The sequence below is a fragment of the Mus musculus genome, chromosome 9 (assembly GCF_000001635.26).
Source record: "Mus musculus strain C57BL/6J chromosome 9, GRCm38.p6 C57BL/6J".
Classification (NCBI taxonomy): Eukaryota; Metazoa; Chordata; class Mammalia; order Rodentia; family Muridae; genus Mus; species Mus musculus.
In genome coordinates, this window is record NC_000075.6 from 87686661 (window position 1) to 87758749 (window position 72089).

The window sequence follows — 72089 nt, forward strand, 5'->3', positions numbered from 1 at the left end:
GAAGAATAATCCCACTTGAGACTAAATCACAGACCCTTAATTCCCCATAGACCTAGTCTTTGATTCCTCCTTCATCAAAACTGACCTTGGGAAGCCTATAATGGCAACCTCTGGGATGAGATTGCTCTCTGAAAGACTGATTGCTCACTGTTGGGACAAGACGTGCTCCCCACCTCTTACCAAAGGGCTTGAAATGGTGTCATAAACACATAGCTAGCAGAAATAGTATTAAAATTCCTCCCCTCTGGTATTTGTGAGGGCCTTAATGAGATAGAAGGACTATAGGAAAAGTTTGTGTCAAAATGATTCTTTAAAGTGAAGACGCAGATCAAAGTTCACCATTGCCAAATATACAACTTGAGGATGAACTCAAGTGCTGCTATTAATCATGGTTTCTGGGGATCTGATGACACAGATTAAATGGCTGTAAAGAACACTGCTGTGCATCATGTTCTTGCAACTGTCATCAACGCTTCTGCCAAGTGTCCGCAGATCGGGCGGAAGAAAAGCTGTTCAGTATTTATTGAGGTGTCTCTAGCTGAGCCTAGCCAAGAATCTGGACACCAGGTTTAAGTTCATGACAACGCCTCAGAGGTGCCTTCCAGACCTCTGCTCCCTCAGGAAAGAAAAGCCTGCGAAACTGAGGGGAGTATGGAGGTGGACCAGCGTGGGATCGGACAGCACATTAATATCATTGACACTTAGCTTTCAATCATGATACGACTTTCCACAAGTATTCCATAAAACATTTTAAGTAACTTATAATGTGCCAAAGTTCAAAGGTCTGCATCTTTGTGGAGTTTTTTTTTTCTTTCATTTTTTCACAATCAAAAAGGAAAAAAAAAATCTCCCAAACAGAGACGCGTCTTAAAGACAGCAGCTCACAAATACTGTAGGACCGGGCAGCAGGCTGCTCAAATTTTTATTGCCTTCTTTGCACAATTATCACAAAACCTGAATTTAACTAACAAATAAAAAAGTTTACATGAGGGCATAGCATTGAAACAATGGCATGTGCATATGAAGACAACTCAGAAGTGAAGAGGAGGGCATGATGTTGACAGAAGTGAAGCAAATAGTGATCGTTGGAGGAGTGGCAGGCATTGCACAGTTTCAGTGTCAGACAGGACCAAACAGAAAAAGAAGGAAACTCCAATTTTATTTGAAACAGGCTTCTTATGTTAACATAAAAAATATTTCTCACCCTCTCTTTTTAGTTAATGCTTGCATTCTTCTGGAGATGAGGTGTGGCTACATATGCCAGTTTGATTGTGAGCGCCTGAGCCTCAGCCTGTGAGTGCTGGGAATATAGGAATGCATCACCATGCCTGACAGGTAGAACAGTATCCCCAATGTTCTTTGCTTCCAGAAAGAGGACGTGGGCGGCCACTGTGTCCCTAGCTATGGTAGGAGCACTCCATTGTGTTCAATACTCCAATGTATACTTGGGAGATTCTGCATAACATCAAACACTGAAACCCTCCATTCAATGCTACCCTTTCAGAGTGCACAGTCACAACTCACCAACGCCTTGCTACAGACAGCACTCTGCAGTAAGCTCATATTTATTTGAGTTGATGTATGATTATTCTGTTTCTCTAATATATTTCACATGCTGTGTGTAGAGGGAAATCCTGTGTCTCCTTTGCCACAACTTCCTCAACATTTAGAATTATACCTGACTTAGAGCTCAACACATATATTAAAGAAATGAATGGGTAAAATAATGGCTTGATTTAGTTACTGAAAGCCATGAGGATTAGGTTTTCTTCCTTTGATTGTTATAGCACTGTGAGTATGCTAGCACAATTTTTTTTCTTCATTTTTATTGTGAAATATGTGTGTGTGTATATATATCATAAAATTCAACTTGTAGATGATTTATTAAGATTTATTCTATCATTTATTTTGTGTATTCCTGTGTGTGTGTGTGTGTGTGTGTGTGTGTGTGTGTGTGTGTGTTTAGAGTCATGAAGATATCTAGAGATCTCTCAGAGCTGGAATTAGGAGGTTGTTATGAGCCCACCATGGAGTCTGAGAACCAGATTCTGGTCCTCTATAAAAGTAGCAAGCACTCTAATTGCTGAAGCATGTCTCAAGCCCCTGAAGTGATTTTTAAGTGTTATAGTTCCGTGGATTTACCTGATGTGCAATCACCACCCTCCCACCCCACCCCCATCTCTAGAAACTTTCACCTTCTGTCTTAGTCAAGGTTTGGACAACATGACCAAAAGTAACTTGGGAAGAAAAGAGTTTTTTGAACCTGACAGTTCTACATCGTAGTTCATCATTGAAGAAAGTGAGGGAAGGAACTGAAGACAGGAACCTGGAGGCAGAACTGATACAGAAGCCATGGAGGAGTGCTACCAACTGACTTGCTCCCCATGGCTTCCTCATCCTGCTTTCTTATAGCATGGAGGAACAGGAGCCCAAGAATGGTACCATCTACATCTATCACCAACCAAAAATATAGACCATAGGCTAGCTGTCAGGACAATCTAGTGGGGATATCTTCTCAATTGAGGTTTCCTCTTCCCGAATGACTCTCCCTTGTGTCAAGTTGACATGAAACTACCCATCACACCTTCTCAAACTGAAACTTAGAATGCTCCATCCCCTTCTTGCAGCTCTAACCGTAACTACTCTGCTTTTTATTTCTATGCATTTGATTTTTCTAGGTACATTATATAAATGGGATCACAAATATTTGTCATTTGTATTTCACCTGAACATATTTTCAGGGTTCACCTATGTTGTAGTAACACATATCAGAACTTTATTCCTTTATGAGGCTAAAGAGAAGGCTCACTAAGTAACAGCACATTTGCAACCCGAGGTACTCAGCCTCATACAAAAGAAGCTTCCCTTTTAATAGTCAAATGGTTAAAGTCGAGTCCTTGATTTTTGTGATCTTTAGTTTCCTTTCTCCTTTCCAAATTCTTTTAATAATAAGCTCTTAATGTCATGCAGACTTCCTAATGGCCCCGTCCCAATTTCTAATTCCTCAGCTGTCCACTCAAAGGAAGGTATTCACTGGAGATGGGTGACAAGCAGAAAAAGTTGCGTTGAAGGATATATGCTGAAGATTGGCCACCAATGGTTGTCCTCAACATGAACTTCACCCCTAAGAGCTAAGAGGACACCAGCTGCTAAATCATCAGCTATCCACTGGCCTTTCTCTAACAGAGAGGAAAAGATACCAGCAAAGAGCATCTTTTTTGGTCTTTTCTATTCTGTTTGTTCTCTGTCAGGATTATTTCCTGAACCATTATCACTACTACAATCTACTTTTCTTGCAATAACACATTGTTTAGGCATCAGACAACTGGAGGTTTATCCCAACTTGCCATTAATAGTCAAATGGTTAAAGTCGAGTCTAGCTCCTATGATCTTTAGCTTTTCTATTAGTAAAGCACGGGCAAAAAACGCCTCCCACAGTTGTTAAAAATGTTAAATAAAACAATGTTCTATGCACGACCACTCTGCAAATCAGATGCTATTATATCTAGTATGGGAAGATTCAACACTGGTTCCCCCACACACACATGCCTTTAATAGAGTAAAGCAAGAGGAACAACTACATCCATTAGTAAAGACTGATCTGGTTTGACACAGGAAGAAGATTTTAAAATAATATAGACAAGTGTTTGTCTAGTGCTCTTTAAGGTGAATGAGCATGGGCTGGGGAGAAAGGAATTCAATGGGGACGTGTTCTTAGCAGAGGAGGCAGGCCCTGACATCAGGAATGTAATCCAGAGATGTAGAACCACAGAAGATTCTTTGACACACTATATCATTTGAGCATAAACTCTGAGAATCTACTTCTTCCATCTAAGACCTATCTCCAACTTCCACTATCATCCAAAGTCACATTGTTATGACTCTACCAGTAGATTAACCTGTCACAACCTAAGCACCTCTCAGTGTTTGGTATCACAAGCTGGGACCAGGTCTCCGAAACATGAGTTGTTTGAGAGGATACTTCACGTTCTAACTATAATAGGAATTCTAATACTTAACTCTGCAGATATACATTTTTTATCTCTGCTTGCCTACTACTTAGTACTAGGTGCTGAGGCAAAAATACATGTCAATTCGTTGTGGATTCCAATTATAGGTGGACCGGTTGGCTTACAAGGAAAGCACACATTAAAATATGTATACACTTTAAGAGCTGTATGCAGGGCAAGCAAATCGGCTCAAGCACATAAGGGTGCTTGACCCTCAGCCTTGCAACTTGAGTTCAGTCCTTGAAGCCTACCTGTGGAAGGAGAAAGGCAGCACCCACTCCCCACGTCATCTTCTACCCTTCCTAAAAGAACACAGAGTGAGTAAATAAATACAAAGGGACAAGTAGGCAGAATGCTGTTGCAACGCTTCACAGGAAAAGTTGGTGGTGTCTGTTTGAAAGAATGGAAATTGGGAAGACTTTCCTGAAGAAAGAAGTCCCTGAGGAAGTGCTCTAAACTGAGAAGGCAGATGTAGAAGGACATTCAGAACAAAGAGAATGGCGTGGAAAGACAAGGAAGATCCAACCTTCTCTGCAGACACCAAACCCTGACACTGTTGCTGTTGCCAAAAAGTGCTGGGAAGTTCTGCCAGTGCCTGATCAATGCAGATGTGGTTGGATGCTCACAACGAACCATCAGACTGAGCTCAGGGACAGTGGTGGGGGAGCCGGCAGAAGGACTGGAGGAGCAGAGCGTGATTGCAGCCCCATAGGAAGAAAAATGTTGGCTGGCCAGACCACCCAGTGTTCCCAGGGACTAGACTACCAAGCAACGAGTGTAGAAGGAGGGATCCATGGCTCCAGATACATATGTAACAGAGGATGGCCTTGTCAGACATCAATGGGAGGGGAGGCCCTTGGTCCTGTGGAGGTTTGATGCCCCAGTGTAGGAGGATGCTGGAGTGGTAGCGCAGGGGTGGGGGGGGGGGGTAGCACCCTCACAGAGGCAAAGGGGGGAGAGGAGAAGGGAGATGGGATGAAGAATTGTGGCAGGGTAACTGGGAAAGGGGATATCATTTGAGATGTAAATGAATGGAATGATTAAATAAATAAATAAATAAATAAATAAATAAATAGCAGGGCGTGGTGGCACACACCTTTAATCCCAGCACTTGGGAGGCAGAGGCAGGCGAATTTCTGAGTTCAAGGCCAGCCTGGTCTACAAAGTGAGTTCCAGGACAGCCAGGGCTATACATAGAAACTCTGTCTCGAAAAGCCAAAATAAATAAATACATAAATAAAAAGATAGATAGATAAAAAAGCTAAAACCAAGTGATAATCTTAAAAAAAAAGAAAGAAAAGAGAAGAAAAAGAAGTAGAACTCTCAACTCCTCCTCCAGCACCATGCCTGCCTGCACACTGCCATGCTTCCTGCTATGATGATAATGGACTGAGCTTCTGAAACTGTAAGCCAACCCCAATTAAATTATTTCCTTATAACTGTTGCCATGGTCATGGTGTCCCTTCACAGCTATAGGAACCCTAACTAAGACAAAAGCTATCAAGGAGGGTTGTTCAGTAGCTTTCTAGTATATGTAGCAGTGATCCACAATGCATCTCTCCCTTAAGGGTCTTCCAAACAAGAACGGTTGAGCCTTTCTTGCCCTCGCAGTGACTTCATGGTAAATCTAAATGGGCAGCAACCATTCAGACATAAACTACATCATAGTTCCACATGCCAAGGTTATCAAACTTAGGAAAACAGATGAGCAAAAGCTTAAGAGGGTTCCAAAATACGTTCACTCATTGCAAGGCCTCCTGGCACTTTGCATTTCTCTATACCAGCCTCTTTAAAGAATTCCTTTCCTGTTGCACAGTGAGAGCTTCTATTATGTATGAAGACATGTGGCTCAACTAATTTTGCCTTGAAACCAATTAGTCAAATTAAGAAAAAGGAATCTGTAAGTCCCTGCAATCCATTTCACCAAACACCTTTAAGAAAAATGTGCAGTTTTCCAAAACAAACCCTAAGTAAGCACGTTTTTTTTTCTTTTCCTTCTAATAATGGAGAAATATTTTCTTACTGTTCTGCAAATAAAGTCAATTGGGAAAATGAATTCTAAATGATGCTAGGATTTCCAAAGAAAACCACAAAACAAACTCGGAGTCAAGGCGATAATGCATCCCGTTTGCACCTTGGCACATGAGCAAGCAGTTTGCAGTGGCCATCTGGGATATGTGATGTCATAATAAAAGCGAGAGCATCAACCCATAGAAAAGTCAAGGGGCAATGCATTTTTCCTGCCAGCTGTGGTAGAGTGCTTTCTGAAGGGTTTTTGTGCTCTTCAGAAACCATTTTTACAAGGCACTGACAGCACCAATGGTGTGTCATTCACTGCTGCCTGTGTCTAAAATAATGCTGGGCAAATAGTTAAGGCTTAATAAACAGTCACTGACTGAATACATATTAAAAATGCTGACCACTTTCTTTGGTAATAAAAAGTTCATGATGCTTTAGGATCCTTTTATGAAGATTCTGAAGGGATGATTTATTTCCTTAAGAAAACTTCAGACCTGTTGGAAGAAGAGGCAATTTATCAATTACAATTAAATTTACATACTCTAAAAGCACTTTTAAAATGCATATCAGTTACCACTGCTGCTACTATTAAGGACGATGATATCACTAATAATAATAATATAAAACATCAGATTAAAAGAGTTTATCAAAATATCTTGGTTTTTCACATCAAAAGCACTATCGAAAGAAGAAAAGTAAACAAGACCTCCCCAAAATTAAGGTTTTTGTGCTGCAAAGGACACCATTAAGGAAGCTGAAAGATGGCACACAGGATGAGAGAAAATATTTGCAAATCATATATCTTAGAAGGGGCATGGACTTAGTTTATACATTAAAAAGTGTACAATAATAATAATAATAATTATTATTATTATTATTATTATTATTATTATAAGTCAACCCGGTTAAAAAGTGAACAAGTAATATGTATGGATACTCCTCAAAAGAAGATACACAAATGGTCAATAAAGCAAAGAAAAAGATGTTCAGTATCACTTTTGTCTTGAAAGAAATGCAAATCCAACCATACTATGATGACATTGCAGAAAGATTGATAACAAAGTCAGAGAGGATATAGGAAGGTCATGGCTTTTCCTTGCTGACAAACATGAGAAATGGGCTTTTGAAGACAGTAAAAGTGTATTTCAGCAACACATAGCTCCACCCCCAGGTATATACCCGAGAGAAACCAAGGTGTGTTTCTCTTGTCTTCACAATAATATCTGCAGTGTTTACAACAGAATTATTCATGATAGTTAAAAGTAAAAACGGGATGATCATGTTAGTTCACTTCTGCAATTTTAGACCTTGGGAGACAGAGGTAGACAGGTGATTATCCCAAGTTTGTTCTAGAACTAATGATGGTGATAGTTTGACATGTCTATGGATACGGAAGCCCTTGAATTGTTCACTGCAGAAAGGTAACTTGTATGATGTGTGAATAATTGTCAATAATGCAAATATAAATATTATTGGATACTTTTAAATGTGGTGGCCATATTCCTGGCTAATTTATTACCTTTTAAATTCTTATGTGTTTATCTATTTATCATTCAGTGTAGATGGGTGCTGCCTTCATGTATGTCTGTCTGTGCACCATTTGTGTGTCTCGCATCCATGGAGGCCAGAAGAGAACATAGCATCCCCTAGGACTGGAGTTACAGAGGGTTGTGGACCATCATTTCGTTACTAGGACTCAAACCTGGGTTCTCTGAAAGAGGTGCCCTTGACCACTGAGCCATCTCTCCAGCTCTTATGTCAGGTTATTTATGCTCATGTTGCCCTTTTGGTATACATCATACTCTTTATTGTAATACATGCACATACCTCAAAATTTACTATCACATATATTATAAAATATGAAAATCAGTTGTGTCAAAAGAAGCATGTTGTGCAACTGTGACAGTCTATCTCTGCAGGTTTTTTATCTAATAAAGTTGAAACCTCACACTGACTAAACAATATTGTACAAAATGAACAAAATGCCCTCAACTTTCAGACACCTTAAAATATTTGCAAGAATTTCCTTCCTTTGAAGGCTGAATAATATTCCACTCTGTGTGTATGTGTGTATGTGTGCAGGTACACACATACACACAAAGAAAAACATCTTGATATTAATAGTAAGTAATTCTAGTGACCACAATAAAAGGATTCAAACATGGACATGGGATGTCTATGTGGATTTATCTAATCTTATACAAACTCAGTCAACAGCAAAGTTAATTAATTGCTTCCTATTATCGCATCTGAATCTCAGCATGAATGGAATTTCAGGAAGACAAGTTTGTCTTCTCAAGGATCTGAATGGACTTTGAAAGAGGTCTAGATACTTAACAAGATTTCTATGTTTGTCCCTTGTGATGAATATGGCATGCGATTAAGAGCAATATGAAAGGGAAATTTTATTATCATATTTTATGTACACTATGCAGTATCAAATAATCAAATATAGTTCCATTCAAATATGAAAGTGCTAAAATTTATCATATATATATATAGTAACTAAGTAAAGCTCCATTCTATTTAAAAAGTTATCTTTAATTAAACCAGTACATTGAAAAGAATTCTGGAGGTCCATTCAGGAGTGCAAAGGCTTCAGGAGCTGCAGAGCAGCGGGGACAGGGTCCTACAGGCCTACATCTGCACCATAGCCCTCGAAGACCAGTGTCTTGCCAGGAAAGAGATGGCCTCGCTAACACAGGCTTACAGACTCACAGGAGGAACAAGTTCCAGCCAGAGACAGCAAGAACATTTAACACCAGAGATTACCAGGTGGTGAAAGGCAAATGCAAGAATCTTACCAACAGAATCCAAGAATATTTGGCATCATCAGAACTCAGTACTCACACCACAGCAAGTACTGGATACCACAACACATTGGAAAAGCAAGATTCATATTTAAAATCACATCTCATGATTCTGGTAGAGGATTTTAAGAAGGACATAAATAGTTTCCTTAAAGAAATATAGAACACAGCTAAATAGGTAAAAGTCCTTAAAGAGGAAACACAAAATACCCTTAAAGAATTACAGGAAAAAACAACCAAACAGGTGAAGGGATTGATCAAAACCATCCAGGATCTAAAAATTGAAGAAGAAACAATAAAGAAATCACAAAGAGAGACAACTTATGTAGATAGAAAACCTAGGAAAGAAATCAGGAACCATAGATGCAAGCATCACCAACAGAATACAAAGGATAGAAGAGAGAATCTCAGGTGCAGAAGATTCCATAGAAAACTTTGACACAACAATCAAAGAATGAAAAATACAGAAAAATCTTAGCACAAAACATCCAGGAAATCCAGAACACAATGAGAAGACAAAAAGGAAGGATAATGGGTATAGATGAGAAGGACGATTTCCAACTTAAAGGGCCAGTAAATGTCTTCAGCAAAATTATAGACTAAAACTTCCCTAACCTAAAGAAAGAGATGCCCATGAACATACAAGAAGCCTACAGATCTCCAAAAAAAAAAAAAAAAACTGCACAAGAAAAGAAATTCCTCCTGTCACATAATAATCAAAACACTAACTGCACTAAACAAGGAAAGAATATTAAAAGCAGTAGGGGAAAAAGGTCAAGTAACATATAAAGGCAGGCCTATTAGAATTAGAACACACTTCTCAGCAGAGACTATGAAAGCCAGAAGATCCTAGACAGATGTCATACAGACCCTAAGAGAACACAAATGCCAGCCCAGACTACTATACCCAGCAAAACTCTCAATTACCATAAATGGAGAAACTGAAGTATTCCATGATAAAACCAAATTTACACAATATCTTTCAACGAATCCAGCCCTCCAAAGGATAATAAAGGGAAAACTCCAACAGAAGGAGGGAAACAACATCTTAGAAAAAGCAAGAAAGTAAACTTTCAACAAACCTAAAAGAAGAAAGTCACATGAACAGAGTCCCAACTGTACCAACAAAAATAACAGGAAGCAACAATTACATTTCCTTAATAGCTCTTAATATCACTGGACTCAATTCCTCAATAAAAAGACATAGACTAACAGACTGGCTATGTAAACAGGACCCAACATTTTTCTGCATACAGGAAACCCACCTCAGTGACAAAGACAAACCCTGCCTCAGAGTAAAAGGCTGGAAAAAATTTCCAAGCAAATGGTCCCAAGAAACAAGCTGGAGTAGCCATTCTATCAAATGAAATCAACTTTCAACTTAAAGTTCTCAAAAAAAAAAAAAAAAAGATAAGGAGGGACACTTCTTACTCATCAAAGGGAAAATCTACCAAGATAAACTCTCAATTCTGAACATCTATGCTTCAAATGCAAGGACATCCACATACATTAAAAAAAACTTTACTAAAGCTCAAAGCACACATTGCACTGTAAACAGTAATAGTGGGAGACTTCAACACCCCAATCTCATCAATGGACAGATCCTGGAAACAGAAACTAAACATAGACACAGTGAAACTAACAGAAGTTATGAAAAAAATGAATTTAACAGATATCTACAGAACATTTTATCCTAAAACAAAAGGACATACTTTCTTCTTAGCAGCTCATGGTACCTTCTCCAAACTTTATCACATAATCAGTCACAAAGCATGCCTCAATAGATACAAGAAGATTGAAATAATTCCATGCACCCTATCAGATCACCACTGACTAAGGCTTATCTTCACTAACAACATAAATAATAGAAAGCCCACATACATGTGAACGTTGAACAACACTCTACTCAATGATAATTTAGTCAAGGAAGAAATAAAGAAAGAAATTAAAGATGTTTTAGAGTTTAATGAAAGTGAAGCCACAACATACCCAAACTTATGGGATACAATGGAAGCAGGGCTATGAGGAAAACTCATAGCTCTGAGTGCCTCCAGAAAGAAATTGGAGAGAGCATACACCAGCATCTTGACAGCACACCTGAAAGCTCTAGAATAAAAAGAAGCAAATTGACCCAAGAGGAGTAGAAGGCAGGAAATAATGGGGCTGAAATCAACCAAGTGGAAACAAAAAGAACTTTACAAAGAATCAACCAAACCAGGAGATTTTGTTTGTTTCTTTTAGAAAAATCAACAAAATAGATTAACCCTTAGCTAGACTAACTAGAGGGCACAGGGAAAGTATCCTAATTAACAAAATCAGAAATGAAAAGGGAGACCTAACAACAGATCCTGAAGAAATCCAAAACACCATCAGATCCTATTACAAAAAACTATACTCAACAAAACAGGAAACCCTGAGTGAAATGGACAATTTTCTAGACAGATACCAGGTACCAAAGTTAAATCAGGATCAGATTAATGATCTAAACAGCCCCATATCCCATAAAGAAATAGAAACAGTCATTAATAGCCCCCCAACCAAAAAAAGCCCAGGACCAGATGGGTTTACTGCAGAGTTCTATCAGACCTTCAAGGATGACCTAATACCAGTACTCCTCAAACACTCCATAAAATAGAAACAGGAGGTACTCTATCCAATTCGTTCTATGAAGCCACAATTACTCTGATACCTAAACCACACAAAGACTCAACAAAGAAAGAGAACTTCAGACCAATTTCCCTTATAAATATCGATGCAAAAATACTCAATAAAATCGTCACAAACCGAATCCAAGAACACATCAAAATGATCATCCATAATGATCAAGTAGTCTTCATCCCAGGGATGCAGGGATGGTTCAACATATGGAAATCCATCAACGTAATCACTATATAAACAAACTCAAAGACAAAAACCACATGATCATCTCCTTAGATGCTGAGAAAGCATTTCATAAAATCCAACACCCATTCATGGTAAAAGTCTTGGAAAGATCAGGAATTCAAGGCCCATACCTAAACATAATAAAGGCAATATACAGCAGACCAGTAGCCAACATCAAACTAAATGGAGAGAAACTTGAAGCAATCCCACTAAAATCAAAGACTAGACAAGGCTGTCCACTCTCTTATTCAATATAGTACTTGAAGTCCTAGCCAGAGCAATTAGACAACAAAAGGAGATTAAAGGAATACAAATTGGAAAGGAAAAAGTGAAAATATCACTATTTACATATGATATGATACATACAATTTTTGGTGACCCCAAAAATGCCACCAGAGTACACCTCTGATGCTGATAAACAACTGTAGCAAAGTAGATGGATGTAAAATTAACTCAAACAAATCAGTAGCCTTTCTCTACACAAAGAATAAACAGGCTGAGAAAGAAATTAAGAAAACAAGATCCTTCATAATAGTCACAAATAATATAAAATACCTTGGTGTGACTCTAACTAAGGAAGTGAAAGATCTGTATGATTAAAAATTTCAAGTCTCTGAAAAAATAATTCTAAGATCTCAGATGATGGAAAGATCTCCCATGCTCATGGATTGACAGGATTAATATAGTAAAAATGGCCATCTTGCTGAAAGCAATCTACAGATTCAATGCAATACCCATCAAAATTCCAACTTAATTCTTCACAGATGGATAGAGCAATTTGCAAATTCATCTGGAATAACAAAAAACCTAGGAGAGCAAAAACTATTCTCAACAGTAAAAGAACTGATGAAATCACCATCCCTGAATGCAAGGTATACTACAGAGCAATTGTGATAAAAACTGCATGGTATTGGGTACAGTGACAAACAGGTAGATCAATGGAATAAAATAGAAGACCCAGAAATAAACCCACAGACCTATGGCTGATCTTTGACAAAGGAGCTAAAACAATCCAGTGGGAAAAAGACAACATTTTTAACAAATGGTGCTGGCTCAACTGTTGGTTACCATGTAAAAGAATGCAAATTGCTCCATTCTTATCTCCTTGTACAGAACTCAAGTCCAAGTGGATCAAGAACTTCCACATAAAACCAGAGACACTAAAACTTATAGAGGAGAAAGTGGGGGAGAGCCTTGAAGATATTGGCACTGGGGAAAAAAACCTGAACAGAACACCAATGGCTTGTGCTGTAATACCAAGAATTGACAAATGGGACCTCATAAAATTGCAAAGTTTCTGTAAAGTAAAGGACACTGTCAATAAGACAAAAAGGCAACCAACAGATTGGGAAAAGATCTTTACCAGTCCTAAATCCGATAGAGTGATAATATCCAATATATATAAAGAACTCAAGAAGTTAGACTCCAGAAAACCAAATAACCCTATTAAAACATGGGAGACAGAGCTAAACAAAGAATTCTCAACCAAGGAATACCAAATGGCTGAGAAGCACCTAAAAAATGTTCAACATTCTTAGTCATTAGGGAAATGCAAATCAAAACAACCCTGAAATTCCACCTCACACCAGTCAGAATGGCTAAGATCAAAAACTCAGGTGACAGCAGATGCTGGCAAGGATGTGAAGAAAGAGGAACACTCCTCCGTCGCTGGTGAGATTGCAAGCTGGTAACTCTGGAAATCAGTCTGGCAGTTCCTCAGAAAATTGGACATAGTACTACTGGAGAATCCAGCAATACCTCTCCTAGGCATATATCCAGAAGATGTTCCAATTGGTAATAAGGACACATGCTCCACTATGTGCATAGCAGCCTTACTTATAATAGCCAGAAGCTGGAAAGAACCCAGATGTTCCTCAACAGAGGAATGGATACAGAAAATGTGGTACATTTACACAATGGAGTACTACTCAGCTATTAAAAAGAATGAATTTATGAAATTCTTAGGCAAATGGATGGATCTGGAGGATATCATCCTGAGTGAGGTAACCCAATCACAAAAGAAGTCACTTGATATGGACTCACTGATAAGTGGATATTAGCTTAGAAGCTCAGAATACCCAAGATAAAATCGCAAAACATATGAAACTCTAGAAGAACGAAGACCAAAGTGTGGATACTTCGATCCTTCTTAGAAGGGGGAACAAAATACCCATGGTAGAAGTTACAGAGACAAACTGTGGAGCACAGACTGAAGAGATGACCATCCAGAGACTGCCCCACCTGGGATTCATCCCATATACAATCACCAAACCCAGACACTATTGTGTATGTCAACAAGTGCTTGCTGAAAGGGGCCTGATAATGCTGTCTCCTGAGAGGCTTTTCCAGTGCCTGGCAAATACAGAGGTGGATGCTCACAGCCATCCATTGGACAGAGCAAAGGGTCCCCAATGAAGGGGCTAGAGAAAGTATCCAAGGAGCTGAAGGGGTTTGCATTGGAGGAACAACACTATGAACTAACCAGTATCCCCAGAGCTCCTTGGGACTAAACCACCAACCTAAGAAAACACATGATGGGATTCATGGCTCTAGCTGTATATGTAGTAGAGGATGGCCTAATCAGTCATCAATGGGAGAAGAGCCCTTGGTCCTGTGAAGGTTCTATGCCATAAGTATAGGATATTGCCAATGCCAGGAAGCGGGAGTGGGTGGGTTGATGAGCAGAGGGAGGAGGAGGAGAAGACAGGGGGGTTTAGGAGGGGAAACCAGGAAAGGAGATAACATTTGAAATGGAAATAAAGAAAATTTCTAATAAAAAAAGAAAATAATTTTGATACTGCTATGTTCTTTGTAAGATATATATTGATAGATAGACATAGACAGACAGACAGACAGATAGATAGAGATATATAATTTCAAAAGAATGAGCTTACTAATGTTAAGCTAAGTACTAATAAATAGGTTTCAAACTTGAGAGGAATTTTCAAGATTCTCTAACTACACTTCTTTTTTGGATATTTTCTTTATTTACATTTCAAATGTTTTTGCCTTTCCAGGTCTCCCCTTCGGAAGCCCCCTCCCCCACCCCCTCCCCCTATACTTCTTAAACACTAACAAACTGAGTCTCAAAGTGATTTTTGTACAAAATCTTGATTGAGAAATCTATGCTGTGCAAACAACTTCACTATTCACCAGGAAATCATGTTTTCACTGAACAAACAAACTTACCTACAAATAGGCCTGCAAAAAAATACGAAGCTTCACATCTGTCGGAGGTTTCTATACTTTGATTACTTCTGTTATCTACTTCTGACACTGATAGTGTTGATTTTAACCTGTCAAAAATATGGACAGCAACGTAACTGCTCATGTCTTTAACTCCATTCTCAACTTATCACTTCTTTTCAGAAAGGATGATGAGATTCAAATACAATATGGTAATCATTTAATGAAAACCTAGTTGCCAATGAAACGTTTGGGATATCCTTCATGTAGATGAACTAGCAAGCTCTAATAAGGAAACTTATGCTGAAATAAAGCATTCTATACAAACATCTAGCTAGACCCAGTGTGGCGTTCATCAGCTCTGCCATGACACCCCAGTCTCATGGAATGGCTCCTTTAATGGCCCTCCACTAGGTTTCAGGGGAATCTGTGATTTCACCAGTTACTTTTTGTAACATCTCCTTCCCTCAACATTTCCCAGAAGGAACCTGCTGCAAAAATTAGTCCTCCCCCCCCCCCCCCGCCCATAATCGAATATCCAATTATCTCACAAAGCTGCTGTTTATTATGCAATAAAATCTCTGTAAGTTTAAACTTGAGGGAGGGCACAATGAAGACCTACTTGCATTTTAAATGGTTTCTTTATCTCTCACCTTTTCATGAATTGGCATAAAGAGTGAGTCTTTCCTTATACGGGCCAAACTGTGCCTCCTCTGGGAGGCATGAAGGTCTCCTGACCCCCTACATTCCAGAAATCAGAGGTCAGCAACAGTGTGCCCCACTTGTGAAAGCTGTTGACCTCTGGGAGGGGGCTTGTATGGAAGCAAGTATTAATTTTCAGAATGTAACTGTTCTTGATAAAAACACCCTCATCCCTTCTCCATGTGTCCTGGAATGTTTTCCACTCAAGAGGCCCAGAAGGGATCTGTCATCACTGCTAAGCGGCTCAGGCAGATCATTCTGACATCCTTGCCTTTCTCTGGACCTGAGCAAAGCGTTCTATTCCACTTTCTCTGCTCACATCCAAATTGTCACATGGGGCCTTCACCTTCAATGACTTGATCACCACAGCAAGAAATTTTATTAAAACCAAGAAAAATAAATACCAGGCCCATTTCTCCCTGCTTTGTAGTTGAGAGGTACGGAATTTGTGTCTGGGGTATGTATGAGTGTCTTTATTTAAATATATATATATAAACAATTAAAATTATTACACTCCAAGACAATAAAAGGGTTTCATAATGTACTTTAATATAATTTCTTAACCAGTTCTTAATAAAATACAGATAGATAATTATAATTAACAATGCAACAATGCATGTATATCATTTAGTAAAACAATATAAGGTTACTAGTCTTTGGAACGAAATGGTGATTATTATTTACAGCAAAATCTGAAAGAAAGAGCATTTGTACAGTATTGCTAGATTTTACCAAAATGATTAATAAAAATGTCTCCTGGCATCAAGGTGTCATCTCCAATTACCAACAGCAAAAAGGGAAATGTGCCATGGGATGCTGTCTCAGGATGAAAAGCCATCTTCCTTGATTAAGAAGTGCACAAAGGCTAGATTCGTTCTTGAAACCTTTTTTCTAAATCTGTCAAGTTAATAACACCATGCATAAAACCTTAGCTAGATCCACCTACTGCAAATATTTCATGCTCCTTTACACTAATCTTAGATTTTGAAAATTCTTACAGAATCCGCAGGGAAATTTGTCAGAATCTATAAACAGAGGCAGATCCAGAATGCATTCTGTCTAAACAGAACATTGCCCTAAATAACCAATAACCAGCAATGACCCTATTCAGTAAAGAAGGAAAGTGGGATGGAGACTCCTTCAGGTCCAAATTAGGGACACGTTAGAGCAAGTCTGTGGATAAACAAAAGGAAATCATTCTCTTCCTTTGTTCAACATGAAATGCACGGAGCAGCTGGGCAGACGCATCCCTTCAGCTTCTCAGCCAAAGGAGCTCATCCATCCTGCGTGCCTCACTCTTTCCTGTTTATCTCACGATCTACTATCAAAGTTCCTTCTTCTGAACTCCTAAGCCATGCATTCATTTCAGGCACTTTTAGAACTCAATCCTGTTTTCATTTCTTCGCTTCCAAAGTTAAAATGATGTCGAGGTTAAAAGTTTTATAGCTCACTTATCATAATAAGTATCTTCCTCCTTGGTCCTCCTAGGAGGCCTTTCTAGTAATGGACTTTGGCCTTTGACTACGGCCACAAGACAGATTGCTGGAGATAACCCTCTGAAATTCTTGCAGCACTAGCACCATAAAGGCGAGACCTGTCTGTTTTTAGAAAAGAGTCAGATAAGAAGATAAGGCGAGGGAGGGGAAACATTTCAATTTGTAGGAGTTATGAGACATAAGTAAGGGGCATACATGACTTTTTCCTAACTCATAGACCAGAGGTCAAGCAGCTCAAAGATGAAAAAGTATAATCTAAGAAACCAAGCCACACAAGGGTCTAGGGAGTGCTTGACACTATTCCTCTAATTGAAAACAAATAAATAAACATGACTTACTGGGACAAAAGAATCTGGGAGGTGTGCTTATTTTCTTTCTTTCTTTCTTTCTTTCTTTCTTTCTTTCTTTCTTTCTTCCTTTCTTTCTTTCTTTCTTTTTCAGTTTCTCATGCCATACAATCCAACCCCTCCCCTAGTGAAAATTGGAATTTCAAAATGTTTACAGAACAGTTTCAATGGCCTTCTTGATAAACTAAATAAAATGGGCAACAATTTCAAAATAACAGAAATTTTTTTTGCAGGAAATAAGATTTTCTGTTTATTGGAAAGTAAAAAATCACAAGGCTGTCATCCACCTTCCTTCAGAAAATAAATCAGCATAAGCTATGGATTTTTATAGACCCAAGGTCTGCAGTAAGTAAGAATAAACAGGAATGGCTGGGCGGTGCTGGCTCACACCTTTAATCCCAGTACTTGGGAGGCAGGGGCAAGCTAATACCTGCATTAGAGACCAACCTGGTATACAGAGTGAGCTCCAAGACAGTCAAAGCTGTCACACAGAGAAACCTGCCTCAAACAAACAAACAAAAAGAAAACAAAAAACAAAAACAACCAAAAAAGAAGGAACATAAAGCTAAGCCTTTATTGCTATAGATACCTCAGAAATATACTAAGATTTAACCAGCTTCTGCACTTAACATTCTCACATCAAGTCCAAGGATAAAAGAGATCGCAAGGCTATCAACACTTGAATACAGACTGCTCAGAGCATTCTTCTGATAAATGAAGTTACAAATCTTTGGTTAGGTATGTATGACACTGCTGTAATAAACCCCCATCACTTGGCACGTGGGCATTAGAAAAGTCTTTGGTAGCATCCTTACCAACTTTCAAGTGTACCATTTTACTTTTAGAGTCTGATTATTCTGGATAAACATAGTCCATGTCGCCAATACTCTGTGGAACTGAATAGACAAGGCAGAGAGAAGGCTTCAGTATACTACATGCTATGTATATATACAGCATACATATATACCATAATTACAATCTTGCCATGAGAAAGTAAAAACACTCACTGGGCCTTCCTTTCCTACTATGTGTACATTTTCCCTATATTGCTTTAAAAAAATAAGGAAGATCCACTAGATTCCAACGCCGTTTAACTTAAAGGCTTCATCAGACCATATGTGCAGACACTTGAGAAGATGGCAGAGTTAAACTTCCTAGGGTCCTGGAGTCAAAGAAACTCTGCTGGCCCCCACTGCTGAGCAGGTGCACTCCTTCCACAGGGGGCAACATCTGACGATCAGTCATGGTCCCACTTGGTGAGGACCCCAAGAAACTTCCTTGGGAAGAAACAATTTTCTCAGGACTGGCAGCCAGTTTGGGGGATGTGGAGAAGTTATATCCATACAAGGCACAGGGACTGTGCAATCGGAAGGTGTTGTAAGAACTCTGGTGGGTCTGGTTAGCAGCAAAGGCATTGCCGGACGGCGATGGCATGATGTACTGAAGTTGAGGGGACATTCCTGAAATCTGCATGGACAGGCTGGTCTGTGGGCAGCTGAAGGTGTCCCCATCAGTGCCGCCCATGGACATGTTCACAGACGGGTTGCTGCTCACACTCACGTAGGAAGGAGTCCTAGGTGGGGCAAAGGTCTCACTGCTCTGGTTGGTAAGCCTGCTGTAGGTCTCTGCCAAGGATGTGCTGTATCGATTGAGGGCAAGGCCTGAACGGGCACAGGCCGAATAGTCAGCTGGAGCCAGACTACACAGCTGGCTGGTGTTCGGCCCCAGATGGAAGGCAGGAGAGGAGCAAGAGGATCCAGACAACAGGTGAGGATGTGTAGCAGGGACAGCATTCCCAGTGCCTTGGAGCAGAGCTGAAGAACTTGTGTTGCCTATAAAAGAAGTTGAAATGTAAAGAATGACTCCACCTACCACATCTACCTTTAAATTGTGTGTGGCCGGGCAGTAGTGGTGCACTCCTGTAATCCCAGCACTTGGGAGGCAGAGGCAGGCGGATTTCTGAGTTCGAGGCCAGCCTGGTCTACAAAGTGAGTTCCAGGACAGCCAGGACTATACAGAGAAACCCTGTCTCAAAAAACCAAAACCAAAACAACAACAAAAAAAATTGTGTAAGTGTATGGCTAGTTACAAAGGGGAGAATTACAAAGGTGAAAAGTGGCTTAGCTTCCAATGGATGCTGAACTCAAATTGAGTAACTTAAGCAAACATACATTTTCTTAATGTTTTTAAACCAAGGACTGGTAAAATGGCTCCAAGGGTGGTCATAAGCCACCAAACCAGACAACCTGAGTCCAACCCTTAGAAGCCACAAGGTGAAAGGAGAAAATGAACCCCCTAAAAGTTGTCCTCTGAACTCTAAACATGTGCTGTTACACATGCAAACATACCGACACACACAAGTACATAATAATTGATAATAATAAATTAAATAAATGTGATGGAATTTTAGAGGAACATTTTTAATCCAAATTCTCTCTCCTGGTAATGAAGAAGTTTTGCGATACAGAAAACAGTTAAGACACTCTAACATGAAAAATTTTATGCTCTATCGCAATTTGCTTTCTCAGAATTTTCTTATTTCCAGAAACAAACATTACAGATGCCAAACTTACCAGAAATTTTAATAAAATTAAACATTGTCTAATTTTACCTCTTGCCCCAAAGGTGTAATAAACTGTCCTTTTCTGCCTGCATTGTTTCCTTTCTCTCAACAGTCTTCTTTATCTTACAGGACACTTCCTTGCAGAGGAATAAAAGTACCAGGAGGAGAGCACCAAGCTGGTCCAGGATGCCCCACCTCTCACACATCTGTAGCTTCTCACCGAGTCTTGTGTGCATCAGTGATTGTACCATTCAAGTCTCTGCTATGTTATTCCTTGTCCTCAAAAATCTCGACTTCGGTTAGAAAACACGTTGGCAAATCACAGGCAACACAAGAGCAAAAGTCTAACAAATAAACGATGCTGTGAAACTCAGAGAGGGCTGTTTAAGCCTGCAACCGAGGGAGAGCAATGATGGTCGCCTACTCCCTTCTCTAGATCTGCTGGCAGATTGATGTTAGCAAACGTGACATAACTTAAGAGGAATGGAGAATTCCAAAGTGCTGTACAGGCTGTAAAACCTTCATTACTCCAACAACAGTATTTCATCCTGCTTCTTTAAATAAGCTGAAAGCCCACAACAAGCAATGATAATAACCTAAACTCAAGTATGTGACATTCTCACTGGGAACTGGCAGGATCCTGGTAAAATCTGCCTAGTCTACTGCCTGACGAGGAAACATAAGCCCTGGGCTTGTGAAAAATGGGCTCAAAAATGGTCTGAAACAGTGTACTTGAACATATCACAGACCCAATAAGAAAACCTTGTGAAGAGGCAATAGTGGAGTGAGAGGAACAGGCATGGGCAGATTCTTATGCAATATACCTGGCCAACATATCAATGTGAGATGTCAGGAGGAGGTCAGAATTATGAGATAAACAGTTAGAACATGCAAGATTTAACCCCTAACCCCACAGGACAGCCATCATTCCTGACCTGTCACCCTTCAGATAGGAAAGAAATGGATCCTGGTGTAGGACATTGCTGCTGATAAACTCAGCATTGGGGCATAAATAGCAAAGTGTGCATTTCTTACATGCCTGCCTCTTCTCAGCCACTGGCTGCATGCATGACCCAGGAGCATGAATTACCTTGCTTTGGGATTCCAGGGATATCTTCAAAGGTGAGAGTCCGTAGTGATGGCCTCCAGAATGCGTATGACTCCACCAGAGCTTCCAAACCCATTCTAAATGGAAGAGAGGGGACAAGTGGGCTCTAGTTAGGAACAGTTGGGGTTGGCACCAGTAAAAAGCATTTGAGTGAATGACACGGAATTGGCCATGCCCTATCCCATCTAAACTTAGTGGTGTGTTAGAAGATTGCCACAGGCAAGGAGAAATGCTTTGGACAGGGTGTAGGAAGAGAATGGAAACCTACCATGATGCCTTCCAACATCCTTAGGACCCTGAATCTAACACATGGACTCGAGGAGCTGAGCCCATCCTGGTTACTGTGAGTCCAAGGCTCTGTGGTGCTTTGTTGCTCTCTCCTTGACTTAGGAGTTTGCCCTCTGATGATGAAGGAAATGGTTGCAAAAACATCCTTATGTCAAGATCTCTTTTCTAAAGGACATTTCTCCCCCACCATTCAGTACCTCAGGGCTCAGAGGAAGAACCACTCCTAGAAAACCAACTTCTGTTACTGGGGTACAATCTCCAGTACCAACCAAGGTAGGCCAGTAGGGGGCAGCACTGACTGCTTGTTCAGCTTTGCACACTGTGCAAGAGGATATAGGAGGTCATCTATTCTCTACCCAAAACTCTAGAGAGCTATCTGTTCTTTATACAGTTGGTAGAGATGTTTTAAGTTGTTATACAACTTCACCATACATAATTAATGATTGCTGTGTAAAGTGACAAACCTGGTTGAAGACTATATTACATCCTGTATATTCTAAAACAAAAGCAACAACTGTAAGTGCAAACATAAATAGCTTCTACCATAAGTGGATCGGTCTTCCTTCCTCTTATATCTGGTGGGTAAGGAGTACAATCTAGGATCTGGGGTTGAGGCTTTCCCTCAACTGTCCCTTCTCAAGGGGGCCTGAGATCTCACTTCTCATCTTCAACCATTTCCACGTTAAGCAACTTGCTAAAAAGATAACATGGTAGGGGCCAGAGCCCATCTCAGGAGTTTACCACTTATTCTATGATACACAAAGCACCGGGTTCATCCACAGCAGGACAAAAAGAGAAAAAAAAACTTCTTCCGGGTCAAATATAACCTGGACATTTCTTGTGACTGTACTATTTCTTACTATTTTCAACTCAGCTGATGGCCTCTTGGTACCCACAAATATGAACTAAGAACTAAAGGGAGAGAACCATCAGCCAGTCATGTGACCGCTCCAACAACGTGAACAAAGAATAGGAAGGATTTGGGGGGATGGGGGGGACATCTCAAATTGCTGTCCTTCGGGTTAAGGTTTCACACCTCCTGTTGTGGTAAGTGCAAATGGGGACCTCACTCATTTATTCAGCCTCAGAAGAGGACAGATCTGGGAAGGTTTTGGAGGGGTATCACCAGCCCATACTGATGCTACCGCAGGCTATCACAGGGAGAACACCCCCATCTGTTTTTTCCTGGGCTATGTGGGTGGGAAGAATGGAGTCTGACTCCTGACATAACCACTGTTGTTACAGAGAGGACTGTAAAGATATTAGCCTGGATCAGAAGAGTCAGAGTGTGACTATAGGGCACTCCAGCTAACTGTGTGATTTGACCTCCCTGAATTCACTTCCCTGAGAAGTGAACGCTGGGCTGTAAAGCTTGAAGCCCTATTATATGTAGCTATAACTCATTTCATTCTACCTGGCTTTTATTTTACTTAATTATTTTTGTAAATTAGACATCATACCTGTGACCAAACTAACTACAAGCCAAGTCCCTGAGGTCATACCAACCACTAATATTTTCTATATGGTAAAATGTTCCTTTTATTAGTTACTTATTTATTAGTTTATTATTAGTTATCTATTAGCTTATTTATGATGTAGTTTGTGGGGCCTGAGTTGTCTCAATACTAGGTTACCTGTGCATTGTATTTAATACTGGACTAATGAATGTTGGATAATGCTTTGATGGTCTCTCTCTAGTTTAAACCAATACAAAATATTTACTACTTTCAAGAGGAAATATTTCTCTTATGTTAAAGAATATTAGTATACACCTTTATTAAAACAAAAAAAAATCACCTGCTTTTTTATTCTCACCCAGATGAACTTTGATAAAGGTAGATTTGGATAGTAAAGATACCAAGGTAGCTATGGAACACTTTTATTAAAATCAGAAGTTTATAGAACTACGTAGATATGCTTTGCTGCTTTATAAGTTTTAGCCGTGTAGACTGAATTATGTTTCAAATCCACAAATCAGACTTCGTAGGGAGAGGTCATTGAGCATAGCCACTGCATAGCCCTGTGTAGAAAACTCCGAGGGAACACATCTACTCCAAGTGTTCTCACGGGGAGCTACGAGGATGCTGCCCCAGGCTCCCCCTTCACACTGCCAATTCCACAAAGGATTTCAGATATTTTGCAGGAAACAGTTATAAAATATTTATTAGTTGAATCTGGACTTTTGTTAAAAAGCCTTCATTTTCTCCAGTAATGGAGACTTTTCCCATCTAGTTAAAGAAAAGATGAAAGGCCCCTCCTGCAGGAGAGTAGCCAAGGCGATAATTTATACAAGGTGCCTTTGAACAACCTCCCCATTTACCACTGCCCTCATTTATGCTATCAAATGGCCGAGTTTATTTAGTAAGATGGTTATGCTTTTCCTGAAGTATTTAAGAGAAGAAATTTTTGTACCTTCCTGAGTAAAAACTTTTATAGGGTCAAACCTAAGGCCTAACTGCGGAATTGGGCTATTCTCAGCACATAAATTCACTCTCACATAGCAAATGCCTGCAGGAGGGCTTCCAAGGGTTGAAGCTACCGACTCCTGTAAAAACAGGCTACAGAGCCAGAAGTAGCCAGGGAAGGACATGTTTTAATTAAACAGAATCGTTTTTATAAAATTGAACCAATCACATGCCTGTGTTTATCTTGGGTCTTGATCACCTTATTTATTTCATGTATGAGGAAAATAAAAATAAAATTTTGTTTAAAAAAAAGCAGTAAAACTGCACAGCAGAACCAGGGATAATAAAGGAATATTGTGGACTTTTTCATGAACTTTCCTGTCTATTAATATATGAAAAAATATTATGTCCCTTTATGCCGTCAAAGCTCTATACCTTCAACAAATCCTCACGTAGTATATGGGTTCTTTTTTAGTTTTCAGGAAAATAATACATACGTTTGAAATGTTTAAAATTGGCAGAATTTAATTTTACAATGTTAAGATCAGAGGTTTTTTTTAATATAGAGCAATATATCATGAGAAAAGATGGAAACTTTATTTCATTAACCAGAAAGCTCTACACGAGTGGGTCTCAACCTTCCTAACCCTGTGGCCCTTTAATACAGTTCTTCATGATGCAGTGACCCCCAACTATAAAGTTATTTTTATTGTTCTTCATAACTGTATTTTTGCTACAATTTTCATTACTATTTCATATCTTTAATTTTGCTACAGTATAAATCATAATGTAAATATCTGATATGCAACCCCTATGAAAGGGTCATTTGACCCCAGAAGGTTCATGCCCCACAGGTTTAGTCCCACTTCTCAATATAGGCACAGCACATTTCACCTGTAACAAAGCAGTCACTTGAAGCAAAGTAAGAATATTTAATTTTATCAAGATTTAGAGCATTAAAATAGAATTCATTGTTTCTTTCTATTGGTTTAAAACATTACAGGTTTTATTAGAATTGAAAGAAATAACACAAAGCACCATCTGACGCCAAGCCTATGGATTTCCAAACAGCCTGAGTGAAGAGCACCCATGTGAAACCCAGCCTGTGCCCTCAAAACTCAATGGACAGGCTGGGAGGTTTAGTTTTCACCCACAATGCTGATTATCTTCAATGACATGACTTAAATCACCAAATCTTTTCATTGTGCTAGCATATCTAGAATTCTTCCTCAACATTTATTCTATGAACCCATACATCTGGATTCTCATAAAAGGCTCATTCATTATTACTTTCTGGCCAAAATATATTTTAAAACTGTCCATAAGTCATTGACTCATCAAGGAATGTCTCTCCAGTGTCCAAGGCAGTGCAGCCTTTCCCAAACTAATCAACAGCATGGATATGATTTCTAGTGTTTGCTCTTAAAGTCTCAGTGTGGGCCTCCTATAGGTCCAAGAGTTTTAATACATTGTTTTCTTACTTAAGAAAAAAAAAATGAAACCAATGCAAGACTCTAAAATGTTGTTCTGATATAACCTGACTCACAAGAAGGGTTCAACCAAGCATTCGCCAAGAGAGAAAAAGTCACCTCATGGGTTGTCTTCGGCCTCAGCCCCCATCATTTGAAAGATACTAAACTATGATTTTTCATTCAGTTTTCAACAATGTCCCTGCCAAGCAAAGTAACCAGGAGCATAACAAAATAATCACCACTTTTCACCACAAAACATAAAGCAATTTCAATGCAGGAGATAAATGAGCTAGTACCTGCCAACCTTCCCATGGAGTGAAACACTTCAGAAGAAGCTCTCTCATTGGCCAGTCTTGTTGATCCCCCTATACTAAGCTTCAAAAGAAGCTCTCTCATTGGCCAGTCTTGTTTATTGCCCTACACTAACTGGAAGGCCACTCTAATATCATTGGGTCTTCACTGGTTTTGGTACTTAAACTGTGTGTTGTTTAGGGTGATGCCACTGTAAAGGAGGATGGCACCAAGTCTCTTTAGCAACTGAGCACATATTGGGACCTGTCTGTCGCCTATCTTGACCATTTAATCAGCTGGAAACACTAGCAATCTACACTATTACCTGATTGCTTTTCTTTCTAAAATTTCAAGTGAAATTGTTTCTTGATAATTGACTATTTTCACTTCATGTAGACAAACCTAGTTAATACCAGTTTCATAATATATCAGGATAATTTGGGGAGTGGCATAATAAAGAAGTTCAAAGGCCGCTTGTTATAAGATGTTTTTAAAAGCATAGCAAAGCCTTACCCAAAAGGGCATTGGGAGAATGGTTTTCTATTCTCGCCATGTATTACAAGCAGTTATTTTTAATATAACACTGAACTGTACTAGAATAGAATCATTATCAATAAATTTAGAAATTTACAGCAAACAGACTGGATGATCTTTTCCTTGATAAAAGGACTAGGGTGGAATTAATTGTTTTAGCTTTCTCATTTACTGCAAACACTGTAAATTACTTCACAGAAAAAAATAAATGAGTGTGTGACTGTCAGTAGAGCCAAGACAAATTTGGAAACTGAAGAGCTGGGTTTCTTGGCAATGTGAAATGGTTTCATATTCCAGTTGGAAATCTGAGTTAACAAGAAACTCTAGCATACTCTCCAGAGAGAATCAATAGAGTGTGTTATCACTAAGAACGTTCTAAACCAAAAGCAGAGGCAGGAAGGACAATTTCCTGGAATATGGAAGCCCATGGGCCATAAGGACAGACTTCCCCATGGCCCCTCCAGAAATAACATGCAATCTACATGCCAAGAGCTTATATCTTCATCTCACCACATGCATAAAGTTCATCTTAGAGTAGGCCACAGGATTCCACCCTGTACCTAAGCTACCTCCAAGACACATTAATGTTTATCAATTTAAATTATCATCAGAAGTGATTCCAAGTTATGCTTGTTAAGTTAACCCTTATGCTTATGATCGAAAAATCACATTTAAACTCAAATATATTTACTAGAACAGCCAGAAGATTTCACTAGGAATTACCTGTTCCTCCCAGAGTCTCGGAAACCTTTGGCAAATGGATTCCTGTCTATCTTAAGGCGAGTAATCTGCAATATAGAAAAGAAATCACATCAAATTTTATATAAGTAATATAATCTTAAATAAGAACATTATTTCAAAATTAAGGTAACTGTAGAACTACAAAAAAAAATAACAGACAGAGGTTTCTGTTGTATTCCTTGTGTGTTTTAATATGCTGATAGTGAAGGTTGAAAGATTTCAGAAGACAAAGTTCACTCATTTTCCTTCTAAGAACAAGAATAAAGGTTTGGTTTGGTTTGAGTATTCCTGAAGAAGGAAACTGACTAGCCCCCTGCTGATTTGTCCTATTGGACCATCCTCTCAAGTTAAAGTTGTTCCCTTCCACTCTAGGATGTGGCTTAGCCCTGATTATCTTCTAATAGTTCTAGGGATGGAGGGTTCATTGCCTTGCTCTCCGGGTAGCACAGAGCACGGGAGGAAGTCAGAGGGTACAGATCACTCTGCATATGTAACCGAGAGACAGGGGGAAAGGATGGATTGGGGTTTGTTATAACATATGCTGTTTTCTCCTCATGCACTAATTTTTCCCAAGGAGAAGAAACATTTTCTGTCCCTAGTATATTTTAATAATCCTAAATGTCTCTAGACCTTCAAAAGGTTACTTGCATATTTCTTCCTATACATACACACACACACACACAAGAGTAACAATGGAAACAAGAAAGGCTGGGCCCCATTCAGCTAGAAATCAGAAGTGTTGAGCAAGAGTGTTGAGTCGCTGTCCTAAGGAAGACCACACGGGAGCGGCCCACATTTTCTATGAAACAGCAACAATAAAACAGACAAAAGAGCAATATTGCCGCTGAGATGTGGACAGGGGCTAAGAAGTAACCGAAAACAGTCTGGCTGGCTGATGAATGAATGAATGAATGAATGAATGAATGAATGGAACTTTTTGGAAGAGAATCTAACACAGACCACATCAGCTGACACTACAGAGCCAGTTCTTACAAAACTGGCTGAAATGGAATGGATTAAACATTTTGCCTCCAATAAACTCTCCTTCTCTATTGATTTTTTTTTTCTTTTTGGGCATCTTTGTGTTTTAAATTGAAATAGAATCACATCATTTTCTCCCTCCATGTTTTCCTTCCAGCTCCACCCATGTCCATTCTCAAGTTGATAATCTCCTTTCCTTTCAATACTGCTACATGTGTGTGCACGCACGCACACACACACACACACACACACACACACACACACACACACGAACATGCTTATGCTTATACAAATGTATATGTACAAATATATATAAATGTAAGCTTCTGCATCCATTTTTGTTATTTTTGTGCAGATGGTTTCAGAACTGATCGCTCTGCGTTGGACAACCACTAAGGGGGCTTGACTCTTAGTCTCTTGACTCAATATAAAACAACCTTAAAGAAACACAACCATTGCCTATATAGAAGTGAAGCATTTCATTTCTCAAACTGTTTAAACCATTATAAAAGCATCATTTAAAAATTGCTGATCTTTTAGACTCTAATGCACATCAGTGCTATGCAAAATTGTTTAAATCATAGTTAAAAGAAAAAGCCCTTTAAAAAAATCCAAAAATAGATGGGATATATCCTTCTGAAATACTTCTTATAATTCATGGGCTGTAGTTTTAAAGACAGATCTCATGTGCTAAGATACAACTACCCATTCACACCTTACATGTCTATTTTTCTAGGTAACCAACATGCCTTCTAATTTTAGTGATGACATTATGACTCAGTATCTCAAGACAGAAAGTAAAAATGCACTGCCAATTGCAGGGGAAGCACTCAGTACATCACTACAGTAGCTCCACTTGGGAATTTGTGGTCTTGAAGATGTCACTGTGTACACACATGCATACTATAAGTGCCATGTAGAGCAAATGCTTTATAGTAATTCCTAGCCTTTGGATATAACCATAAAGAGAGCTGGCTTTCTTTCTACACCTAAGGAGCCTAGAAAGAGGGCCACTGAAAACAGTACCTGCTGATTCTGATAGGCAGTGACAGTTGTGAAGACGGTTTCTGGAAAGGAGAATGCCTTCACTCCCTCTCCTGATGGAACAGGCTTGATGGGGGACAGATCATCTCCGCAATCTTTACGGATGACATGCACACGTGGTTGGTATTTGTGCATAGAATGAAGAATGATCTAGATCAAGGGAGGAAAGCCACGTTAAATAGGAACCACTCTATTGCAATTTGACTTTGACTATAAGAACAAACATGTAACGTGGAAAATAACTTTTTGCAGGAGAGTCACGTTTCTGAAGATAATTTCTGAAGTTAATTTAACAAAATACAGCAAAGCTGCATGGATGGTCTAGGAGGACATCTGTAATATTTATATAAAAATGCAAATCACTTTAATAAATTCCTCAGTACAACCACATGAAATAAACCATAAGTTGCTATTGCTTAAAATACAATAATATATTCATAAAGATTTTATTTATAATGAATTGAATAAAACCAGAGTCAATACCAATGAAACTAAAAGGGAGATAGAAATGACCGTTTACTTTGCATCACATTCATCTTCTAAAATATACATGCAAGATTTTCAAACTCCAAGGGAATTGCTCTTTTGTAGGTGACTGTGCACACCCACTGAGGACATTCTGTTGTCTCCTGTGTTTGTCCTACAAAATCTGTAATTTGTCAGAACAGTATAGTGCCAAAGACCCTATTCAAATCTCAGTATGGTACCTAGAAAACTTGCTCTGCCCTGAGTCTGTCATGTGGGCACCAAGATCCCACTCAGATTTTTTCCTAAGGAACTGCTCAAGATTCAGAAAAGCATCTCATATACAGAGATGGACATCACATAATCTGTAACAGTGGAAGAACTATAAGCCACCTACATGCCCAACATTAGGTTAGTCACCAAGGAACAGCTACATCTTGAGCTGTGATGATGTCACAAAGCTATTGCTAATGCTGTTTAGGCAAATTTCAATCATACAATAAAATGCTGTGTTTTTTAATCTTAAGATGATAAAACAGTACCTAATTGTTTAGATATGTTTTATGGTTTTATTAAAACAGAGTATGGTGGTTCACACAGAGATATGAACGGTGATCACCTCCGATGATGGGATTACAGGTCGGTGTGTCTGTGTGTGTGTCTGTGTGTGTGTGTGTGTGTGTGTGTCTGTTTGTGTGTGTCTGTGTGTGTGTCTGTGTGTGTCTGTTTGTCTGTGTGTGTGTCTGTGTGTCTGTGTGTCTGTGTGTCTCTGTGTGTGTGTCTGTGTGTCTGTGTGTGTGTCTGTGTGTGTGTCTGTGTGTGTGTCTGTGTGTCTGTGTGTGTGTGTGTGTCTGTGTGTGTGTGTGTGTGTGTCTGTGTGTCTGTGTGCATGCATGGGGGCACATTTGACTTATGTTTTAATACTTTCATAAACAGCAGATTTTTAAAATTTGTCACTTGGGCTCTATATTCCTAAATAACTTTAGCTGACAAGTACGTAAACTTTCTGACCTCTAAGCTTTTAAATCAAAGTTTTGGCTATTATGAATCTAGAAGGAAAATGCCCAAACGAAAGTCATGGGAAGCATGGTGTTTAATGTGCTTCGTGTTGTTCCGGATGCAGGCAGTTTAATCAGCCAACTTCAGAGCCTTTGGTCAGCTCAAACACAAACAGCCCTGTACGCAGAGAACGTGTCTGCTGTCAGAAGAACAGGCCTTTACTCTAGGGATAGCCAATACTACAGTCGGGGGTTCTGTTTCTGTTTTTTCTCTAAGATTTTCTGTGTGTCAGTGGTGGACATTCAGGAAGGAATTAGATCTGAAGACCTTGCCAACAACACATGCCTCTGAGAGAGGCAGAGTGAATACAAGAAACTGCAAGGGGGGGGGGGGGGGGTAGTGGTCCTCATCATACCTGAGAGAGCATAGGCAGCGAATCGCTGCCTCTTCCTAGAACTAAGAGGAGATAATTTGAGGGAACTACTAATATCTTTGACCGGAAAAATGTTTAAATGAGAAAACCCACAAAACACAGAAGTAAACAATGTGCTGCCTGCACCAGAGATGTGTACTCATATCTTTTCCAAAATAGTTTCTGCTTTAAGTAGGTGTGTGCACTGCCATCCTATGAAAGGTATGCCTTGCTGTAAATCAGGATAAAAGAACACAGACACGAAATTGTATTCAAAGAGCCTAACCATTAGCATAGTCTAGTAAACTTTTTTTTTTTTCGTCTTCTTTCCGTTTTTTCCAGACAAGGTTTCTCTGTGTAGTCCTGGCTGTCCTGGAAATTACTCTGTAGAACAAGCTGGCCTCAATCTGCCTGATTTTGCCTCCCGAGTTCTGGGTTAAAGGCCTGAGCCATCACTGCCCAGCTGCTAAACAACTTTTCAGTAGATGAGGAATGTCGTTTGCTCATTTCCTTATGACTAGATTATGTCCACTAATTCCAAGTTTAAAACATATCAAAATCTAAGCTTTAATCTTTGGTAAAGTTTATACCCTCGCAGAGTTTGTTGTTGTTTGTTTGTTTGGTTTGTTTTCTGAGCAACACCAGGGGTAGGAGTGCAGCCGACTGGCGTGAGATCTGCTTCCTGACTTCCATGAAGAAGCATTCCTATTGTATATTTTGGGTAATGCATGACATTTCTAAACCTCAACAGATTGTTTTTTAAAACATAAGTTCTACAAAACCTACAGACTTCGGGGTCCTCAGAGCTCCCTAGGCCCCAGGCCAGTTTTCCTTTCCTGTCTCCATGCCTTCATTATGAATTACACTACGTGGGCAGGCACAGTCTCTGGGCTAGGCCCAGTAGAAGAAACGCACGTTTTTTTGAGCCTTGGATGCAGTTAATTGAGTCCCAGGTTGTGTCTCAGTCCCCACCTGCAAACCTGCCCCAGTCCTTTTCCTATGATTTACTATTGCAATAGCACACTCTTTTAAATGTTAAGCATAAAATAGCAAATGGCCACTTTTAATGTAATAACTTCAACGTCAAATCAACTTTTCACTCCTTTATTTAGCTAACGTTCTCTTTAGAAAATTGTCTTACATCTTCCAGAGTTGAGAAGTTTGAGGAAAAACTCCTCCTGTTCTCCAAGCTAAGAAGTAAAATGTTGGTGGCTGGAAAGATGGCTCTGCAATTTAGAGCATTGGTCACTCTTCCAGATGACCTGGGTTCAATTCCCAGCACCCACATGGAAGCTCACAATTGTCTGTAACTCTAGTTTCAGGGGCCCTGACACACACACACAACACACACACGCACACATAGACAAAACACCAATGCACATAAGTAAATAAATTAATTTTTTTAAAAAATGAATCAAAATGTCAGCAGCACGCAAATAGCAGCATCTACAAAATCCAAGAGAAAAATGATTTCCAGAGCGGAAGGGGGAGGGGGGACAAGAAACTTCATATAATTAAGCAAAAAGTGCACAGCCAATTTCAGAGCACTGGGATAAAATTATTTGGAATGGAGGTAACAAAGGTTTCTTTCTTTTTATTGTCTTGTTTTATTAATCTGTTTTCTCGAGGAAGTTTCTCCATTCAGTTTTATACATGTGAAGCCCATTTGTTTATACCTTTACTATGTTTTAAAAAGTGAATTTGGGTGGGGTATACTGAAAAAGGGGGCAAAAATAAGATTAATAAATGCCTATATGCTCACATTAACTGATAAAGTATTTTAAATGTCTATAGAAAATACAGTGTATCCCTGGAATTTTTGAGATTACCCTAAGCAAGCTCAGTTCTTCTTTATAATAATATCATTATTTGCTTCTTTTTTTCATTTTCCCTTTCTTATTTATTCATCAAATTTTTGTCATTAAATTTTTTCATTTACATTTCAAATGCTATCCCTAAAGTCCCCTATACCCTCCCCCTGCTCTGCTCCCCAACTCACCCACTCCTGCTTCCTGGCCCTGGAATTCCCTTGTACTGGGGCATACAATCTTCACAAAACCAAGGGCCTCTCCTCCCAATGATGGCCGACTAAGCCATCCTCTGCTACATATGCAGCTAGAGACACGAGCTCTGGGGTACTGGTTAGTTCATATTGTTGTTCTCCCTATAGGGTTGCAGACCCCTTCAGATCCTTGGGTACTTTCTCTAGCTCCTCCATTGGGACCCTGTGTTCCATCCTATAGATAACTAACTGTGAGCATCCACTTCTGTATTTGCCAGGCACTGGCATAGCCTCACAAGAGACAGCTATATCGGGATCCTGTCAACAAAATCTTGCTGGCATATGCAATAGTGTCTGGGTTTGGTGGTTGTTTATGTAATGGATCCCCAGGTGGGGCACATTATTTGCTTCTTAATGAGCTATCAAATCTAGAGCTGTCGAGACAGCTCAGTAAGGATGGTGCTTGCTACCAAGTCTGACCACCTGAGCTCCATTTCTGGGTGCCACATGAAGGAAGGAGAGAATGAACTTTTGCAAGGTGTCCTCTGCCCTCCAGGCTTGTGCACGCAGCAACCCCCAACCACCCATTCCCACAAATAAATAAACATAATAAACTGTCCCGTTTATAATTGCCAGCCAACAATATTTTGCTTACTTAATATGATATGTGGGAACACCAGCCACTTTTTTAAAAAAATGAGAACATAATTACAGCTTAAATAATCATACTTTATGTGTATTTTCTATACTGTCTGTTCTGTTTAGACAGGATTTGGGCAGGGGACAAACTATAATATTAGAAAAGGCATACAGACCGATATCCACAAACAGAGTGATCTTATTTATAGGCTTATACATGCTTTTCTACTTTAAAGACTAGATTTGAGGGGCTGGAGATGTGGCTCATTAGTAAAGCACTTCCCCCTGGGCTTAATCTCTAACATTGATAATTAATTAATTATCAAATAGAGTTGTGTCAAAAGAAGCATACTCCTTTATCTGACAACTTGATAGTTTCACAGATAGGGCTTCTAGATTTTTAGTGTGAGAGTGGAACTTGTGGATAACTGAACATTTTTTCTAGAAGACAAACTCTCAAGATTGGCTTGGGCAAGCAAAGGACCTAAAAGGACCAGATAACAGTGCCCCTCCCCACATCCCCACTCTCTCCACCCCTACCTCACCACCACCCCTTCCTACCAGTGTTATAACACCAGCTATGCATCAGTTTAAGCCTTGCTGAAACTTTATCTGTCAATCACAGACAAAGAAGGCTTTTCTTTTGTTCTTATGTGATACTCTGTTTCAGGCCCTCCTTAAACACATACTTTCAAGTTTGCCAAATTCCTTGGATCTCTAATTCCAATACCACCCACTAGAAAACAAGGCCACAGGAATGGAACCGACTTGCCAGGGATCACAGATGTGGAGTCCTTCTCAACCACTTCAATATCCTTCCCAATGAGAGAGCTCAGCTACTGCTCCTGCAACATCTCGCTTCCCCATCTGATTTTTCAAGGAGAAACCATAAGAGAGTGTGGGCATGTGTGTCATCAGCTGTGGAGACACACACACACACTCCTACAAGCCTGTGACTATGGCTACCCAACGGGTCCCATTTCCAAAGCGTCCAGGCACTATAGGTATGAAGCGGCTCAAGGAGTAGCAGCAAACGTCGTCTCCTCTTTAGAGAGATGTGCAAGGAAATACTTTCCTCAGAAGACAGACTCCAGGAAAACAAGGAAGCATGCATGTGGTGAGAAGGTAACGCCCAAGCATAGGAACTTCCTGCCCAAGGCAAGCCCAAAAGCCAACCTTGGTTTGTACCAGAGCTAACATAAGGCTACCCAGAATCCCCAAGGACCTACGAAGTTATCCCAACCTTCAAGAATTAGCTGTGGCTCTCAGGGACATTGACACTCTGAATCTTCCTGAATTCTCTTTTCTGAACCAAGTCTAGTATTTGAGAAGCTGAAAAATTCCTTTGGGAAAAATCACATCATCTCCTGTGGTAGCAAGTCTAGTCAAGGGCTACAAGACTTGGATTCCTGTGATGGCTCTATGCTAACGTAGTAACGCTTTCCAGTGCCACCGAGTTCTTCAGTCACAAAGCTGCATATGTGTACAAATTTAACACAGTAAATTGGAGAGGGGGTAGCTGAGAGATTAAAACATAAGAAAGTAATTTGGGAAATTAAACTCCGTCCTGTACAGTTTTATTAGTTAGAGGTGACAATGACTTCTTTTAGAATTGCTGGAATGACGGAGAGGAAAAGGCTACAAAAGCAAATCCCCGAGGGTGTCTGCTGAAGCCCCACCAGGACAACACTGCCTTCATAGAGTCACAAATAGCACAAACGACAAGCACTTTCCCAGTCTCTAATCAGCTTTCGCTTGGGCCCATCTAATAGAGTTCACGAAGCAGCAGATATCCTTCCTCTTCTGAACTGGGATGTCTGTACCTCTAGGAGCAGCAGACAAGGACAAGGCAGCAATCTGCAGGCTCCCTTCTCACCCCATGGAGGCAAGACACTCACAAAGCCAGTTTCTGCCTTCAGTGACCCTGATCAGGCTTAACAATGCTCAAGAGCACATTTTTTTGTCAGTGAATACTGTGAAAAGGTGCTTCCCCCTACAGTCAGCTGGGCACAAGCACCAACAATGCAATGTCCTCCCTTCAATGCAATGTCCTCCCTTCCTGAGTTCACAGTTCTCTCCTGCTCCCCATGGCCATGCTTTATGTCCCTAGATTAAACAGTACATCTGATCACAACTTTAAAAGAAAACCTCACTAGTAGCCAGAACGTTTCATTAATTTAGTTCTTGGTCTTTGCTGCATTTAGAAATTTTTCTAACAGTGAGAGTCTTTATTTAGATCCAAGTAACGGAACTTCAACTTGGAACTATTCTTTTATGTTTTAAACAAATACTGTGTGATGTTAATTTTAATCTGTTAACTTGGCCAGGACACAATATCCATATTTTTAGCCAAAGAGCGCCAAAGATATTGCTGTAAAAATATAGTTTAGAGATAAATATTTAATCAGTAGACATGTAAAAAGCAGATTAGTCTCTGTAGCAGTAAGTGGCCATCATCTAATCAATTGAAGGCCCTAAGAGAAAACAGAGTAAGGTCCCGGGAAGAAGAGAAAATTCTGATAACAGACTAGCCTCAAATTCAAGTCATAACTTCAATTCTTCCTAAGTCTTCAAAAGATGGAACTAGCCAACTACCCCACAATCACATGAACCAATATTCATGTTTATCTCTCTCTCCTTCCCCCACTCCTCTCTCCTCTCTCTTCTACCTCAGACTCTTTCTTTTCTATGACTCCTCTCTCACATACAAATACATAATTATTTTCCTGTATGTATATATTATTATACATTATACATATAATACATATATATGTATTATACATACATATATTTTCTGGGGAATGATCTTTTAGATAAAAACTACTAAAATTAGAAGTCTAAAATCACAGATTTCTAAATCTATATATAAAATTTGTTATGGTACATGCTATATGTAAAGCCAGTACTCTTAATTAAAAGTATTAGAACTGTAAGGTGATTATATTGATATTAATTCTCTATCAGGTTATTGTTTAGGGCACAATTATCTTTTTAAAAATATATTCTTAAACTGTAGAATTTAGAAGGATACATATTTTAGGTTTTGAAAGTAAGCAACACCAAGTGGGGTTTAGTCTAAGTTCCCTACTAAAAGGCAGAAAACAGACCCGTTCAGATGGATCCACCAGCAATAGCTCAGTCAGACAGAGAAAACTGATATTTTTCAGCACTGTAATCAAGTGAACAATCGCTGTAACAATTTGATTGTGGATTTATAAAAATAAAGAGAAAGAAAATAAAGCCATCTACTAAAATATATGAAAAAACAAAGTGTCTACTTTCTCTGATTCAGTTTGAAATAATAAAGGTGGCCACAGACTGCCATGTCATTGGCTGTGCTTTAAAGGGGAAACACTGCATTTGTCACGGAAAGGTAACTATCCCAAGGTGCTCTTCAGGGTGATGAGATATCTAGACAGCTGCAGACCATAGCACAAGCACTAAATTAATGTTCATTTGAGTTTCATTTAAGTGACTTGTTTATAAATGACCTGTGTGTCTTCTTTGGCTGGGAAGTAGTGACGTTGGTATTTATTTCTTATATGTTTTATTCAAAAGACAGACACTTCAGTTCTTCTTAATCAAAACTCTAACAACAGTACACCTAACAGAAATGCTAACTTTGGATAGAAATCAGCATTATCCAGAGTTAGTGAGGTATTAAAATGATCATGCAGAACCCCGCCTAACTAAAGTCAGCAAGCTGTTAACAATGACTGTCTTTTCGGACTGGCTAGACTAGACCCTGTATCAAGTTTCAGCAGTTTTAAGAGTAAAGGGAATTATAACATACTTCGACACATTAGATGTCATTGCAAAAAAAATTGGGAACTAGCAGATGGAACACACAAACAGAGTAAGACCAGGTCATTACTGCAGTGAGCCTCATCTGGGAAAAGAGCTGGATGCATAGAAGACCTAATAAATCATCCTTGTTACCAAACTTCCAAACTCAGTTCAAGTATAATAATTAGCACCTCATGGGACTTCACATAATTTTTTTTTTTTACATCTCTGCCTTGGTTCCTTTTATTCCAATACAAAGCAAGTATCTGGTTTAAACTTAATAAATGCTTTATGGAACACTTGAGCTGGAGCCATGGTCTCTGATACAAATACAACCTTGATTTGGCATATATTGTTTTCACACAGACCAAACATAAAGGAATGTCACAATCTTAGCAGTTTTTAGCTAGGCACTGGGATGTGGCCCGCCGGTCATGCCAGAGAGGCTGTCTACTTACATGGCCTTGGTCATCCAGCTCATTGTTGGTAAGTTTCAGCTTGTCGAAGCTGATGACTTGTCTCATCCAAGTCTCCCCAGAGGCCGGTGAGTCTGGATGAATGTATACTCTGGGTGGCACCGGGGAATCAGCATTTCCTGCCACCATCCACTTAGAGCTATGGTAAACATACCTACAGGGCAAAGACAAGACTATCAGAATGCGGACTGTGCATTCCTTGGAATTAACAACTCAGAGCAAGTGTGCACCCTTTTCCAATAGTCTAAAATAAACTTATTTCTCTATACACACAAGAGAAACCTTTAAGTCTACTTTCGAGTTTGCACTCTGGGGCCTTGGATAATTCAGAGTAAACATCTTTCTGATGGCTTAGTGAAAATATACAGGCTGTCTCCTCCATAAATGCCACACATCATGATTTTAATCCATTACACTTACGATAGACACAATTTACACTCTGTGATAATTTTTGTCTGAATATTTCAATGACATGAAGACATTACTAAGCTGTCACTCTCACCTCTGAGTAAATCCAAAATTTTTCAGTGTCTTATTTTAAAGGTTTCTGCTTCCTGAAAGATAACTTCCCCTCTTAGGCTCTGTACAGCCTGGTGGGATAAACATGGAGAGGTGAGAGAAAACTGTTACATTGGCTTTTTGGGGGGGGGAGGGGAGAAGTTTGTCATTTTAACATGTAGGCTTGTTTTTCCCAATCTGGCAACATTATAAGCTGAGGATAGAACAATTCAGAATAATTTAAAATTTTTGAGGAATCATAAAATATAGACTTTCATTAGCCTTTTGTGCTTCTCTTTCTTGACCTTCCAAGAAAATCACTTCAGTTAGCAAATACTAATTTCCAACTATCAATACTCAACATGCCAAGCCCACTTGTATAGTCCTGCCAATTAAGGTTTTTTCAGTTAAGAAACACAATAGCTTATTGTATTTTTAAAATATTCACAAATAAATTGACGCAGCAAGTAAAACATTCAAATGAAATTTCCAGGAATAAATAAAATCTTAAAATTCATCTGCATAATTCAGATTATTATCTGTCAGTGTGAATCTAAAAAAAAACAGAAAGTGGGATATTGAAATGGTGACATGAGATTATCCATTTGTATATGTTGCCTCCTGTGCATATTGCACAAAAATTATGGTAATGGAGTTCAGGTAAGTCAGAAACCCCTGTGTGACAAACACACAGCTTTTTAAAACAGCATGAAACATTTTCTTACATCCATATTTGGTGAGGCTCTTTGTCTCAGCCATGGTTACACATTTCAGTGAGCTCAATTTTAAGCTCAATATACCTGGTAGATTTTAATTCCTTTCCTTGAAGCAAAATATATAAGCAGAGCATTTAAATTAATTTAAAACTCTTTAATTGGCATGGTATGGTTTTAATAAATAAATTCCTATGAGATTTTGTGACTATTAATTTTTCACAATGTTTTAACTTGGACCAAATACAGAGAATAAGTCAAAAAAATTTTCTGATATTGATGAAAAAGTTGGAAAAATAAATGGCGACCTTAGAGATGCCTGGGGGAAAAAACCTGCACTTCAGATAAGGCTTGAGTTATTACCAAAATAAATAAAAATGTTCTATCAAAACCTTGCAAAATTATGTATATTAAATAGTTCAAAATCCAGTGCACTCTAAGAAAATAAATTGCACATATAAATATTCCTTGTAAAGCATTCTCAATACCAAAACTAATGTTTCCTAGAAAGGAATGGTGTAAAAGCAATTTTGTGTTTTATAGTTTGATCTGTTAAGATGTAAATTTCGTTGCTTTCTGTGACAGTATACATAAACCGTGCAAAAGAAAAAAATCTAAAAATCTAACGTATATGGGGAAAACTGGAGGAAGAAACAGAATAGAAACTTGAAAAAGAAAAGAATAATTTAGGAACTCATTAAGAATTATGTTATCTTCCTCAACACAAAACTCAAACTAGAATATGGACTTTAAACCATGTGTGTTTAGTGAATAAGCTTGATGCCTTCTGCTTTCTGCCAGTTAGTAGATAATGATAGCAAAACTCCTAAAGACTATGTAATCAGAATAAATAATATAACTTAAATAGAAAACACAAATAAAGCTATTATATTTAATACTTTCTGTATTTCATATGCTCAGACACAAATTTGAATTGGATACTTTAACATCAAAAACTTGATTTTAGCAAAACAAACACCCATTTTTTTAAAAGTGGTAGTGGTAGTCTAATTTCATTTAGACTTGTAATAAATGACAAAATTTCTTTCAAAGATCCTTCTTTTGATCTCCCAAGCTCTCAAACTTCCTTTTAAAAAGTTTAGCACTTTAAACTCTTCAGATAAACAAAAGACATTGTCATTGAAAATCACTAATTCACTTTCTTGTGTAAATAAATGCAAAGGCAGTTTGAAACTAAAGTATCTTTTCAGAGTTGACTTCATGCCTAGACAAAAATATTCTGTTTCAAAATCCTAATATTATAGAAAACCTTAAAGAATGGTCCCTTCCCAACCTGAAAAAATAACAATTCGTTTCAAGTTTAAAGATGATTTCTTGTCGCAATGAATTATGAGATTTTATTTTTATAACTTGTAAACATGCTTCTCAAAAGAAAGTCTTTTATATATATATATATATGAGAATGACTTTTACCATGACAGGAAAATTAACATAAGATCAAAATAGGAAAAATATGACATTTGCTATACTGTGTATCTGCAAATTTTGCACTAGACACTTCCTATCAAAATTCTAACTGAAATTGTAACCAACTTTAAAGATACATTCAATGTAACAATGACAGAATGTGCCCTGCTCAAAGTTTCAATGACCAAAGACATCTCTTTATCTATTAAAGGCTAAGCAAACCCTGAGTTTCCACATAGGCTGAGGGACAATGTGCCACCTGAGCTGCAAGAACTCAGGCTTAGATCATGAGTTTGGGAAATACTACCGACTTTGTGAAACAAAGATCACAGAGGCTGGATGAGACAGGCAGAAGATGCAGAGCCCCACTGTTGCTACTGTTCTGCTGGCAGTCCTCAGTCTTACCTGTATCTCTTGTTGTCCACCGGCACAATATCCATGGCAATGTAATATTGCTGGTGAGGGTCTAATCCGGAGATCTTCACCCGCATTGCTGGAAACATGCGCCTGTTTGCGAGGGAGGGAAGGGTTCTGTTTTGCTTGTGATTAAGAATAGAGACCGAATAAACCCAAGAAATGTCCATTATTTTAATGTAGACAAGCTTATCCTTCACTCTGATAACATAATTCTGGGTTTCAGAACATAGGGTATATCAAAATTATAGCTTTAAAACTGTGATCTCTTGTACCGGGTACGCAGTTCCCTGTTTATAGAAATATCAGTGTAACTTAAACATGAAAGGATTTTACGTGAAAGAAACGTTGCTTCTGAAACAAAACCAGCAAGCCTATTTACCTTACTACAAATAATGAAATGCATCAAATGATACAAACTTCAAATTGCTGAAAGCGATAAAATATATTATAATGTGAAATTTTAAAGGGGGTTATAAAAAACCCACAAGGAGCCAATGTGCCATGCTATAACCAAACAATATGTTCTTTATTGAGACAGGACTTCCTGTCTGCAGCCTGGTAAGGTAAAGTGCAAAAGGCGCTCTAAATTTGAAAGGTATAGTAAAACTTCTTTATTGGAAGCAGAAACTAAACACAACGTATATTTATGAATTTCCTCCCCCCACCACAACCCAAAAATGTTTTCTTTTCTAACCACAATTATTGCTAATTAAAGCAAACGAAAATTCCATTTTCTCCTGACTTCCCAGATATATGTATTAAAGGAGAAGTTGAAGTCAGCCCACATCATACCTTTAAAAAGAGCACAGAAGCAAGAAATACAGGAGCACATTACCATGCATTAAAAACAACATCAGTTTCACCCTTTTAAAAAAAAAAAACCTTTCTTTTAATGATTTATGTCTAGGACCCTCCAACTAATCTCATTTTTGTTAAGTTAACCTTATAACACAAATTTATTTACCGATTTTCCTACAACAGTGTTATTAAAGACCGCTGCCAGCGAAAGGAAAGTCCATAACTATTAACTAAACATGAGAGCAGTTTAATATGCTGGCTGTTTTAGTGTTCTTTCAGTGCACCTGTAAGATAAAGAGTAAAGGTCTTTAACTACATCCTTTATAAGACAACTGTTGCTTTGTGTTGGTGAAGAACACATTTGGATCATTAATAAAAACTCCCCGAGAATGCAGAAGGTAGCATATGGATTCAATAAAATATGTTTTTGTAATTTCTAATAAGTTTGGATACTTTTATGCTAGCCAGGTTTTTACCATGTGTACTCCCCGAAAGAGTTGTGTGTGCTTTTTAAAGAACCTTTAAAGGGATCGTATTATTCTTAGATTTCATTACACTAAATGAGCCGAAAACTTGAAAGTGCAAGTTTCTCGCACTGACCTCAAATTAATATGATGTGGCCAACAAATCCATTTATTTGACTAATGAACCATACACGAATTACACAGTCTAAAAAAAACATTAACTTCGTTCCAACGTTTTTGCATTCTATTAATTTAAGGTAGTGGACTGTGTGTGTGTGTGTGTGTGTGTGTGTGGTGTCTACAGTTTTAAAAATCAGACTAATGATTCTTGATACATGATTAAACATGACCATAGTGACTTTTCATGGTAGCCTAATATCAGAATAACACAATACACCATGGACTGGGTGCTGGGACCAATCTGGAAGTTTTGAATTTAAAAAAAAGAAATCGGAGTATGCTAAAAAATACTATTAAAATAAAAAATAACTAAAACAGGAGAGGTCATGTATAACCTAGTTCAGGACTGATAACTAGAGCCTAAATAAATGTAAACTGAGGTGCACATGACATACCTGTAACTACTTCACACTCCCTAACCCAGAGCATGGATCGCTAAGGCTGTAGCACCCAACTTGACAAAGATCTTTCAGACCTAAATGAAACTGGGCCGGGATGCGCCCTTCCTCGACAGTGCTTTGGGAAAGAAAGCAGTAAAGATTTAGAAAGGAAGCTACTGTCTGGGGCCCTGTTGGGTGGGTCAGAGCTGCGGCCAGGGTCCGGTGAGGCCAAAGTCCCAGGACACACGGAGACTCAAGCTTACCTGCCGGCTTTGGTGATGATCATCTCGGTGCCTATTTCGTGAAAGCGCTTCCAGAGCTCCGCTCCTTGCAGATCTACTCTCGGGGCCTGCGGCGCGGGCAGCGGGGTCCCCGGTCGTGCCAAGCCAGGTACGGGAGACCCTTTCGGGGAGCCTCCCGGGGATGCCAACGGGGAGGCGCCCTGCAGGAAGCCATCCTCACAGCTGCCTGGACAGCAGAGGGTAGAGACGGGGAAGCAGTGAGGGGGCGATCCGGCCTTGAGGATCATCTCAGGGCCAGGCCCTAGGACAGCTGCCCGCAGTCCTGCCGCGCGGGGCGATCGGAGTTGCCTTGAGGCCTTTAGGGTCCCACCGAGTTCCTATGTCCCAGAGCCAGGCCCGCAAACTCCCCATGCGCCCCGCCTTGTGGGCCTGAGACCTGTCCCCGAGCTCACTGTCCCTGGGCGCAGATCTCACTGCGGCCGCTGCCGGGATCTGCTCCGGTCACCCCTTCCTCCCTCCGCCCCAGGAGGCCGCCGGGCCTCTGGGCCTCGCGCGAGGCACTTTCTGAGAACTTCCCCAAACCCCGCTCCAGGCAATCCTCCGGGCTGCTGGCTCTCCGGGCCCCGCAGCACAGCGGATAGAAGAGAGCTAAAAGCCCGCCCCGAGGCGCCCTGGGCTCCGGAGGAGTAGCGCTCCGCGTTCAGAAGGGCAGAGAGTGTGGGCGAGCTCGCCGCCGCCTCCCCGGTTGGCGCACCCAACTTCTGGGCGTCCGAGCCCTTTTCCGCGCTTTTAGCCCGCGCCCTCCCGCACGCGCCCCGGGGGCCCCTAAAACTTAGAGAAGTGAAAAGCAGCGGCAGCCCTGGGCTCGAACCCTCCCGGCGCAGAGGCGAGGACGGCGGCAGCCCGCCGAGCCGGGCAGAGAGCCGCGGATGGACGGTGTGCGGGGCCGACGGCTCAACGCCTGCCCCCGGGGCTCGGCGGCGGAGGCCCGGGAGGAGCGGGCGCTAGCGCTGCCTCACCGAAGCTCAGGTTCGCGGGAGCCGGGCGGAGACGCACCGGGAAGCCGCTGGGGCAGGAAGGGATCGATCGACTCACCCGCCGCTCCGCGGGAGCCACAGCTCCGCTCCGCGTCCGCGCAGCTCCGCGCTGGCCCGGACGCCGCCCCGGCTGCCGGCGGCGGGGCAGCCGCTTCTTCGTCGGCCTCCGAGCAGCCGTGCTCCCCCGCGCCTCCGCTACGGCTGCAGCCTGCGTCTTCCACCGCCCCCGCCGCCTCTTCCGTGGCCAGCTTTCTCCGCTTCTTTTGAAGCTGTTGCTGCTTCTCGGCGCCGATCAGTGCCTCCACAGAGAAGGCGTGCGCCTTGAGGCTTAGCATGCTGCACGGTGAGCCCCTCCGCTTCTCCGCCATCCCCGCCTCCCCGAGCCCGCTCGCCCCTCTCTCATATACTCGCGGCTGGGGCGCACGCACGCGCTCGCCCTCCTGGCCCCCCACCAAACGCTCCGCAGCTCCCGATGCCTCCCGAGATCTGTCCCCTTCCTAGCTGCGGGCAAAAACAAATTTGCCGTTTCCTCTTTCTCTGGCGTTGGGATCCGAGGAAGCAGGAACGCGGCCGCCAAGTTTCCTTCCCTCTGTCTCTCCCTCGAGTTCAATGATGCACTTCTTGACTCCCAAACCCTCCACCTCCTCCTGCTGCTCCAAGATCTGCCTCGACTGATGAGCCCGAGAGGACTAACACGGGGAAAAAAAAAACACTCTGCGGACACAAATTAGGGATTGTAATTGAAATTTGTTGCCTTGATCTGTCAGCACTTCAAGGCAGGAGAGCGGTGGGAAGAACTTGCTCATTAGTGTCAATAAAGCGGCGGGGGAGGGTCCTATGGAGCTGTCCATCACCGAAACGGTTTACCAATCAGGAGAATCTAACTCCGCTCAGCCCGCGCCCACTTCCTTACAAGGTCGGAAAATCTCAGACCGAAAAGCGCCGCCATCTGGCTCGTCTCTGCCAGTCTCTAGAAAGCTGAACCCTCTTTTGCTGACACCCGCCAACCCAGTCGCTTCTCAGGCTTTTCTTATCAGGACCAGGAAAGGCTGAGCCTCAGGGTTTAACCGAGAAAAGAGATCCGTAACTAGTAGTATAGAGGATCTTTCAAGGACCCTTAAATCTCCGGTCTCTCATCCCTGTCCATGGGGCTAAGAAGTACATTTGGAGGAGGCAGGAACTTACAGCCAACAGTTTGTTGTTTCTCACTTAAACATTCCTGCATCTATTGATGCCCACTGTATGGAGAGAATGACCACGGGCTTGAATCTTACTCCGAAGATTTTTTTCTTACGTGAGATGAGTTTACGCATATTTGATATTTTTTAGATTTAAAAATTAATCATTGTAATATCTCTCAGACCTTCATATAACCGATTCAGGAAAGGTGTCTCCTTTTATTTAGGACTAATTATTTTAAAACGTAGGTCCTGGGATTTTAATTCTGTTTGTCTTTAATGATATAGGTTTAACTTCAAAACTTCACAAAGTAAACCATGTTTTATGAATTTCTGTATGTTTTTTGAAAGTTCTGTATGTTAAAAGTAGCTTCGTATTCATATTGGTTTTTTTTTTTAATCGGCGTGTTTCTTTAAAATAAATTCAAAAGAAAGCAGAACTCTAGAATTGAACGATCGCAAACATGTATGTGCAGTTCTGTTGTTTAAACTCAACATTTTCTTAGGATTAACAGGATGTGGGTTTGATGGGGATAATAAAAAAAATCACTTGTAGAATAAAATTCACTATGTGCACAAATCTTTAGTATAAAATAGGCCAGGGACGATTCGTTTTGTTTCATTTTGCTTTGCCTCCTTTATTCGATGTTCATTTAAACACTGCAGTCCTAGCTTTCTTCTGGCTTCTCCTCGGCATTCAGGAAAATGGCCTCTGAAAGTACCATCAACCCCGGAAGGAGGGTTTTGTTTTTAAATCATAGATAGAGAAACCTGCAGTTCCTTCAGGACTGGAGTGCTGGGAAGAAATTGAACCAAGCAGCGAGTGCCTAGAGGCGCCTGCAAGGCCTGGGCCAGAAAGGACTTGGTAATATCTTTGCTGTGGATGCAGATTTTTAAATGCCTGAAAAATGCGTTCAATTGGAAGACATTGTTTTATTTGGGGCACTGGGAGCCGGTGTAGCCTACTGGCTTGAAGCTGTCTGGAGAAGCTCTCGCAGACTCATCAGAGTGTAGGGTGATGTGGTATCCTGAATAAGTTCAACCCGGTTAGTGAAGTTTGGCCTAAAGCGGGAGCCAACCAGAAAGCTTGAAGAGGCAGCCTGGAAAGTTCTGGGTTAGTAGGGAGAGTCTAGGACGAAGTCTGTAGAGTTTAAGCAAACAACTCAAGGCCCTGTGTGAAGCTCCCGCGTGAAGCTACGTATCTTCAGTTGCCCATTGAGCTAGAGCGCCCAGCCCCAGCCCTGGGCCCTCATAGATGGTCCAATGGAGCGGTTCTCCGAGCAAGGCCGGCTTGCAGCCTAAGGGATTCATAAATTCTGTGACGGAGGTGGGGGGGGGGGTGGAGTCACTAAAAGGTTTCTGGCATACTCGACCAGCCCGCAGGAGGAGGCTGGGCGGCTGATTCCAAGAAACCGCAGGGATTTCCAGACCGGAAGCCTACTTTGTAGTTATGATCTTGTCCCTTTAAATGCCGCACAGTTCAAACTGGTTTGGGATGTTGAAACAGGCCTTCTAGGCTACCCTGAGGAGCACAGGGTCCCAAGCCCTCCGCTGTCCCTCTGCGTCTTCTTCCAACGTTACCCCTGGCAGCTGGAGCCTCGGGGTACAAAATTTGACTTGGGTTCATATAACAAACAAACTGGAAAACAATATTACAAACTAACAACAAAAATAAAAGTAGTAGCTATGGGTCCAAGTATGCGCAGAGCTCTTGAGGCAGAATGAGGGCGCTAGCTCCCTTAGCTTGAATGAGGGCGCTAGCTCCCTTACTACTGGTCCCACTGCTTGAATCCCGCTCCAGCTCCAGGACCAAGGACAAACTGGTTCCCCCTTGGGTTGCAAACTGTGTACACAGAGCACGACCTGCAATCCTTGGAAACTATCAGAGAACCTCATCCCGGGCTGGATAGCGAAACTAGACCCCAGTCCGCTGAGAAGTCAAGGAAAGGGGTTTTACGGAAGCCTTAGTTTCCCGAGGCCTTTCTCCCCCCCCCCACCCCACCCCCCGTCCCCACCCCCACCCCCGGTTGCAACAAATGTATGCTTAAGAAAAGGCCAAATCCTGCTGTTCAAATCAAGAGAGTGACGAATGCACTGCCACTCGGCGTGCCCCACCCCGAACCTCCAAATCCTGGAGTCTCATTTGCAAGGCTTGGTCTGCACGCACCTATGATCTCCTGTAGAGGTGTTGGTGTATGCTTGGTCACCCGGGAGTGTGTTCCTATAACTCAGGGAGAGAAAAATCTCTTTTCCCATTGTATTACCTACATTAAGGAAGGATTAGAAGTGGAAGAGTGTGCAGTCGGGCCTCTGCCGGCACTTGCCAAACACTATTTTAACTGAAAGCCACTCTGGGGTTGGAGTCAGCCTAAGCGAACTGGTAGCTAAAGGAAAGGCAGAAAATCCTGGAGGGTCCAGATTTGGCGAGGGGAGAGAGATGATGAATGCTGGAATCAGGATCCCACGGAATAACCAAGATGTGTGTGTGTGTGTGTGTGTGTGTGTGTGTGTGTGTGTGTGTGTGTGTGTGTTGGGGAGGGGAGCGTGAAGGAAAGGATAGACGTTTAAATACCATATCTGCTCTCTGCTTTTTCTGATGCAGTTCTGAAACATTCTTCTTAAAAGAAAAATAATGAAGAAAACATTCTCTCCATCTGCATGATGCTTTTTAGTCTCTGTCTCTGTCTCTCTCTCTCTGTCTCTCTGTCTCTCTCTCTCTCTGTGTGTGTGGGGGGGTGTGTGTGATGACTTGCTGTTTCATTTTTTTCTGGTTGATAAGACACCTATTTTTTTTTAATAAACAACCGGTGATTTTCTAAAAATAGACAGGCCTATCTAGACTTCAGTGTGTACTAGTCAGCCTTTCCACGCTTTTACAATCAGTGTAAAACATTCTAACCTATATGTTTGATTTCGTGCACTAGTTTGGTTTCTTGCACTAGAAACCTAATATACTGATATAGAAACAAAGTGAGCAGTCAGCTGAACTCAGGGACACTGGCGGTGGTCCCTGGATCCTTTCTACACATGTAAAAAAGCTATTTTAATATTAACGAAAAGATTAACTGAGTGAGAGATGCAGAAACAGGCTGGGCTGAGGGGTGAGCACTGTTAGAACACAAGAGCAAGAAGGACGGATTACCTTGTGCTTTGTAACTGGATCTCAGAAGGAGATGCCGGCACTTCCTTCAGGACCGTGGCATCAACACCTCTCACAATTTACCAGGCTACAGAGCGCTCTGCTTCTCGCTCTTGGCCTTCCTTCATTCTGGGCACAGGCTTCTTTGCTTCTCCCTCTAATCTGGATTAATGCAAAACAAGTCATAATCCGTATAAATTTACCAAGGCTTTGAATGGCAAATCGGAGCTGGCTGGGCTGTAAGAACTCACCCCTCCCACCCCCCCCCCCCCCCCACCGTGCAGCTGCAAGCCTAGAGGGAGCAGAAAGAGCCAAAGCTGGGATTCAGCTGGCTTCTGTTACTGACTCTCAGCCCACACTAGCTCCCATTTCTTTTATTGTCTCCCAACAACGGGTCTCCTCTCAGTTCCAATTAGGTAAGACAAAGACCCCAATCAATGAACCCACGAACAGGCTCGGCTCCAACAACACATTCAGAACCCCCCTAGTGCTCAGAAGCGTTCGGGCCCAGAGTTTCCTCTCCAACCTCGATCTCTCAACACAGGCTTGCGCTTCCTCTGCGTTCTAGAGGTATGGTCTCTGGGTCAAATGAATGCAAGCCCCTCTTCCTTCTTCATTCCCTCAACCTAAGGGATTGGGAACCTTCAATATATCCAGAAGAAAATCTGGGCTCCAGTAAATAATCACCCTATCACATCCCATTCAAATTATTTCCAGATATATCTGCTCCATCTCAGTCAGCATTTTCGGAAGGGCTCCCCCCCCTTCTATCTCATTTATTGACCCACACTCCTCGCATAGTGCTACAATATGTGAAATACCTGTATCTTTTTATACCACAGCCTGATAGAGGTCACGCAGTTAATGCCAGGGGATGAGTGACTGGGCATTGCTAACACCAATGTAGTAATAATTTGGACCAAAGACAAAGAAGGAACCTGAAAAATAATATATACTCTCTGGCTACAGGGCGGTAGTCTGTGCTATAAAGTCTCAGTTTCATTGTTTTTTAGAAAATATAACTTCATATTCTTTACATTGATCCCATTTCTCCCTATAAGCAAAGGTTACCAACAATATGGCTGCCAGTTTAACAAACTGAAAATTGAAAATAGAACTGAGCACAGGCCTCATTTAAGAATCTGTGTTTGCTGCTTTGGTTTTGTTTTGTTTGGAGACAGAGAGGGGTGTGTCATCCAGGCTGGTCTCCACACCTGATCCCAAGTGATCTTCCTGCCTATGGCCTCATAGGAAAGCACAGGGCTCCATCCACTAGACTGACCACCAGCTTTAAGTGTTTGGCTCTCTATACAAAATATGCTCTACTGAGACCTGGGGTTTGTGCATAACTATTGAAAGTACCAACAACAAAAAGTGTCAATGGAACTTATTCCTATTTCATACTGGCGAAAAGGCATTCAACTTTACATGAACAACGGGACTTTTGACAGATTAATTTAAAGCTGGTATTGCAATTGTGTAGAAAACAAATTAAGCCATTGAGAAGCAGTCCTGGGAACTGTACCTGTTCTTCAGCAAGGCGCAGAAACTGGACCGAAAACAAAGACGTGTCTACATAATCGTTCCTTCCGTTTTCATTTTGAATTGTACAAAGTTTTCTATTACTTATGAAGTGTACATGAACATTAAGTAGTCAAAAATGGAAAAGATTGTATTCTCTCCCTTTTCAGTGTAAAATGTTGAAAATTTCTAAAAGCCATACTGAAATATATATATATGTATATATATAATGTGTGTGTGTGTGTGTGTTATTCAAAATGGATTGTCTCTTTTTAAAAGTATTTTTATTGCTTTTAGTCATGAGTGTGGGTATGTACAGGTGAGTTCAGGAGCTCCAGGACAGGGGTGTGGGGATCCCTGGAGATAAAGTTAGGGTCACTGCCTGTCATCAGTACTGGAATCTGCCTAGCTATTTTTCCAGCTCCCAAACTGAATTTTCAGCTAGCATCAATGAAAATTCTGGAGCCTAAGTCTAAAATGTGGCAGGTAAGTAACTATAGGAACTCTATGGATGCTTTAAAGGTGACCGGGAAGAACCCTCAGCACACTCACGCCCTCTCACGCCCTTGTTTCGAAACTGTCACAATCTAAATTCAGCCTCATTAATAAAGGAGGCAGAAACACTTATCACAGGCCACACTCACAGTAACTAGCATTTCTAGAAAGATAAACTTTTTTTTTGATTCACCTTTAGTCTTCAGCATGGTTCCTTCTCAAATTACACAAAATGTACTTTAAGAAGCACTCACTACCTGCTACAGATGTCCAGGAAAACTGAATTATGGAAGTCGGAAACATATGGTGGTCGCCTATTGCACAAGGAAGGTACATATGAAAGTTATAAATTTCTTTTTTAAGTCAGCATTGTAAACGCATTTTATAGGGTTCACGGTATGTATTACATCTGTACGTTTAAGTCTTGAGATATATGTTTTTAAAAAATATTTGTGGTTTGAAATTTTAAGAGAAAGAAATTTTCTTTGTGAGTCAGTAGAAGTAAAGGAGGGCAAAGTCGAACAAATAAAAATAAATGTATGGAAAGACAATCTTGTTTGATTTCTCAGCTGGTTATCCTGAAAAGGACTTCAGGTCATGGTCTGGCAAGAGTTCACTCACAACACAGAAAAAAAAAAAGTGCCCTGTAGATGAAGCTGCCATTGTTTGCGATCCTGTTCTAAAGCAGATAAATGAATTTGAGCAACGTGAGGTTGGGATTGATATTGTTCTAAAAATCAGATTAAGAATTCAGCCTTGCAAGTGTCAAAACTGCACCAATATCAATTTGCTTGTGAAGGGAAACGAAAATCAATTTTCTTGCCAATCCTTTGCCTATCAAAATGTGTTTTCATCTCAATTATTTTATTAATAACTTTGAAATAAGGTTCGATTCCAATAACAATTTAAATTGCACAGTAAATACTATCAACAGACACTAAGTACCATCTACTAACTGGGGATCTTCTAGCACAGTTCAAAGCTCCGTTAAAGTGATCTTTTGTGTTTTTCCCCTACCAGAAGCCTCTGTTATCTTTTAAATTTCAATTTAATTGTGAGGATTTTTAAAAGAAGTGTCATGGATTTCTCATTCCAGTTTATTTTAAGATATTTCATAAGCGAGTTATGAGAATGGTTTTGGTTTTAAATGAGTTTAGACAAATATTTACATGTTGAATGTCTTAAAAGTGGAGCGGGTGTTTACAGGTGCTATTGCTGTAGGTCAGCGGCATTAAAACCATGCTTGTATCTCCATAGTAGAAGAGAAATGTTCAGAATGGTCTCTATGTCCAGGCTGGAGATCCAATGACATTTCCTCGCGGGTGAGGGTGAGTGGGTAGGGGGAGACGCAATGAAAAAATAACAACATATGCTTCCTTTCTGGGAAGTTTTATTTGGTTGTATTTTGCATCCTCCTTTGTGATCAGTTGTTGAGTAGCTGCCCGCACTGATTTTCTGTTCTTTTCCAGTCCCTGCTTTGAGGAGGCTTTTGATCACTCCATGCTAAGTGGCGGTAAGAAATTGAGCATTTAATGTTGAGGACTTGCAGATAGAAGGAGAGAGGAGCCCCTGAGGCGCGGAAAAGGCTCTCAGATTCCGGTCCCAAGATCCAGTGCAAGTTGGGAGTAAGGGAATCGCAAGAGAAATTTCTCCTTATCAAAATTTAAGTCGCTTCCGTATGATCCCGCTCAATCATAACTCAGGCCACGCCCTGCCTCTTTGTTTCCGTTTATAATTACAACTCTAAAAAAGGACCTCAATTTAGACCCAGAGTGAGCTTAATTGGGTACTCTGCTGGTTTGCTTTTTAAACTATCATTTATTGCTTGGTATTGATACAAAGCGGACAAAAAGATTTTTTTGAAAGTCTGATTGGGGCATCCTAAAACTCTGGAGACCGATCTTCCAGGAAAAACATTTAAGAATTCAAATTTCCGATGAGGTTCCACACCTGAAATTAAAAATTCAGCCCGGCTTTCTGAAGTCTGAGTTGCTTGGGTCAATATCTGCATTTCCTTTCATTTCTTCATCTCGGTTTCCATTCTTTCTGGTATTGGTGCCTCCCCTCCCTCCCCCCACTCCCACCACTGCTGAAGACATTCTGATTTACAGTTTGACTGAGAGCTGCATTTCTGTTTAGAAGGTGAAATGTCCAAGTCAGTTAGCCAAATTATTCCCCGACGGTTCCAATATTGCGCCAGAGTTCCAGAGTCAGTTATTTTTATGTCCGACTGTATTTCAAATGTGCGGGGTGATAAATAAAACCCGCCTCAAACTTCAAACTATCTCAACCTGATGAGGAACAATGACAAAAATTAACCCAGCCGAAGCGTCGGGTTCTCGTGAGCCTCTGGTTCATAAATCACGGTGCGTGTGGTGCGCCCACTTGCAGCCGCGCCTAGGCGCGCCTAGGCGGTGAGCGCGGCTCGGAAGCCGCGGCCCAAATAGGGATCGGACAGACGGGATGCAGAGTTCAAGTCATCCGTGGAAGGGGCGTGATGCGCGGGGGCCGGGAGGGAAGAAACTCCTGGCCACGCCTAAGCGACCCCTAACTAATTCGCCATTAACAGTTCTCCCAGGTGTTGTGTGTAAAACCGAAAAGGGGCTCGAAAGGGAGAGGAGAGGGAAGTGTTGAAGGAATGCAAGCCGAAGTTCTCCACCCATCCCTCTGCTGGCCTTGTCCCGTGAAAGGCAAATTCTTTTCTGCTCTTTCCAGTAAGCCCTTTTTGCAAAGCCGGGGGAGGCCTTCTGGGGAGCTGAGCTCGGTGCGGCCAATCCCTGAGCTGCCTGCTGGAGCCTCCACTCCTCAAAGCACACTTCCCAATCCAACAGCCAGACTTCCACTTAGCCCGCACCCCTTCTCCCAGAGCTGGAAGCTGACCTCTGGCCTCTGGGTGTTTGACCCGCTGGGACAGAGGGTGGTCCCGCCCCCTGGCCTTGAACCGCGCACCTGTTCGAGAGCCGGGCCCCGGAGCCCGAGAGGACCCCGTGGCTCTTGGAGGCCGCAGGGGGTCGCGGCCATCTCGGCGCCCGGCGTACAGTGTGCTCGGTGGGTATAGGCTTCCTCCTTCTGGGGTCTGTCACTAGCGCCCGTCTGTCCACGGAGCTCCAAAGCCAGCCCTGCGTTACACTTCCGAACGGGTCGGCGCTTCCCTAGCCCAATGGCAAGGGCGCACAGCTAACAGCGCAGGGCAAAACCATCAGGAAGATCTGGATCCGGAGAAGCGCGTCCCTTACGCTAAGAGGTGACGGTGACTTAGTAAACAGAGCCTTGGCTGGCGTGCAGTCAGTTGCGAATTCTAGGTCAACCTCAGTGACCTCGGGAAAGCGGGAAAAGAAACGCAGTGCAGGGGTAAAAGGAGGACTTGTTGAGCCTTTTGCACATTTGAACTAAGAATTCCCTAAAAATGAAAAATTGGTTCAAAATACTGAGTTGAAAACTCAACCTGTAAGAGAAGTGTCCCAGTGGTCGGGCCTGGCGACACGGGCACTGGTGAGCGGGCTGCTCTCTAGTGCTGCATGTCCACAGCTTCATCCGCGGAGGTCTGAGACTAAAACGGAAGAGCTTGGCCCTAGCTAGGCAGCTCCGGACCGGCATAGGCATTTAGTGCCGTTGCCCTCGCCTGCTTCACGCCGCCGCTCGGCCTGACACAAGCAGTAACACCTTGGCCTGTGGGCCTTAGCACAAAGCAAGGAATCCAGAGCGTTTCTGGATGGCGGGAGGGAATGGTGCCCTGTCCTTCGCGTGCTTCACGATTTAGGCAAGTGTTTATGGCAAGACCCAAAGGCATTCCAGCCACAACCCCTGCATCAGGCTGAATAATAATCCCAGCCTGGCTGGCGGGTTGGGCGGTGATGAGACAATATATCCAGGTGGGGGGTAGGGAGGTAAGGAAGTGGTGGCAGAAAGTCTGTCAACTATTCTGCTGGGTGGCTGTTTCCCACCCTCCTTGGCCTGGGGCAGCAGTGGCCTCTTCTCGCTGGAGTCCCCTACTATTCCCATTGCTGGCAGCTCGCGGGCCTGGCCTGAAAGCAGGGTCCGGGCCCAGGGCGCCCTCTGGGGACCGTTGGTGGCATAGCCATAAGCCCGACTGTTAAGGGAGCAGTTTTACCTGGGACTCCCTGCAGACCCAGGCTGTACCTGTGTCCAATTCTGGGTGGCAATCAGAACCCTTCACCTCGCAGCCGCTGCAGCCCTAGGACGCCCCAGAAATCCAAGCCCCGCTGCAAGGGAAGCTCTGTAGATGGATGCCTTTTGTTAGGATGGAGAAGGCCCCTAGTTCTCAGGACAGAGAAGGGCCTGCCCTTTCACTATTCTACCTGACCTCCATTAAGATAATACCCCCATATCTATCCCCCCCCTTTTTTTTTACAGAAATGTAAAAGCCATTGTTGAAATGGAAGCCTCCACATGGGCAGAGGAAGACGGTGGGAAATGAAAAAGGCAACCTGAGGGGGAACCTGGACAAATGTTAACAAGGATTCCTAACCCTGGTGTGAAGGCTAACCTCAGGATTAACTGAGCCTGACCAAGACCCAGTCCCCTCCAGCTGAGGGATCTTTCCCAGTGAAGTTCCCACTTCCCCACACAGTAAGCTGGAGAGAGCCCTTTGCCACACCTTCATTTTCATTTGCAACCCCCCAATGACCTTTTTGGTTTTCCCAGTAGTGAGGTTCTCTATCTCCCCCACCCTTTTTCTTCTTTTTCTATAGTCAGGACTTTATTACTAGGTCAACAGTGAAAAACTGTCTAGGTCCTGCATGATAACAACTAAGACAAGTGTAAAGTGACCTGTCTCCAGGGCGGTAACCTGCAGTTCCTATGGACTCTCCATTGCACAATTATTCCTGATAATATGTATGCTTTTTTTTTTTTAAGAATAAACCATCTCGGGGCAGTTACAGTTGCATTAGTGTATGTTGTGGAAATACGCTCGCATTTAGAGGACTTTATTAGAAACAGCTGGGACGTGAATGTTTCAAACCTGAGTCTCCTTACCCTCAATATCTACTTTCCATTCTGACTTCCCCGAGAGCATCCACATAATGCATGCTCTCTGTGTGTAATACAAGACACTTGTTTAATAAAGCGAACGATTGTCTGTGTCAGGGAGATTGGTCCTCTCTCCCTCTCTCAGCCCATGTGCAGAGCAGATCAAAGACCTAAACTACCTCTGTCTTTCTAAAGACAGCCAGATGGTGTCTTGATTTTTCTTCAGTTTTTTTTTAAAGCAATAGAATTCAAAGCACTAAAGAATCTGCATGGGTACAACAGATGAAAGCTCATCCCAGGTAAATTATTATTTTTTTTTTAATGTCACGCATGCTTTACTTTAGTCTGCTAAGGTTTGGGGATGCTTTGTGAGAGTACTTACAACAAGCATGTAAATGCTGTGTAAAAACTTAAGGCTGCATAAAATTGAAATCAGAATCCAGAGCCAAGATGAGAAGAAAACAAGAGCTCTGGTGTGCATGTGGGACAACACACAGTTTATTAAAGGAGAACTTGAAATTTGCCTCTGAGCTTCCTAGCAGCAAGGGAAAGAAGTAAAAAAGCATGATCCTCATTATACAAGGAAAAGTCGAATCATTTCTCTGTGGTAAGAGGTCCCTGTGTCGTTCCTGAATTGACCAGGATGATGAGGCCAGCAGTAGCAGCAGCAGCAGCAGCAGCAGCAGCAGCAGCAGCAGCGAGGGGGTGTCTTATATTCTGCTCCATTAGGGAATCACCTGCTCCTGTTTCACCCAACAAATTCCTGGGCTGTGGTTTTACTTCACTGCACAGAAGTCAAAGGTGCAGCTCTATAGGGATGCAGTTTATCTAGAGACCTTAGGAACCAGTCTTGAATTCAGCACTGGCTTCTTAGGGTTTAAACAGAATACAGGCTACAAGCCCTGGCAAAGTGCTTAATCTTCCTCCCTCCCTTGCTGCCTCCTTCCCTCCCACCAGATTCTCTTTACAATATGGAGGCATTTTGTTTATAGAAAGGACATTCCAGAGACTGATACCTAAAGACTCTCCAACAGGATCTTCTCTGTAGCCCAGGCTGCCCTCAAACTCAGTTTAGCTTCCCAGCAAGCTTGGACAATCACACCTTGCCTAAGAAACTTCAGAAGCATGGGCTTGTCCCTGCCCTGCCCTTTTGACTGTCCTCAGTGTCCCTCAACTCTGTCACTTGCCAGTTTTCATTCTGGCAGCTTCAGAAGGGCATTTCTATATCTGTGCTCCAGAGAAAATAAGAACAAAATTTGGTCTCCAAGGCTTGTCAGTACAGAGGCTGAAGACCTCTGTGTGGCCTCTGTGTGGCAGCCTGTAGGGTGATCTGGGTCCCCCTGTGCAGTATGGGTTTGAACAGTGGCTAGATACATCTGAGTATTCTGGAAAGTCAGAGTGTCACTCTGGTTTTGCAGGAACATCAGTATTCCCCTAATGATGGGAGACTTGGAGCCTGGGGAAGAAGAAGGGAAAGTTTCCTTTCCCTTGTTCTCGATCACCTGTCTCCTCACCTTGAAATGCTGAGTCAAGAAGCAGGTTGAGTTTTATGAAGACAAGTTCTCCTTGGTACTGGATCCACCCTCTAAGACTGACTGGGAAGGCCCACTCTGCAAGTGTCCTTCCTTCTTTCCTTCTCTCCCTCCCTGTTTCCCTGCCTCCCTCCCACTTCTGTCCTCCCTCCCTGTTTGGATCATATTGGATGCTCACCCTCCTGCTGAAGCTTCCATGTTTAGAATGGGTTACATATCCACCCAGTGCATCTCAGTCTATTTCCCAAGGTTAACTGAGCCCAGATTAAAGGAATGTATGTGCAACTTCCTCTTCAGCTAGAGTGTAAACTCCCTGAGGTCAGAAGCCTGCTGCTGTGTTTGTCTTGATCTTTTGAATATAGAACAGCAGATAATTTGTTTCCACTTGCTCCAGGCGGCTCCAGGCAGCTCCAGGCAGCTCCAGGCAGCTCCAGGTAGCTCCAGGTAGTGGGGTGTGATGGGATAGGCAAGTGAGAAAGGCTTGGAATAAGCAAATGGAGCATAAAGGCATGCTGGCTTTGTCACTGGCTCCAAGATCCCAAGAAATAATCAAACATCTTTAGATGAGGGAATCTCAGCAGCACCAACATTATGTGGTATTAAATTTACCTCCCAGCTGAGAGTAGTCAGGCTTTCTTCTGAGTTCACCTGCATGACATGTTTGCTTGTTTGTTTGTTTGTTTTAAAGATTTATTTATTGTTATATGTAAGTACACTGTAGCTATCTTCAGACACACAAGAAGAGGGCGTCAGATCTCATTACAGATGGTTGTGAGCCACCATGTGGTTGCTGGGATTTGAATTCAGGACCTTCGGAAGAGCAGTCAGTGCTCTTAACCGCTGAGCCATCTCTCCCAGCCCGCGTGGCATGTTTTTTAATTTGACACTTAAAGAATCTTCTATGTTCTCATGATATCTTATAACCCCTTCTTCTTGAGACAGGGATTGATGTAGCTCAGGATGACCTCAAACTCACTTTGTAGCTCAAGCTGGCTTTGAACTCCTGACATTTCAGTCACCACCTTCCACGTGCTGTGATTACTGACATGGGACACCATGCCCAGCTTTTTCTTCCTTTTCAGTTATATAACACTCCCACCCTACATTAACTTTAGGATGGATGATGATTAGAGATAAGCTTGTGAAGCCTGAGACAATGTTAATATCAATTCTCTCCAAAATGCTGACCAATGTTTTCACCATTGAACTCAATACTTTGGTATTTATTTATTAAACATTTAGAATAATATTTTATTACTTCTTTGATAATTTCATATATGCATGCAATGTATTTTGATCATATTCACCCATAAAACCTCTGCTAACTCCTCCAAGATCAAACCCCTACTCCCCACCTCCTCCCAATTTCTTGTTCACTTTTCTTTCCATTTTAATAATCCATCGTGTCTAATCTGTGCTGCCCCTACACTTTTGGATGTGGGCCTATTCCCTCAACTATGGTTGACCTTCCTGAGGGGCATGCCCTTAAAGAATACTAATCTTTCCTCCTTAGTGTGTGTGTGTATCCCCTACTTGATAAATATTGTTCACGAAATAAAAAGTAGTCTTTTAAAACAATGCCAGCTACTTTGATATAAAGAAAGTTCTGCTAACAGTGTGCTATTATCTGGCAAGGCTGCCATCTTGAGAGAGCAGGGATGCAAGTCTCTCGTATTTAGATCTTGCTGTCAAGTAGGGGTTGAATCACCCAGGACAGATAGCTGGCCCATTGCTTAGCTCAGACACAGGTGCAGCTGGAAAGACACAGGCTTGATGGGTGGCAGAGAGTAGAGGCACCATGGAGAACAGTTTCCAGTCGTGAGGATAAGTAACAGGTCCTGAGCTGTGCTGTTCTGGTCTCAGGTGTGCTGGGTAGGCAGCAGTGAGTCTACCAGGTCCTGGAAAGAAGCATTCAAAAAGCCTGTTGTTCTTGTGATATTTTTTTCTAAGCTCCTGCTCTGCCAAGGAAAGGGAAGTTAAAAAGGCCCCTGACACCGTGTGTCTCTGTGTGTCCTCTTTCCTTTTTTTTTTTTAAGATTTATTTATTTATTATATGTAAGTCACTGTAGCTGTCTTCAGACACACCAGAAGAGGGAGTCATATTTCATTAGGGATGGTTGTAAGCCACCATGTGGTTGCTGGGATTTGAACTCAGGACCTTCGGAAGAGCAGTCGGGTGCTCTTACCTGCTGAGCCATCTCACCAGCCCCCTCTTTTCTAATAGAATAATAATAACATTCCAAAGGTTTTTCATGAGTCATGAAACTAACTGCTAAGGTGTATCCAGCAGTTTCTGAATAGCAGCAGCATATCCCAAAACCATTGGGTCAGGTGGCTTTTGGGGCATCTTTCCTTGACTCTGTGATGTAGAGGTTCACTTCTGTACCTGTGTCATCTAGAACTAGAGCTCGAAGTTTTCTGTGAATGAGGACCTGCACTTGGAGAAAGCATCGCTTCTCCATCACCTTCATCCTAAATAGAGTCCTGTGACTCCTATTTAATGTCTACTGATGAGAGGGGAACTTCGAAGTCTGTGTGCCTGCAGAAGAACCAGGAGACATGCATGTATTTTCTTCAGTACAGGAAAGTAAAAGAATCTGATGACTCCTTAGCTTTGTCCTTGCCTTAAACTCAGGAAACTCTAAAGCCAGGATGGCTACAGAACAGGGAAAGTTGAATCTTCTGTTTAACTGAGGGAAGGGGGGGAATGGAGTAACTGTAGTCTAGGGTTCAGGTTTGCTCCTCTGGGGCGATTTCAAGGACAAAGTTCTCTTGGAGGTCAGGGCAAATTATACTCCATGGAGCTGAAACAGGCTTCCTGAAAGAAGATGAGGGTATGAGGAACCAAATGATATCCACTGGTTCTGGAAACAGCCTCCTTATGTCAGAGCCCCAAAGCTTCCTATTACTGATTCCCCTAGTTTTTTTTTTTTTTTTTTTTTTAACTATGAGTGTGTTACCGGTGATGTAGAACTGGGAAAGGTTTAGCAATGTGCTTAGTGGTATTTCCAAATCCAGGAATTAATCATCCCTGGCCTGTCACACTTAGTCTCCATACATGTCATCAGCACTTTCCTCTCCTCCTCCATCTTGGTTAGCATTTTATTTTTTATCTTTAATGATTTAACAGATGTCAAACCCTATGTTGGCCTGACAAGAACGGACATTGCTTGAATGTCTCTGCCTAGGTCTGGTTCATTTATGAGGGGGAGAACAGACCACTGATGTCATTTTCATGTGTTTTGGTAGAAATTTCAGGGTCCCCACTCCCCAATGGAAGGAGTTTTACACTTGTAAAGTGATTGCAGTCTTCTTGTTAAGGTTTTTCCAACACAGTCTTGAGTTTTACCTTTTTTGCTTAGAGTGTACAGTGATATCATTGAGTTCAGAAGGGTACAGTCAAATTTTCCAGATGATAAGTACAGTGGAAAGCACAAGAAGATGTCTCCTACTTCTAAGGCAGACAACGGGCATTACAAGCTGACTGTGATGAGACAGACTAGAAGGAGCTCTGTGCTACCTCTTCTTAGAACAATTGCATTCGTTATTTAAATAGTCTGACATTGTTTTCATTCTTGAACTTATGTGTGGGTCTAAGAAGTTCAGCCAGACGCTCAGAACTGTGTGGCAAGTTGGTGTGATTGGCTGGTATTCACTGGCCATACCCAGAGACTCAAAGGAAGCCCCTCTAGCCAAAGGAAGAATTAAATGGGTAGTGGTGGGGGGAATCTTGTGAGTGCCAGAAGACACATCATATAAACTCTATGGAACATGAAGAAGACCTGGTCTCTGCCTTTAAGACTTTATAGCTGAATGAGCTGTGTGGAAAAAATTTAAAAGGCCATTTAACTATACGAGTAGAGCAGAGAAGTCGTGGCTAGAAGCAAACTCATTACCTAAAGGAAATGTGGGTGAGACTATTTGGCCAGTACTGTTTCAGGCAAAAATGTCAAAAAGCAACCATGCAGGAGTCAGGGCCGAGAGAAGGAGTCCAAGCTGAGAAGTGGTTTCTGGGGCCCACTGTTTTGCTCACTACTTCTAGTCTATGACTTACAGGAAGTCCTTTAACTTTTATAAGCCTCAATTTCTTTCATTGAAAAAAGGCAGGGTAAAATGGGCCCTGAAAATGCATTAAGTAATGGTGAAGGCAGCAAGAAATTGCACACCTGAAAGTGCTTTGAGATGGGAAAGTGCTAAATAAAGGTGAAGGCAGACACCTTGCACCCTATCCTCTCACTGACTCTTCTCTACCTCTTCCCCTCCCTTCCCTACACTCATATCCAGCCACAAGCTATAGTCCTTCACTGCAACCCAAGGAAAGACTCCAACAGGAAACAACTTTGGTCTTTGGAGTATGTTCTTTGGCACCATAAGCATATGTAAAAATAGTCATTTTATCAGAAACCAGTTTTCTCCTGCAAACTTTGCTGAAAGCATTCTCTTCGAGACGAGAAACATGATTTAATTACAGGAGAGGTGGCACTTGGTCATGGCTATGCATCTCTCTGGGAAGCCATTTGCCAAAGCATAATTGCAGGACACTGGTGGGTGGGTACATGCCTTTTGTTTATAAGGTGGAAAAGAGTTTCAATCGCCTCCCCTCCTGCAGGGTAGAGCCATGAAGAGAGCAGCCGGCAGAATTGCAGAGCCATGGGAAAGCATGATCAAGGGAAAGCTCTTCCACTCTCATCCTGAATGTAGAGTCCTAGAAGAGAGCTGCAGCATCTGCGGTGTGAACTCCACAGAAGACTGAGAGTCAACTGACTGCGCTGCTCATCAAATCATCGGGCAGGCCTGACATGGGCAACCATCAGAAGTAAATGTTTGAAAAAGGCAATTCAGCGAATCGACTATTCAAAATCTCTGTCAAATATAAGGTGTCTTTTTTGTTTGTTTGTTTGATTTGAGTTCTAGAATGATAGTCATGAACTATCACCCACCCCATCACACCTAGCATGCACCTATTGATTGATTGATTAAGATAGTCTCACTCTGTAGTACAGGCTTGCCTGGAACCCATTAACTCACTATATATTTGAAACAGGGTTTCATGTAACCCAAACTTACTTCTAACTTGCTGTTCAGCCAAGACTGGCCTTGAACTCCTGATCCTCCTGCTTCCACCTCCCAGTTTTTGGAATTACTGGCTTGCACTACCACCATGCCTGGCTATGGTGATTATTGATCCAAATGAAAGTGGAATGAATCCAAATTTCTCTGTGCAAAGATGAGAGAGGATCTCAGATCTTCAGGAAATAAATTAGAGAACTCTGTGGAAGACGTGTTTGATAAGAGAGGAATAGAAGAAACAGGTAGAGTGTTTTTATTTAGCATAGTTATAGTGTGTTCTGCAACCTGTCACTGTAGCTGTGAGAAGAGAGTCCACCACAGCATTGCTCACAAGGAATGGGTGATGCATGTAATTAAAGAAACATAAAGGGCTGAGGGCTGGTTCCAACTTAAGTAAAAGGCGTGAAGGAAAAGGGAAGCACTAGATCCCTTTAATAATGATGGCACTCAACTCAGGGAAGAAGAGTGGCTTTTCTAAAGCATCATTAGATAACACCTTTGAACTTGAAGTGTTAGTGCTCTAAAGGCATTTGTGAATTTCTCTTCTGGCTTCTGAGACACTGCCTGTATTGGTTAGGGTTTTACCGCTATGAACAGATACCATGACCAAGGCAACTCTTATAAGGACATTTAATTGGGGCTGGCTTACAGATTCAAAGGTTCAGTCCATTATCATCAAGGAAAAAGTATGGCAGCATCCAGGCAGACATGGTGCAAGAGTAGCTGAAAGTTTTACATCTTCATCCGAAGGCTGCTAGCAGAATACTGACTTCCAGGCACTCATAGTGACACACCAACTCCAACAGGGCCACACCTTCTAATAGTGCCACTCCCTAGGCAGAGCGTATACAAACCATAACACTGCACTTCCACCCCTTCATCCCCACCCACTACTTGACTGTGTCTGCTTCTTTGTACCAAACACAGGCTGAGTTAATAGCAAAGTAAGGAACTGAGTCTTCTGGGAAGGAGATAGGAACTTGGAAGCCGGCCTTGTACATACATAATGCTCAAGGCTGTAGGAACTTAGACATTTTAGGAATTCTCTTTCTGTGGATGGGCTGGTTAGTTGCTTTTTGTTGTTGTTGTCAATTTTACATAAGCTCCAGTCAAGAGGGCATCTCACTTGAGAAACTAGCTCCATCAGGTTGACCTATACAGAACTCAGTGAGGCATTTTGTTGATTAATGAGTGATATGGAAATATGGAAGGTCCAAGACCATTATGGCATTGCTACCCCTGGGCAAGGGTCCTGGGTTTTATAAGAAAGCAGGCTGAGCCAGCCATGAAGAACAAGCCTTTAAGCAGCACTCCTCCACGGTCTCTGCTTCCGTTCCTGCCTTGACTTGCCTTCTTGATGGATTACAAGCTGTAAAATAAAATAAGCCCTTTTCTTTTCTAGTTGCTTTGGTCTGTGTCTCCATCACAGCAGCAGAAAATTAACCAGGATAGTAGGCAGTAAGAGGAGAGAATGAGTGAAGACCCCTCAGAGTGGTGATCAGATAAAAATATGTCCCACAAAAGAACAAAAGACTGTTTCAGGAGGGAGTCACTGGTGAAATCACGAAGTGTTAGTTATTGTAGAGGTAAATTCCACCCCGGGACTCAGGCCAATGACTTCAGAATTAAGGTTTTAACAATCAAAATTGTAGGAAGCAGTTTCCCAATAAGTGTGGAAATTTTCAAACTTTAGAATGATCTGTTAATCACACCCACTGTTCCCCATTTGGATCTAGAGCGATCTAAAATGGAACGAGTTTCCAAGTAATCCTAGTCTTGCTGCTTCAGGCTTGGAGAACCACACTGTTTGGGAACCTGGAAGCTGGAAAACAGCAGGATTGTTTAGGGACTAAAAGGGTCAAAGGGGACTGAAGGAAGAGTAGCTAGGGGGTGGGGACACCCAGTCTGCTCACCACTGAAGCCTTGCTTAGCCATCTGTGACATGAGTGATATGAGCAACAGAGTGGAGTAGGTATTTCAGAAACTTTGAAGCTGAGGATTTTTGCCAAGACGTATAACTTCTTTGAATTTTTTTTCCTTTAAGCAGTGACTTTTAAAAACTTATCTCTACACAGCGTTCTTAGGAGAAAATGAAACAATATGACAGAGATGGGACAACATTCATGTCAGAGTGTGGTGCTCAAATAAATAATTGCTGAATCTGAGAATATACCATATTTATATAAGGGCAAAATAGCTTAGTGGTGGCAATAATGACTGCCTTTTTCTAACTTTCTGCAACCCTCCAAAAATGATTGTCACTCTGATGCTGTCTACAGGTTATAAATTAAGCCAAGAAAAGAGGCTTGCCATTTTTGGAGACAGAGAGATTAATACCACATTACAGAAAAAGTTCTCCTTCTTCTGCTTTTAGAATGTGCCATTTAGGACAGTTCTGACTCCCAAAGTATTTCCCTCTGGTCATTTTTAAAAATAAACATTTTGATTAATCTTTTAACATGTCTTTCATTAGTGTGCTGAGTGAGCATAAATCATCACAGCATGTTTGAGGAAACACTATGAAAAGCTGCCTGTAGTAAAAAAGTGTGAATGCATGCTAAGAAACTTTATGGGAAGCCAGAATTGCGCTGTCAATATTCCCAATTAAACATGAGGATTCTGGGAAGACTCTGTTTAAATAATTGAACTCCATGGGAGAGGTAAGCATGCCAGAATTTTGAGTAATTAACTGTAAATGATTGTACAAATGTTCCAATCTAGTGATCAATAAAAGGCAGGTCCAGATCATGCCAGCTAGCAGCAACATCATTAAGGCTCTAAAGACCAACAATGAGGCTTACACCACATAAGACATGTGTTCCATATATCTGGTTTTTAATTGACATTTAATGTGGAAGAGGAACGATTAGTTCTTGCTCTCCCTGTCCTCTTCTCCTCATGGCTGTCACTCATACACTTTCCATCTCCCTCCTCGGGAAAAATAAAAGCTGAATTGTAACGCACTTAGAGCTGCCTTTAGTGCTCACGTTATTACAGCAACTCCAGTGCTAACACCAGCTAGCTTACCTCTCGATGGATGGCGTCAACCTTTCAGCCCAGCTAGACATAAACACTCCTAGAGTGTTCATGTCCCTCTAGCCTGCATATTCTTCCTAATCGTCCTCTAGTGACATCTCCTGTCCAGGGATCTGAAGGACACATGAAAGTTTCCTTTTCCTTACTCAGTGTCAACCTCTTGACTTCAGTTTCCCATTTCTGCCTCTCCCCCAACCCCGAGGATTTACTGGAGTTCTTCTCCACAGCTAAAGTGCATATGCAAAGAAACTCTTTTCAAAGCTTTAACATTTCTGTTATTATTATATTTGATTGAAAAGTTGATGGCTATAGTATTCCTCTTAAAAGCCTTTATATTTGTTATCCGCTTCCTTCAGGTTTTCATGTCATTCTAGCTAAGTCTGACTCTTCCAGTCAGGCATATAGAGCTCTTTCCCGACAGAAGTTCCTTAATTTCTTTGTCCTAGGTGTTCTGCAATGTCAAGGTGATGTGGATGGTGGACATCTGTTTGTTGCTTATTTTGTGAAACACGAGACGGGCTCTTTCAATTTATGAACTTAAGTCCTTCACATATAAAATTTTCTCAATTTTTCCTGCCCTGTTAGCTTTTTATTCTTCTTTTTAAGACTCTTTTTGTTTTATTGTTAGACCTGGGCTGACCTCTTAATGTTTTATTTTAATGTAATTATTTTCTTTTACTTCAGCAGATCTCTGTGTTCTCCTTTCGATGTTTCTTGGAGAGTCTCAATGTTATCCCTCATTTACCTTTCATTTCTGCCGTGATATTTTCATTGTAAAGATATTCCTTAAAACCCCTTCTGTTTTGCTTTGCCGTCACTCTCTCTCTCTCTCTCTCTCTCTCTCTCTCTCTCTCTCTCTCTCTCTCTCTCTCTCTCTGATCTCATGGAAGAGTAACATATTTCATATGTCAAAGTTATATCCAGTGACACTATAGATGTTGATGAAAAATTAGCTGTAGGATAAATGACTGAATCATAGCTTATTAGAATTTGGAAATCCTTTTGTCTTTCTACATTATTTCCACTAAGTTGCTCATTTTATCTACTTACTTCATTCTCCATTTTTCATAGTAGATGGCTTTCTTGAGCACACGGCAAGAGCTGGTGGCTCCAGTGCCCCAACATTAAACAATGAGATCCAAAGAAGCTATGGCTTCCCTTATGGTTGTATGGAAGAGGCAGGTAATTTATCTATAAGTGCCGAACAGTTAGCACTTTGGGCTTATCTTTCACCCAGCAAGACAGGAAGTAGGTGATGGAGCAAATACATGCCTCACTTCCTTTTCCTTGCCTCTCCCAACAGCAGTCTGTTCCAAATTGCAATGACTCCCTGTTCATCTCTGGACACCTATTACATGACTAGTTTTCCAGACAGCATTTTCTTGAGAATTTGTGATAAATTGTAAGTGCATTCTGCTTTATGTTTGTCTGAGCCTCAGCGTCTGGTTTCTCCAGTCTCATTGGGATTGCACTCTCCCTCTAAGAGGCATCAGATTAGATTTGCTTCAGGACCTATGTTCTAGAGCTAAGATCCTCCTATGCTGAGAAGTGTTTGGGGTATTCAATGTTCATAAGAATCACCTGGAGAATTCTGTACAATACAGACTCTGGTTCAGATCTTTTGGGCAGGGACCTGAGGTTGTTTCCAACAAGCTTCCATGTGGGGCTGCCATCACAGGCTCATCAATCGCTTCTTGTTACAAAGCCACAGAAAACACAGGATTAGGCCATTGGTGTTGGTGCCTTTTGGTAGCAATCCCTGGTGTCCTCTGGCATCTCAATCATGAAAACATCCACCATGGGAGCTATCTCTAGGTACAAATGGGGCCTTCAGTACATGAACATTATGGTTCCAATGACCATAGTAAGAACTGTCATTTAGACTTTTCTTTTTCCTTCCTTCCTTCCTTCCTTCCTTCCTTCCTTCCTTCCTTCCTTCCCTATTTTCTTTCTTTCTTTCTTTTTAGTATTTTCTTTCTTTCTTTCTTTCTTTCTTTCTTTCTTTCTTTCTTTCCTTTCTTTCTTTCTTTCTTTCCTTTCTTCCTTTCTTCCTTTCTTCCTTTCTTCCTTTCTTCCTTTCTTCCTTCCTTCCTTCCTTCCTTCCTTCCTTCCTTCCTTTCTTCCTTTCTTCCTTTCTCACTCATCATCAGAAGCCTCACAAAAGCAATACAGACTCCTTCAGCTCTTAACTTGCGTCATGCTTATGAGTCAAAGCTGTTTTGTGGCACCTTAAAGTAAATCTACATTTCCTGATACTGCAGGATCAACTGAACCAAAGTGCAGATGTTTAATCTGATCATAATAGGACAACTCTAAAAAAGAAACACATATATGAAGGCCCAATAATTCTCTCTAAATAAGGATTTCTGCTGGTAGATTAGCTGGAAGCCTAAAAACTGGGTATATCTAGTAATATATCTGGAAGTCATGGATAAGAGCTAAGATGTAGGATATATGATCACCTGGAGGATTCTATACAACACAGACTCTGGTTCAGATCTTTTGGGCAGGGACCTGAGAACCATTCTTCCTTAATTTCTAAGAAGCCCTTGATCATCAGGAACAAGTTCTTATCATTTACTTGAGACTAGAATCTTCTATATAGAGAATTAAGGTCTTCCCTTGCCATTTTTCATTGCTTCTAGTCAATAAGCCTGAGTCAGAGCTCCACACAGATTGAACAGAGAAATTCAAAGGTGCCTAAAATAGAAACATTACCTTTTAAGAATCAGAGCATACTGTTACTTAGTAATTTCCTCTAGGACATTCCATCCTTCAGGGAACTTTCTTAAGCCAGAAGATAAACAATTCAAAATAACTTCAGGAAGTCCCAGAAACTGATCAGATTCACTAAGCTCCTCCCTCCCAGAGTAAGAAATAAGTTCTATTGAGGGTCAGTTTCAGACAAACGAAGCTGCAAAAAGACTACTGGGCAAAGCAAAGCTGCAAAGAAAACCTTGAGACCAGAGCACCTGGCTGTTAGAAGCAAAAACCAATCAAGCTCCCTGAAAGAGGTTTAGACCAGCTGATGCACCCAGAAAGGACACACTGAAATCTGTTGAACTGCCTGAAGGCTGTGCATTTGGCTCCAGGTTCTGAGCTGTCACCCATGTGGGGAGGACTTTGGTGATACAGCTGTCTTTTATTAATTTCTGTTCCTATAAGAAACTCCTCATTCATATTTCTGTACATAACTTCTCATTAAAACTCATTGGCTCACCAAACTGGACTTGGGTGGTAACTGTACTTTGGTCTGTCCCGTGTTTCCTATGTAAGATTAGGTGTGTATGTTGTAGGAAAAGACTTGTACATAACACATACTTAAATATAAGCTGGGAATGTGTGTAGGGTGGAGCTTTGAGGAAGTATAGTATACAGACTATAATCTGTATCTAAAATGCTCAAGGTCATGAGGGTAAGATATTGTTGCAATACATGAGATCATAAAGGCTCTACCTCATCCATGAATTAATTCACTTATGGGATCATTATAAAATTAGATATTGAGAGGCCAGTGAAGGAGGCCTTAGTTGAAGAGAGTCAGTTCTTGTCTGTGTGCTGGTAGGAACTGTCTTGTGTCGCAAGCACCTTCATCCCTTTATTGTTTTGCTTCCCAGATGCCAGCAGGTAAGCAACCTCCTTGTCTTTCCCTGCTGCTCTAATAAAATATCCTGTCAGGAGCAACTTGAGGGAGAAAGGGCTTAATTTGTCCCACAGTTAAGGCTTGCAGCTTGTCCTGGTGGGAAAGTCACAGCATTGGAGAACTGGCCATATCACGTCTATAGTCAAAAAGCAGAGAGGGATGAATGTTTCCATTGACCTCATTTTCTCCTTTTCTTTCCCACTTTTCCTTTCTTTTTTCCTGGATGTTCCTAGGAACTTATTACACAAACAAGGCTCATCTTGAGCTTACAGAGATCTGCATGCCCCCTGAGTGCTAGGATTAAAGGCAAATACCAGTACATTTGGTTATTTTCTCCTTTTTTTTTTTTTTTTAAATTCTGGATCCTAGCCTAGGGAATGGTGACACCTAGAGTGGGTGAGTCTTTTCACCTATGTTAATGTAGTCAAAATCGTTCCCTACAAGTGATGCCTAGAGGCTAAATTAACCTAGATAACCCTCAACCATAGCAAGGAGGTTATCTCCTAGGTGATCCCAGGTCCTTTCAAGTTATGTTTTAAGTGCTGGAATAGTCTGCCTGAACTCTTTGAAATAACAAAAGCCGAGATAATTAACCTTAATTACAATAAGGAGTCTATGTTGTTATTGGGTTAACACTACAAAGCTGGAGGCTTAGTGCCCTTAGGAATGACAAACTACCCAATTCCACTAAATTAACATAAGACTGTTTGAGGAAGAGGGGATTCGGGAATGAGGAATGTTAAGAACCTGCGATCACCATCAGGTACTACAATTCCAATCAAGAGTCCCATTGAAAACCTTTAGAAGATTGCAACTGCTTATTGTTTTCAAGGATGAGTCTTATGAGACTTGCACTTATCCTGGAGTTTGGGGAGGGTTGCAGGGGTCGGGTAGGGTGACCAGAGTTGGCAGTTCAAGTGAAAGGTTTTTGTTCACATGTAAAATCAGTTACAGTAAAAGAAGAGCTTGGGTATTACGGTCCTAAGGACTAGAGTTTTCCTCATGCCTGGGTTGCTTGACATTTTCTATCCCTTGGATCTCGGCTGTTGCCTGGCTTTCCAGTCTGAGCAGTCACAGTGGTGGACTGTCTCTGCAGTTCCAAAGCATCTGCTGCTGCCACCACCACCACGTCTTACGATGTGTCTTGTACACTGACTGCTTTGCTCCTCCCAGGGTGTGAAGATCATTCTGTCTTTTAGTTGCTGCAGATTAAGCCATCTCCCTTACCTTTGTACAGGTCCTGCACAACTGACCATCAGATGTATCTTCTTCAGAAAGACATCTGTATTTCTGTAATGCACTGAAACACACTGCTTAGGATTCACCTCCTTCCTTCATTCCAGCTTCTTTCTTGTTCATACTTTCTGAGGATTGTACTTGATAGTACAGGCTTAATAAGTTTTGTGTTGAGATTTGTCTAATGTGTAAAAAGGAAGGCTTTAATTTTTTCCCTGTCTCTTTCACTTTAGATTAATATTTTCAAGAAGAAACACTGTGTCTTATGTCAGGACTCAATAACCTTGGTCTATGAGGAGGCCAGATAATAAATACTTTGGGTTTTTTTAAGCCACATGGTTGGCTGTTGCAACTTTGCAAGAATGTTGTTAGAGTAAGAGAGACCACAGTGTGTAGACAAAGGGACGTGGTTGTATTCTGATAAAACTTTATTTCTAAAAGCTTACTAGAGGCTAGATTTTGAACATTGTGGACAATTTTCTGACTTCTGTATTAAATTAAGGGCAGATTGGAGAGGTGTGAGGCAAACACCTCTCTTCAGTACATGGGAGGCTGAGGACGATCATTAGTTCAAGGACAATTAGAAAATATACAACCAATCTCTGTGCCAGAAAATAAGCAAATAACTCCCAAACAAACAAAAGAGGCCAGTATGAGGCAAAGTATTAAAGTCTTGCAGAATATTAACCTGGGGCTGATTTCTACTTCTGTTACACACGAATATAGATCTCTACAAGTTACTTTTTATCATTTTAAGTCTGTATTTATTAAAATGGGCCTTGTAGGCTTTTATGTTTTCATAAGAGGTAAGTAAAATGAAAATAAAATGGACTTTGAGAAATGTTTGGGAGTGTATAAACACTCTACATTGAAGCGATTTGTTTAATTTTATACTCTTTTTGGGCTCCAACCTGATAACCCAGAATACTCTTGGTATTCAATAACTTATTGCTAAAGATCTAAAAGGAAACGAGCAAAACATTTTTTTTAACTTTTCCCAATTTTTTGTTAGGTATTTTCTTCATTTACATTTCAAATGCTATCCCCAAAGTCCCCTATACCCTCCACCTACCCTGCTCCCCTACCCACCTACTCCCACTTCTTGGCCCTAGTGTTCCCCTGTACTGGGGCATATAAAGTGTGCAAGACCAAGGGGTCTCTCTTCCCAATAATGGCCGACCAGGCCATCTTCTGATACATATGGAGCTAGAGACACAAGCTCAGGGGGTACTGGTTAGTTCATATTGTTGTTCCACCTATACGGTTGCAGACCCCTTCAGCTCCTTGGGAACTTTCTCTAGCTCCTCCATTGGGGGCTCTGTGTTTCATCCTATAGATGACTGTGAGCATCCACTTCTGTATTTGCCAGGCACTGGCATAGCCTCAGAAGAGACAGCTATATTAGGGTCCTTTCAGCAAAACTTTGCTGGCATATGCAATAGTGTCTGGGTTTTGTAGATGATTACGGGATGGATCCCCGGGCGGGGCAGTCTCTGGATGGTCCATCCTTTCATCTTAGCTCCAAACTTTGTCTCTGTAACTCCTTCCATGGGTATTTTGTTCCCAATTCTTAAGGGGCAAAGTATCCACACTTTGGCCTTCCTTCTTCTTGAGTTTCATGTGTTTTGCAAATTGTATCTTTGGTATTCTAAGTTTCTGGGCTAATATCCACTTATTAGTGAGTGCATATGATACGAGTTCTTTTGTGATTGGGTTACCTCACTCAAGATGATACCCTCCAGATCCAACCATTTGCCTAGGAATTTCATAAATTCATTCTTTTTAATAGATGAGTAGTACTCCATTGTGTAAATATACCACATTTTCTGTATCCATTCCTCTATTGAGGGACATCTGGGTTCTTTCCAGCTTCTGGCTATTATAAATAAGGCTGCTATGAACATAATGGAGCATGTGTTTTTATTACCAGTTGGAACATCTTCTGGATATATGCCCAGGAGAGGTATTGCTGGATCCTCCAGTAGTACTATGTCCAATTTTCTGAGGAACTGCCAGATTGATTTCCAGAGTGGTTGTACAAGCTTGCAATCCCACCAGCAATGGAGGAGTGTTTCTCTTTCTCCACATCCTCAACAGCATCTGCTGTCACCTGAATTTTTGATCTTAGCCATTCTGACTGGTGTGAGGTGGAATCTCAGGGCTGCTTTGATTTGCATTTCCCTGATGATTAAGGATGTTGAACATTTTTTCAGGTGCTTCTCAGCCATTCGATATTGCCCAGTTGAAAATTCTTTGTTTAACAGAAGTGGATGCTCACAGTCAGCTAATGGATGGATCATAGGGCTCCCAATGGAGGAGCTAGAGAAAGTAGCCAAGGAGCTAAAGGGATCTGCAACCCTATAGGTGGAACAACATTATGAACTAACCAGTACCCCGGAGCTCTTGACTCTAGCTGCATATATATCAAAAG

General features: G+C 41.4%; 1 protein-coding gene and 1 long non-coding RNA gene across 2 annotated transcripts; one reads left to right on the plus strand and one right to left on the minus strand.

Moving 5' to 3' along the window:
* Positions 1-16139: 16139 nt before the first annotated feature.
* On the minus strand, positions 16140-44600 carry Tbx18 (T-box18). Its single transcript, NM_023814.4, has 8 exons — positions 43875-44600; positions 42801-43005; positions 40704-40805; positions 37642-37813; positions 28863-29030; positions 26838-26902; positions 21107-21201; positions 16140-19285 (listed from the first exon to the last, which is right to left on the minus strand). Exons 1-8 carry the CDS (start codon positions 44182-44184, stop codon positions 18561-18563), a joined length of 1842 nt encoding a protein of 613 aa, NP_076303.3. The 5' UTR covers positions 44185-44600; the 3' UTR covers positions 16140-18560.
* Positions 44601-52723: 8123 nt separating this feature from the next.
* On the plus strand, positions 52724-62325 carry Gm36767. The gene is made up of 3 exons (XR_379684.3): positions 52724-53197; positions 54524-55440; positions 61283-62325. It is a non-coding gene; the product is annotated as a predicted gene, 36767 (long non-coding RNA).
* The last annotated feature ends 9764 nt before the right edge of the window (positions 62326-72089 follow it).

What these genes read in the sequence shown, in the direction of transcription:
- Tbx18 (NM_023814.4), bottom strand. Translation starts at nt 44,184, where the DNA reads ATGGCGGAGAAGCGGAGGGGCTCACCGTGCAGCATGCTAAGCCTCAAG. An exon ending in AGCTGGATGACCAAGGCCAT is followed by an intron (nt 29,031 to 37,641) that starts GTAAGTAGACAG and finishes CCCTTGATCTAG; the next exon opens with ATCATTCTTCATTCTATGCA. An exon ending in CGAGACTCTGGGAGGAACAG is followed by an intron (nt 21,202 to 26,837) that starts GTAATTCCTAGT and finishes TCTTCCATTTAG; the next exon opens with AATGGGTTTGGAAGCTCTGG.